This window comes from Cnephaeus nilssonii (genome assembly GCF_951640355.1).
Source record: "Cnephaeus nilssonii genome assembly, chromosome: X".
In the NCBI taxonomy this organism is placed as follows: domain Eukaryota; kingdom Metazoa; phylum Chordata; class Mammalia; order Chiroptera; family Vespertilionidae; genus Cnephaeus; species Cnephaeus nilssonii.
The window spans coordinates 109,219,369-109,291,457 of record NC_137071.1 but is presented as its reverse complement, the minus strand read 5'-3'; the positions used below and the strand labels follow the sequence as shown (position 1 = coordinate 109,291,457).

General features: G+C 40.9%; 1 protein-coding gene and 1 pseudogene across 2 annotated transcripts; both read right to left on the bottom strand.

Annotated features, from left to right (window-relative positions):
• Nucleotides 1-18,923: 18,923 nt before the first annotated feature.
• On the bottom strand, nucleotides 18,924-19,548 carry LOC307095187 (glycolipid transfer protein-like; annotated as a pseudogene). Its single transcript has one exon. The product of its transcript is annotated as a glycolipid transfer protein-like (transcript).
• Nucleotides 19,549-32,740: 13,192 nt separating this feature from the next.
• On the bottom strand, nucleotides 32,741-46,508 carry IGSF1 (immunoglobulin superfamily member 1; the record flags this gene model as incomplete). Its single annotated transcript, XM_079766034.1, is given in 22 exon segments — nucleotides 32,741-32,773; nucleotides 32,777-32,876; nucleotides 33,032-33,155; nucleotides 33,566-33,844; nucleotides 33,968-34,255; nucleotides 34,418-34,705; nucleotides 34,890-35,177; nucleotides 35,963-36,250; nucleotides 36,901-37,179; nucleotides 37,478-37,768; nucleotides 38,139-38,171; nucleotides 38,268-38,338; nucleotides 40,162-40,264; nucleotides 40,267-40,281; nucleotides 40,616-40,814; nucleotides 40,818-40,888; nucleotides 42,102-42,395; nucleotides 42,613-42,897; nucleotides 44,792-45,079; nucleotides 45,608-45,815; nucleotides 45,819-45,889; nucleotides 46,439-46,508. Coding segments are annotated over 22 exon segments (3,966 nt in total).
• Between the last annotated feature and the right edge of the window lie 25,581 nt (nucleotides 46,509-72,089).

Genomic DNA, 72,089 nt, shown 5'->3' with positions numbered 1-72,089 from the left:
AAGGCTTGCATGGCCTCCTTACACACTCAAGAAACCTAAAGTAACCATACAGGATGGTCTTAAATTAAAACTTTCTACCTGAAAGAAGTTCACAGCAGGTAATCATGTCCTAGGGCAGTATGTTTCCCTAACAAAGTTCAATCTTTTTTTAAAATATATTTTTATTGATTTCAGAGAGGAAGGAAGAGGAAGAGAGAGAGATAGAAACATCAATGATGAGAGGGAATCATTGACTGGCTGCCTCCTGCATGCCCCCCACTGGAGACCAAGCCCACAACCCGGGCATTTGCCCATGACTGAAATTGAATCCAGGACCCTTGAATCCACAGGCCGACACTCTATACACTGAGCCAAACTGGCTAGGGCAACAAAGGTCAATCTTTATCTTAACTGAGCCTGACTGTTGCCTTTTTTTGCATTTAGGATAACATACCTGATAATATGCCTTTGGAATAACAAATTAATTCCCCCCCCCCCACACACACACCTTTGCTTTCTCCCACCTTCCTAATCTATTACCAATGGATTTCATGTAACCCACTTAAGCCTCATTTTTTAAAATTGTAATGTATAAAATAAAGTGTAAAACTGTCATTTCCCACAACATTTTCTCAATCCATTGAGGTTTGTCATTAGTTTGGTTCAAATAAACTCATAAACATTCTTACAGGTTTGGATATTTCTTATGCTGACATCTGCAATCACTTAAAAAAATGCCCTGAATCCAGATACAGTGCAGACTGTATGAAATTCTTCGACAACTTTGTAAGCTGATTGTCCTTACAGAACATTGACTGAAGAGGCCTGTATTTAGAGATTCTATTTTTTTTAAAAGAAAGGATTCGTTTTAAAATTCAAACTTATAAACACCCAAAGTTTAAAAATTCAACTTGTTCCACAGATGTGAGATTTTCAATTAAAGATCACACATGAATGCAGTGTGTTGTGCCTTAAGGCAAGAACTTTTTTTTTTGCTCTATTGTAACTTTTTTTTTGTTTTAAAATTTATATTAATTGTTGAAAGTATTATAGATGCCCCTTTTTTTCCTCCATTGTCACCCTATGCCTCCTCCCCTACAAAACCCCCTCTAGGCCTTCATGTACTACTTTCAGTGTCCATGAATTATGCATATGAACTCTTTGATTAATCTCTTCCCACCCCCACCCTCCTCTGACTTCCTTCTGATGTTCTTAATAGGGGTTGGTCATATTGGAATTGGTACTGGTTAGCAGTTTGGTGGAGATAGGGAAAGGGTGTTTTGTAGTGTCAGAGTGGCTTCATTAAAGACAAAAGGAAAGGTGATCTGCAAATTTTAGATTCATTATAAAATTAATATACATGACTGATTTGTACTTATCTAATAAATCTGGGAGTGGATGCTTGGTAACCTAAAGTCAAACCAACTTAATAAAATTAATCTATAGTGCCCCAAGTGCTTATGTCCTATAAGGCTTCAATGATGCATTTTTCATTGAGTGACTGGGTAAATATAATTATCTATACCAGAAAGTCTAAGTCCTTATTCTAATTTCTTTAAATTAGAAATAAAGAACTTATTTAATGACCCATTAATGTTGGGGAGATAGAGCAGAGGGCATTATTTTATTGTGGTTCCCATGACTGGGAAAAGAGGGATGGTTTGGGTCCCACTTGGATTTGAGCCAACAACACTCTTCCAAAACCCATTCATTCCTCCCAGATACCATTGCCCCAATTTGAAAGGCTAACTTTTACAATGAGTGTTTAAGTATCTGCCTTTATGGACAGACTGAGCCAGGAAAAAGAGCACTGGTCTAGAGCCTGACCTTGTATTTCTGTCATGTTTTGCAGAGTAATCTTAGCAAGGGAAAGAACAGACCAGGAGCATGGCCAGGGTAGCAAGTGTTATGTGTAAGTAAGTGTGTGTGTGTGTGTGTGTGTGTGTGTGTGTGTGTGTGTGTGTGTATGTGTGTGTGTGTATAGGATTAAGGAGCAAGCACCAGCTGGAGTTGGTGTGAAAAGAACCCTTTGGCAGAAGCCTCTTATCCCAAAATATATGCCTCATCTGCCTATTCCTTTTACCTGAGATTCTAACATTAGTTAGTTATTCAGTTCTTTAAGAAGTTTTCTTTTAGCCCAACCAGTGTGGCTCAGCGTTTGAGCATTCACCCATGAACCAGGAGGGCACATGCCCAGGTTGTGGGCACGATCTCCAGTAGGGGGCGTATAGGAGGCAGCCAACAGATGATTCTCATCATTGATGTTTCTATCTCTCCTTCTCCCTTCCTCTCTAAAATAAATTAAAATATTTTAAAGAATCTTTTAACATGCAAATACTCCTGGAAGGTATAAATTATTACTATTTCACTAGTCCTTTCAAACTCTGGAATTAGACAGACAGACCCATATCCAAATTGTCACTTGTCTCAGATATTTTCTTGGGTATTAACTTAGTCACAGTTTTCCCATCTGTTAAGTGGGGATAATAATCTCTACCTCAAAGATGGGTATATTAAATGAGAAGAGCAAATGTGAAAGTAGGAAAATGCCTGACATGTAAAAGCTGTGTCCTTATTTCATTTGTATGACTCAATTTAGGCAGGGAGGTGCCAAGGTGAGATACAGAAATGGACTTCAAAGTATCCAGAGGAGTGAAGCTCAGCCAGGGGAAGCAAGATACAGAAAAGCCAACTCTGGACCTGGGACCTGGAGATAATAAGCAGAAGCAACAGTATAAGCCTATTGCTGTTAAGTAGCACAATGGTTCAGAAGAGGACTTCTTGGCTTGGCCTTGGTTCTCAGCCAGTGGAGAAGAATTTTGCTTATTAGTTGTATGATTTTGGTCAAGTCACTAATCTCATTGAGCCTCACTTTCCTCCTCTGTAAAATTGAGAATATAATAGTCCCTTTTAAGAATCATAGTTAGGCTTAAATAAGCTATTATGTATACAGTGGTTGGCACAAAATAAGTGCTCAGTAAATGTAACTTGTAATTAATATCATCAGCATCTTCAATATTATGATCATTATTTTTAATATATATGTGCATATGTTTATTTTACAGGATCTGTAAAAACATTTATCTTTTTCTTTATAAATGTTATTTTAATTTAATTTAATTTCTGGAGTATTCTGGGTCATCACTGTGACTATTACTTAACATTAATTATTATTATTTTTTTTTTAAAAAAAATATATTTTATTGATTTTTTACAGAGAGGAAGAGAGAGGGATAGAGAGCCAGAAACATCAATGAGAGAGAAACATCGATCAGCTGCCTCTTGCACACCCCCCACTGGGGATGTGCCCGCAACCAAGGTACATGCCCTTGACCGGAATTGAACCCGGGACCTTTGAGTCCGCAGGCCGACGCTCTATCCACGGAGCCAAACCGGTTTCGGCTAATTATTATTATTATTACTAGAGGCCCAGTGCATGATTGAATCATGCACGTGTAGTGTCCCCTACACGCTTTCGCTTTTCACGGTGGAGCTGGGTGCCTGCCGAGCCGGAGGCTTCTGAAAGGCCTGGTGCCGGAGCAGACAGGCACCCAGCTCCCCCACTTTTGATGGTCCGCGGCTGCTGAGGGGGGCTACCCTGCTGTTGAGAGGTGCAGGGGGCGGGACTCCCGCCCCCTGCGCCTCTCAATGGCCGCTGAGGGGGGCTGCCGCGGACACCTGGCTACCCTGCCATTGAGAGGCGCAGCTGGGTGTCTGCGGCAGGCCCCCTCAGCGGCCTCTCAAAAGCAAGGTAGCCCCCCTCAGTGGCAGCGGATCCGTGCCTCTCAATGGCTGGATAGGCCACCCCGAGTCCCTCCCCCCAGCCTCTTGCCGCCCAATCGTGGGCGTAGTGGAGTGATGGTAATTTACATGTTACTCTATTATTAGATAGGATTATTATTATTATCATCATCATCATCATTTATCAGGGCTACTAAATTACTTGGAAGTTCCAAAGCACTCAGTTCTGGGACCATATTTCAGATGAATTTGGAGAAAACTGAAGATTTTTCTTGGTTTTATCCTATTTTTAGTGTCTTTTTAGGTCTGGTAAACTCTCACCCCTAGGGTACTATGCCCTGTTTCCCTTTCTATTCTTACCCCTTTCATGAACTGTGCTCTTAGAATTTCTGTAGGGAGGACTCCAATACTAATTCATGCTAAAATATAAATGGGTATTAGTTCAAATGTTGCACCTTCCTTTGAATTTACACTTTTAATAAGGGCTTAATTTCAGAGTCCATTAGTTACTTAATTCCCTTCAAACTCCAGGGATGGATTAGCAGTAAACAAGTAGCTCATGTACAGACTTTTAGGGTCAAGTTTTCATACAAACTAGGAAATGAAAAACAGCTTGTGATGAAAGAAGCTTAGACTGACATGACCAGGGCCTGTGAGGAATGACCCAGGCCCAAAGAGAGAGATTCTAATAAACCAGGAGAATGACTTTCGTAACCCCCATTGCTTATTGATGTCAATCCCAAAAGCACAGACCCAGTTGCTAAGCAGGCTTGCAAGTCACACCAATTTAAGACCCTTGATATTTGCTTTTCTTTTCAGCCAAATAAAATGGGGGAGAGGGAGTTTGACAATATGCATTTAGAAACCCCAAATAAGAACAATGCAGAGATTCATCTTCCAGGGGTCCTCAAACTTTTTAAACAGGGGGCCAGTTCACTGTCCCTCAGACTGTTGGAGGGCTGGACTATAGTTAAAAAGAAAACTATGAACAAATTCCTATGCACACTGCACATATCTTATTTTGAAGTAAAAAAACAAAACAGCAAAAATACCCGCATGTGGCCCACGGCCATAGTTTGAGGACACCTGACTTGACCTTTTGCTTTTGCCATTTCCTTCATCAAAGCACTTTTAATTAAGTGGATGTTAAATTTGGGGTCAACAGAGGATAAGAAGGCACTTTGGGAACCAGAATCAACTACTGTGTTCTTTAAAGAAAAATATAATATCTATGTGCTCTTCCAAGATAAAATTCTCAAAATCACTACAAATAAATTAGCATTTAACTGGCTGATGCAATCTTTAACCCAATAGACCCCTATAAATATGTTCAAATGTCTAGAGCAGTGATTTTCAACCCATGTGCCACAGCACACTAGTGTGCCACAAGAATTTTTAAAACATGCAATATCTGACTATTTAGTCAGGGACACTGACCTCTTTTCCCTTAGATTGTCAAATGAGAAATGACAAGAGCCAACACAACTAGAGCCATCCGGTATGAATGAATCAAAATTATACCTATTTTTCCCCCCTCAGGTCCGCAAAAAATATAATATATATTTTGGTGTGCCACAGAATTTTACTAATTAGTTTATGAGTGCCATGAGATGAAAAAGGTTGAAAATTACTGGTCTAGAGAGTTTAGATTGCTGATGCATTTTGTAATTAAGCAGCTTGATACATTAAAGAGCCATTGCTAGAACATAAGTTTTAAGTGCTCCTCCATTCCTCAGCAATCCCTCTCTTACCCTCTGATGGCTTTTACTTATTTCTAGCCTTCTCAAATAAACTGTAATTGAAAATATTTTTTTTAAATTTGTTTTCGTATTTTTTTGTTGTTGTTGTTTCCACACTGTGGTGTAAATGAATAAAGAACCCCAGCTCAACATGATATTTGCATTTTAATAAAGAACATAAAGTCCTAGAGATAGAATTTCAGGCACTAATAATTATGGAGTAGGGGGCTTCTTGGCCAGATGGAACTTTATTATGTTTTCTTTTACCATGCGACTGCAATATTTAATTAGGCACTGGTCACATCTATCTGGCCCTTTTAATCATTTAGTTTGGATAAGAGGTTATAGGTACGAGGCAGTAGCTGATGAGAAGAGGCTCCCACTAGGTTAGTGGTAGAGTTAGCAAAATGTGGCACATATAGGCTACTAATTGTCTTCAAGCAGGCTTTGTTCACCAACAGAGGAAATTGAAACAGTATGTATTCAGCAAATGCTATTATCTGTTAGGCACAGTGTTAGATGCTGGGTTACAACAAATAATAAGGTTGGGTTCTTTTCTTGGAAGAGCTCAGATTCTAATGAAACAAATAAGCATTAAAAAACACAAAGTTGGCAACTGTCTAGTTATTTGAATAAATCATTGGGATGCCTACTTGACCCCTTACATCAAAATAAATTCCAGATTGTTCAACAAGTTAAATATTTAAAAAAGGAAAAACCATAAGGTACTAGATGAAAATATGGGTGATTGTTTTTATAATCTTGCGGTGAAGAAGGCCTTTCTAACTAAGCATGCTACAAAATAATATACTGTAAACGAAAAGATTTATACATTTAATTATATCAATATTATCATTTCTATATGGCAATAGCAAATACACAAGCAAGTCAAAAGGCAAATGACAAAGTAAGAAAAAAGTTATACATATAACAAAGAATTTTTAAAATCCTATTTATTTTACTGTATTTTTTTATTTAAAAATTTAATGTTGAGGAGAAGGCCTGGGAGGGTTAGGTGCAGAGTGAAGGGGGTCAATGGAATAAAGGGGGGGGCATCTGTAATATTTTCAACAATAAAGATAAATTTTTAAAAATTTTAATGTTGACACTATTGCAGATATCCCTCATTTTCACCCCCTTTGCCCACTTCCACACACCCCCACCTCCCTCTCCCCTGGCCTTCACCATAACATTGATGGTGTCCATGGGGTGTACATACGTTCTTTAGCTAATCCCTTTGCCTTCTTTATCCAGTCACCTCCCTCTAACACCTGCCAGTCTGTTCTATGTATCCATGCTTCTGGTTCCATTTTATTCTTCAGTTTATTTTGTTCATTAGATTCCACATATTAGTAAAATCATATGGTACTTTCTTTCTCTGGCTTATTTCGCTTAACATAATACTCTCCAGGTCCATCCATGTTTTCACAAAGGGTAAGAGTTCCTTTTTTTTTTTAGTATGATACCATTTAATAAAATTTTAATCATGCAAAAACAATAATATATTGATTACAGACATACATAGGTAATAACAGTCATGATTGCTTTGCTTAATGATAGGTATACATTCTAAGAAATGCAACCTTAGGTGATATCCTTGTATAAACATCATAGAATGCACCAACACAAACATACATGGCTATATTGTATAGACTATTGCCTCTAGGCTATAAACCTATATAGCATGTTTCTGTACTCAATACTGTAGGCAACTGTAACACAATGGTATTTGTGTATTAAAGCATATCTAAATAGAAAAGGTATAGTAATGTTATGAAGATAGTGGTACATCTGTATGGGGCACTTATCATAAATGAAGCTTGCAGAACTAGAAGTTGCTCTTGGGTGAGTCAGTGAGTGAAAGGTGAGTAAATGCGAAGGCCTGGGAATTCCACAAGTCTGTGGTTGAGATGGCAAACCACTTTAACCCTACGTGACTGTAGACTTTATAAACACTGTATACTTAGGTTACACTAAATTTACTAAAATTTTTCTTTTCTCAATAAATTAAACTTAGCTTACTGTAACTTTTTTATTTTATCAACTTTCAAATTTTTTATTATTTTGTAACACTTCATTTAAAACAAACACATTATGCAGCTATACAAAAATATTTTCTTTCTTTATATCTTTATTCTATAAGATTTTTCTTATTTTTAAAATTATTTAAATTTTTTTTTTGGTTTTTAAACTTTTTTAAAATTTTATTTTATTGTTTAAAGTATTACAAATAGTGGTACATATATCTCCTTTTTTCCCCCATTGACCTTCCCCCAGCCTCTCCTACCCCCTTGCACATGCTCTCATCCCACCCCCACCCCCAGGGTTTTGTGTCCATTAGTTGTGCTTATTTGCATACATACAAGTCCTTCGGTTGATCTCTTTCCCCACCTCCCCAACACTCCCCGGCCTTCCCGCTGTAGTTTGACAGTCTGTTTGATGCTTCTCTGCTTCTGTATCTATCTTTTTATTCACCAGGTTATAATGTTATTTATTTTCCATAAATGAGTGAGATCATGTGGTATTTTTCTTTCATTGCCTGGCTTATTTCACTTAGCATAATGCTCTCCAGTTCCATCTATGCTGTTGCAAATAGTAAGAATTCCTTCTTTTTTATAGCAGCATAGTATTCCATTGTGTAGACGTACCATAGTTTTCTAATCCACTCATCTGCTGGTGGGCATTTAGGCTGTTTCCAAATATTAGTTATGGTGAATTATGCTGCTATGAACATAGGGGTGCATATATCCTTTCTGATTGGTGTTTCTAGTTTCTTGGGGTATAGTCCTAGAAGTGGGATTACTGGGTCAAATGGGAGTTTCATTTTTAGTTTTTTGAGGAAACTACATACTATTCTCCACAGTGGCTGCACCAGTCTGCATTCCCACCAGCAGTACACGAGGGTTTCTTTTTCTCCACATCCTTGCCAGCACTTGTCCTTTGTTGATTTGTTGAGGATAGCTACTAGGACAGGTGTGAGATGGTACCGCATTGTCATTTTGATTTGCATCTCTCAGAAAATTAGTGACTTTGAGCATGTTTTCATATGTCTCTTGGCCTTCCTTCTGTCTTCTTTTGAAAAGTTTCTATTTAGGTCCATTGCCCTTTTTTTTTATTGGATTGTTTATATTCCTTTTGTTATGTTGTATGAGTTCCCTCTAAATGTTGGAGATTAAACCTTTATCGATGATAACATTGGCAAATATGTTCTCCCCTACAGTGGGCTTTCTTGTTGTTTTGTTGATGGTTTCTTTTGCTGTGCAAAACCTTTTTATTTTGATGTAGTCCCATTTGTTTATTTTCTCTTTAGTTTCCATTGCCCTAGGAGCGGTATCGGTGAAGAAATAGCTTCGGTTTATGTCTGAGATTTCACTGCCTGTGGATTCCACTAGTATTTTTATGGTTTCCTTTCTTATGTTTAAGTCCTTTATCCATTTTGAGTTTATTTTTGTGTATGGTGTAAGTTGGTGATCTACTGTCATTCTTTTTGCAAGTATCTGTCCAATTTTCCCAACACCATTTATTGAAGAGACTCTCTTGACTACATTGTATGCTCTTGCTTCCTTTGTCAAATACTAATTGAGCATAGTGGTTTGGGTTGATATCTGGGTTCTCTATTCTATTCCATTGGTCTATATGTCTGTTCCTGTGCCAGTACCGGGCTGTTTTGAGAACAGTGACTTTGTAATAGAGCTTGAAATCTGGTATTAAGATCCCAACTACTTTGTTCTTCTTTCTCAGGATTGATGCAGCTATTTGGGGTCTTTTTTTATTCCAGATGAATGTTTGGAGTGTTCTTTCTAGGTCTGTGAAATATGCCATTGGTATTTTAATGGGGAGTGCATTGAATCTATAGATTGCTTTGGGTAGTATGGACATTTTGATGATGTTGATTCTAGCAATCCATGAACATGGTATGTTCTTCCATCTGTTTATGTCTCCCTCTATCTCTTTTTTTCAGTGTCCTGTAATTTTCTGTGTATAGGTCTTTTATCTCCTTAGTTAAGTTCATTCCTAGGTATCTTAATTTTTTTGGTGCAATGGTAAATGGGATTGCTTTTTTAGTCTCTCTTTCTGTAATTTCACTATTGGTGTATAAAAATCCCATAGATTTCTTGGCATTAATTTTGTATCCTACTACATTGCCAAATTCATTTATTAAGTATAATAATTTTTTGATGGAATCTTTAGGGTTTTCTATGTACAGTATCATGTCATTTGTGAATAAGGACAGTTTTACTTCTTCTTTTCCAATTTGGATACCTTTTATTTCTTTTTCTTGTCTAATTGCAATGGCTAATACTTCCAGTATTATGTCGAACAAGAGTGATGAGAGAGGGCATCCCTGTCTTGTTCCTGATCTTAGGGGAAGTGGTTTTAGTTTTTGCCCATTGAGTATGATGTTGGCTGTGGGTTTGTCATATATAGCTTTTATTATGTTGAGGTATGATCATTCTATTCCAACCTTGCTAATAATTTTTATCAAGAAAGGGTGTTGGATTTTGTCAAATGCTTTTTCTGCATCAATTGATATGACTATGTGATTTTTATCTCTCAATTTGCTTATGTGATGTATCACGTTTATTAATTTGCAGATATTGTACCATCCTTGCATCCCTGGGATAAATCCTACTTGGTCATGGTGTATGATCTTTCTGATGTACTGCTCGATCTGATTTGCTAGAATTTTGTTGAGGATTTTGGCAACTATGTTCATGAGGGATATTGGCCTGTAATTCTCTTTCAGTGTGTTGTCTTTATCTGGTTTTGGTATTATGGTGATGCTGGCTTCATAGAATGAGCTTGGAAGTGTTTCTTCCTCTTGAATTTTTTGGAATAGTCTGAGGAGGATAGGTTTTAGTTCTTCCTTTAATGTTTGGTAAAACTCCCCTGTGAAGTAGTCTGGCCCTGGCTTTTGTTTGCTGGAAGCGTTTTGATGACTGCTTCAATTTCTTCCATAGTTATTGGCCTATTGAGATTTTTAGATTCTTCATGATTGAGTTTTGGACAGTTGTATTTTTCTAGCTATATGTTTATTTCCTCCAGGTTGTCCAGTTTGTTGGAATAGAGTTGTTCATAGTATTTTTTAACAATCCTTTGTATTTCGGTGTGGTCTGTTGTTATTTCTCCTCGTTCATTTTTGATTTTGTTTATTTGGGTCCTCTCTCTTTGCTTCTTGGTGAGCCTGGCTAGAGGTTCATCAATCTTGTTTATCCTTTCAAAGAACTAGCTCTTGGTTTTGTTGATCTTTTGTATTGTTTTTTTTCTCTATGTCATTTACCTCCACTCTGATCTTTATTATTTCCCTCCTTCTGCGTACACTGGGCTTTTCTTGTTGCTCTCTCTCTCTAACTCTTTGAGTTGTATGGTTAGGTAATTTATTACCATTGTTTCTTATTTTTTTTTTTTTTGCAGAAGGCTTGTAGACCTATGAACTTCCTTCTGAGACTGCTTTCACTGTGTCTCATAGATTTTGAATTTTTTTGTTTTCATTTTTGTTTTGTTACCAGGATGCTTTTTATTTCTTTTTTGATCTCTTTGTAACCCAGTCATTGTTTAATAGCATGCTATTTAACCTCCAGGTGTTTGATTTTTTTAGATTGTTTTTATTGTAGTTGATTTCCAGTTTTATGCCATTGTGATTTGAGAAGATGCTTGATATGTTTTCTATTTTCTTGAATTTGAAGAGACTTTACCTGTGACCCAATATGTGATCTATCTTTGAATATGACCCATGTGCACTTGAGAAGAATGTATATTCTGTGGCTTTGGGGTGAAATATTCTGAAGATGTCAATTCATTCCATCTGGTCTAGTGAGTCATTTAGGATTGATGTTTCTTGATGATTTTTTGTTTAGAAGATTTGTCCAATAGTGATAATGGGGTATTAATGTCCCCTACTATGATTGTATTGCTGTCAATCTCTCCCTTGATATCCTCCAGGAGTTTTTTTTTATGTATTTGGGTGCTCCTGTATTGGGTGCATATATTTTTACCAGAGTTATTTCTTCTTGTTGGATTGCTCCCTTTAGTACTATGAAGTGGCCTTCCTTATCTCTTGTTATGGTCTTAACATGAGGTCTAATTTGTCAGATATAAGTATTGCTACCCCAGCTTTTTTTTTTCTTTTCCATCTGCGTGAAAAAACTTTTTCCATCCCTTCACCCTCAGTCTGTCTGTCTTTTTTTCTGAGTTGGGTTTCCTGTAGACAGCAGATATATGGGCCATGTTTCCTTATTCAGTCCATTACCCTATGTCTTTTGATTGGGGCATTTAATCCCTTTACATTTAAAGTTATTATTGATAAGGACTTGTTTGTCACCATTTTTATTCTTTACCACTGTGTCCCTTCTTCACTTCCTATTTTTTATTTTTACAGCAGACCCTTTAGCATTTCTTGCATTGCTGGTTTGATGGTAATAAACTCCCTTAGTCCTTTTTTCTCTGTGAAGCTCCTGATTTCACCCTCAATTTTGATTGATATCCTTGCTGGGTACAATATTCTTGGATTCAGATCCTTCCTTTGCATGACTTTGTATATTTCATTCCATTCCCTTCTGGCCTGATATGTGTCTGTTGAGAAATCAGTTGCTAGTCTGATGGAGGATCCTTTGTAGGTAACTTTCTGTCTCTCTCTGGCCACTTTTAAGATTCTGACTTTGTCGTTGGTGTTTTCCAATTTAATTATATTGTGCCTTGGCATTGGTCTTTTGTGGTTCATTTTGTTTGGGACTCTGTGGGCTTCTTGGATTTGTGTGGGTTTTTTCTTCCCTATATCAGGCAAGTTTTCTGTCATTATTTCTTCAAACAGGTTTTCTATTCCTTGCTCAGTTTCCTCTCCTTCTGGCACTCCTATAATGTGGATGGTTCCTTTCATGTTGTCCCAAAGTTCCCTTAGGCCAGGGGTCCTCAAACTTTTTAAACAGGGGGCCAGTTCACTGTCCCTCAGACTGTTGGTGGGCCGGACTATAGTTAAAAAAAAAACAACTATGAACAAATTCCTATGCACACTGCACATATCTTATTTTGAAGTAAAAAACAAAATGGCTAAAACACCCGCATGTGGTCCATGGGCCATAGTTTGAGGACGCCTGCCTTAGGCTCTCCTCCTGTTTTTAAATTTTTTTTTCTTAGATGCTGCTCTGTTTGGGTATTTTTTCCTACCTTGTCTTTTAGCTCACTGATGCATTCCTCTGCTTCTTCTAGTCTACTGTTGATGCTTTCTATTGAGTTCTTTATAGCAGTGATACCATTTTTAATTTCTTATTGGTTCTTCTTCATTTCCTCTTGGTTCTTACACATATTGTTGAATTTGTCTTCCATTCTTTTTAGCCACCTTATGACCATTTCTCTGAATTCTTTTTTTGATAGGTTGTTTGCCTCCATTTCGTTTACTTCCTTTTCTGGTGATGCCTCCTTTTCTTTCATATGTGGGCTGTTTCTGTGTCTCCCCATGATATCTGTTCTCCAGGTGTTTGGTTATATAGTTCTCTCTCTCCTTGTTCCAGAATCTGAAGAAACGAAGTGGCTGGATTAAATTGATAAATAGATGTGTTGTTAGGATTGTGCTCTTTATATTACTTTGAGTATAAATGAGTATTTGAATATAACAGGTGGTATTTCTGCTAGAATCTACTTCTCTTCTAGTATTCTGAAGCTGTTATGTGTGGCTCCAGTGGCAAGTGTGTGCGTGATGTGACGGTGAGGCTGGAGTTCTGCGAGGCCCAAGGCCCCGTTGCGTCCTTTGCCTGCTCTCTTGTTGGCTCCCTCGGGCACCCATGTGGCCAGCTAGTCACATTGCCGCACACCAGCACTTTTTTCAAGAGTTCCTTTTTTTATAGCCACATACTATTCCATTGTGGAAATGTACCACAGCTTTTTTATCCACTCATCTACTGATGGGCACTTGGGTTATTTCCAGATCTTGGCTATTGTAAATAACGTTGCTATGAATACAGGAGTGCACATATTATTTCTGATTGATGCTTTGGGATTCTTAAGATATATTCCCAGAAGTGGGATAACTGGGTCAAAAGGCAGTTCCATTTCTAATTGAGGAAACTCCATACTGTTTTCACAGTGGCTGCACCAATCTGCATTCCCATAAATAGTACACTAGGGTTCTCTTTTCTCCACATCCTTGCTAGCACTTGTTGTTTGTTGATTTATTGATAGTAGCCATTCTAACAGGTGTGAGTGGTACTTCATTATAGCTTTAAATGTTTTATTAAATTTATTGGGTTGACATTAGTTAATAAAATTATATAGATTTCAGATGTCCAATTCAGTAATACATATCTGTATGCTTTATTGTGTTTTTATCATCCCAAGTCAAGTTTCCTTCCATCACCATTTATTCCTCCCTTTACTCTCTTCCACCTCCCTCCATCCCCTTTTTCCTCTGGTAATCACCATCCTGTTGTTTATGTCTATGAGTTTTTTTCCTTTGTTCAATCCCTTAATCTTTTTCACCCAGCCCCTCAAACCCCACCCTCTGACAGCTGTCAGTCTGTTCTCTGTATCTATGAATCTGTGTCTATATTTTAAAATATATATACTAAAAACTTTTACAATTCATGAAGGTAAAAAGCCCCATAGAAAAATGAATAAATTTTTTACCCTGACTGGTTTGGCTCAGTGGATAGAGCGTCAGCCTGCAGACTCAAGGGTCCCAGGTTCAATTCCGGTCAAGGGCATATACCTTGGTTATGGGCACATCCCCAGTAGGGGGTTTGCAAGAGGCAGCTAATTGATATTTCTCTCTCATCGATGTTTCTAACTCTCTCTCCCTCTCCCTTCCTCTCTGTAAAAAATCAATAAAATATATTTTAAAAAATTAATAAAATTTTTAACATAAAAATAAATATAAATGTCCAGTGAATCAAATATTCTGCTCAAACTTGCTAATGATTATTTAAAGACAAATCAAAATAATGATATTTAACTTCTATCACATTTAAAATATGATAAAGTTTTATAAAACCTAATTCTTTTGAAATGCAGTAATTCTCTTTCACAATCAGTTGAAGTATAACTTGGAAGTACACTATTGGAGGGCAATTTGACATATTTGTTAAGATTGTAAAAAGTTATATACTTTAACCTAACAATTTTACTTCTAAGAGTTTATTCTAATGGTGTATGCTTATAAACAAACAAATGTACACTTGCAATGGCCAGAAACCAAAACTTCAGAAAAAAGACAGGAGACAGTCTCATCAATAGATAAGGGAATCATGATAATTTATCCTCTGAATACTACATAACCTATTAGAACAAATATATATTCTGATACATATTTTCAAGATATATAGAGTGAGAAAAGCAAAGTGTTGAGTAGTATGATTCTGTCTCTGTGAAAACAAATCATATACAGTTATTGTATGTGCATCAAACATCTCTTGGAAAATACATAAGAAACTGTTAACAAAGACTACCTCTGGAGATTAAGACTGTGGTGGGAGGGATATGAAAATATTATACTTTTCACTTCATAATCTTCTTCCCTGTTTGTATGTTTTTATCATGTGCATTTATTATTACTTATATTTTTCTTATTTAATAAACAATATTCTATATGCCAACAATAATTATAGCATATATAATATGTATATACTATATGTGAAATTATATAGACATATAGAAACCCAAATGAAAATGCAAACTTGTTCTAACAGCACAAGGGACAGTCAGCTAAGCCAGAATATAGACATAATGCGTGTGATTATGGGTGGGTCAAGGGATAGCCTTATTGGGAGGAGGTGGCATCTGTACTGATTTGGTTTGACAATTAAGAATTATAAAGAAGCCCTAGCCAGTTTGGCACAGACTGAAAGGGTCCCAGGTTGGATTCTGGCCAAGGGCACATGCCCGGGGTTGCGGGCTGGATCCCCAGGAGGGGGAGTGAAGGAGGCAGCCAATCAATGGTTCTCTCTCATCATTGATGTTTCTATCTCTCTCTCTCCCTCTTCCTTCCTCTCTGAAATCAATAAAGAAATATATTTTTTTAAAGTTTTAGAAAGAAAAAAAAGAATTAGGTGAAAAAGAGAGACATAGGGGCTATTTCAGGTAGAGGGTAGTTGTTGGTTTTGGTTAGAGTGTGATGGGAGGTATTAGGATAGAAAATGGAGGCAATTGAATCTGGAGACAGAGATAGAGACTGGATATGGTGAAAAGCTTTGCTTGTCACATTAACTGCATTAGACTGAAGTTTCAGAGACTTGTTGTCTTGGAAATAATGAACTAGACATTTCACACTGTGGTGTAAATGATCAAAACAGGTATTTGTGTTTTAATGAAGAACAAAATGTTCCAAAGATACAATTTCAAGCATTAATAATTAGGTAGGAGGAATCTCCCTCATGTGCCTCAATTGACACATTTATGAGAAGATGACACACCTGGTTGTCAGGGTACCAGACTGTTCTACTTAATGGGGAATCTGCCACCCTATTAGAGTTATGGGTGGGTTCTATTTTCCAGAAACCCCTTGAACAGAACTGGTAATAAGAGGCTAGGGGAGAGAGGATGACTCCCATGGTAACCAGTCAGTTGTGCTCAGATCCCTGTGGACTTTATTATATTTTTATTATAATACTAGAGGCCTGGTGTGTGAAATTCATGCACTGGGGGATGTCCCTCAGCCCAGCCTGCAACTCTCGCCAGCCTGCCTACTTGATTGCCCCTAACCGCTTCTGCCTGCCAGCCTAATCTGCCCCTGACCACTCCCCTGCCAGCCTGATTGACACCTAACTGCTCCCCTGCAGACCTGGTCCCCTCAACTGCCCTCCCCTGCAGGCCTGGTCACCCCAACTGCCCTCCCCTGCAGGCCTGGTCCACCCCAACTGCCCTCCCCTGCCAGCCTGGTCGCCCCTAACTGCCCTCCCCTGCTGACCCAGTTATCCCTAACTGTCCTCCCCTGCCAGCCTGGTCGCCCCTAACTGCCCTCCTCTGCAGGCCTGCCCCCCCCCCCAACTGCCCTCTATCCCCTGCAGGCCTGGTTGCCTCCAACTGCCCTCCCCTGCCAGCCTGGTCACCCCCAACTGCCCTCCCCTGCTGGCCATCTTGTGGCAGCCATCTTGTGACCACATGGGGTGGCCATCTTGTGCGAGGGTGTGACTGCAATTTGCATATTACCTCTTTATTATATAGGAAGAGAGGCTTAGGGGCTATTCCAGATAGAGGGAACATTAACATATTAAACGTTGTTGGTTGCCCTCCATTCTATCAGATACAGGGGAAAATGCCCAGCATATAGAGTAAGATCTTGATTTTCATGCCGGCTTTTCACTTGATAGCCTTGTGACTATGGGCAAGTTACTTAATCTTTCTGAGATGCAAAAGGATTGTGTAAAACAGACTGAGGAATCTCAGAGGAAAGAGGGTGAGGGGAATTGGAAGAGATTAACCAAAATTTATATGCATAACCCATGAACACAGACAATAGTGTGGTGAAGGCTTGGGGAGGGGGAGTGGGAGTGGGATGGAGGGGGGTCAATGGCAGAATAATAGGGGACATCTGTAATACTTTCAACAATATACATAAATTTTAAAAAAGAAATGGAAAAATATTCTTTGGTGAGGATTAACAAAAATAAATAAGTTAATTAATTAATTAATTAAATAGTACATATAAAGCACTTAGCACTGATGTGTGGGGAGCATTTACATGTTAGCTTTTATAATCATAACTAGAGGCCCGGTGCACAAAATTCATGCACGGTGGGGGGGGGGGGGTTGTCCCTCAGCCCAACCTGCACCCTCTCCAATCTGGGACCCGTCGGGGGATGTCCAACTGCCAGGACTGCTGGTTCCCAACTGCTCGCCTGCCTGCCTGCCTGATTGCCCCTAACCACTTCTGCCTTCCAGCCTGATCACCTCCTAACCACTCCCCTTCCAGCCTGATCAATGCTTAACTGCTCCCCTGCCAGCTCGATTGCCCCTAACTGCCCTCCCCTGCAGTCCTGGTCCCCCCCAACTGCCCTCCCTCCCCTGTAGGCCCAGTCACCCCCAACTGCCCTCCCCTGCTGGCCTGGTCACCCCCAACTGCCTTCCCCTACTGGCCTGATCGCCCACAACGACCCTCCCCTGCCAGCCATCTTGTGAAGACATGGGGGTGGCCATATTATGTGAGGGTGTGATGGTCAATTTGCATATTACCTTTATTATATAGGATTTTTTGTTCCAAAATAGAGATTTATTTATTAAGAATTATTTAGTGTTTGCATAGAAGTCACCAATTGTTTCCCATAGGGTTTTTTTTTTAATTTCTTTATTGATTAAGGTATCACATATTTGTCCTCATCCCCCCATTCCCATCCCACACCCCTCCCCACACATGCCCTCACCCCCCTGTTGTCCTTAACTGCTGGTTAGGCTCATATGCTTGCACACAAGTCTTTTGGTTGATCTCTCCCCTTTACCCCCACCCTTCCTTACCCTCCCTCTGAGGCCCGACAGTCTGATCCATGCCTCCTTGTTTCTGGGTCTGTTCTTGTTCATCAGTCTATATTGTTCATTATTTCCCCTAGATGAGTGAGATCATGTGCTATTAGAAATACACTTATAAGAACCGAAAATGAGACAAGCAATATCTCATAGGGTTTTTAACACACATGAATTCTTTGGGGGTCGCTCTATTCACCCCAACAATTTCAAAATACAGCTCTTGTTAGTGCCAGGCACAACAGTTAAGGCAGGGAGGTGATTCCTTGGATATCAGCATCAGGAGGGCTTGTGGTCACCCCTCTGAGAGAACACACATGATAGGTAGTTTCTTAGGTGAGGTAGGCTGTCCCTGAAGGAAATACTTATGCAGAAGAATGAAAATTCAGTCATCTGTGGTCAGTTACTCATACCTGATAGCTTTAAAATAAAGTCCCCTTGGGCAAGGTCATCAAAGCCTTGCTGGTTGTTTTCAACTATAAAAAAACTGTCTGGAAAAAGACAGTAGGAACGAGTGGGGTCTATACTGACAGCGCTATGAGGCTGGGCTGTTGCAACCACAGGAGCACACAGCAGTCTGTTTAAAAAAAAAAAATCCTGTATAATTTCAAATCAGACTCCTTGTGGTCCTTAGATGACCTAAAACATCACTGCACCAGATCCTCATCTTAAAAATGAGGTGTATGACAGGGCTTCTCCAGGGTCACGCACCACATGGGGGGACAGAGACAGAAAACCCTAGGACTTGACTTATTAGCAACATTAATTTATTTTTATCACACTGAAATGAAGGCCGTCGGTCTGTGCTGCCATGAAATTAAAGGTGATTCAGAAGTAGGGTGGTTATTTATTGCTCTCTTAGGATAGTCCCCAAAAATGACTTTTCAGAAACCAGGGCTGTCCCCTGAACGCCCAGCCAGATTCTGGGCCACTCTGGGGGACGCAGGCCAAGGCGGCCTCCAGCTTGCTTCACAGTGATTCTGGCTTGTCCGTTTCTGGGAGTGCTGGCCTCCGGCCAGCTTACACCTTGTAGTTGAGCTCGGCATTCATCGTGGTGTACATCTCATAGATGATGTCGATATTGGCCGTGTAGTTGATCAGAACAGGCAGACCTTCTCCAGGTCTCCTCCTCCTTCACGTTCTGGCCTTTGGAGAGCGCTTTCAGGAAGTCGGACTTGTAGGGTGTGGCATACAGCGCTGCCTGGAAGATCTTCTGCATGATCCAGCCATGGTACTTCTTGAGCGCCATTTTTTAGGCCTTGGTGATGTTCACGTGGATGAGGTTGGGGTGGCTCTCATCCTGCTCCCCGTCACAGATGCTCTGCAGGAAGACCTGGATGAAGCGGAGGTTCTTTTTCAGCCACATCAGCGCTAGCGTGGCCCCCACTCTGAGCCACTCTGCTGCATACATTTCCTTCTCTGCCTCCAGCATGTTCTGCAGGGTCTGGAACTTGGCCGGGTCGGTGTACACAGCTTTGATTTTCGTTATGTTACCACTTATGTCTGCCTTGATGGGCATAAACACTGGGGACCCAAGGCAATCGAAGAAAGGCGGCAGGTGGGACACCGCCTCCAGGAAGGGCCTGGTCTGGATCTGCTTGTCCACGGGCAGCGGCTTCAGCAGATGCTTGGCCAGCAGCGCCATTTCCGGGTCTAGGCCAGCAGTGATGCCCCAGGTGGCACCGCGGGCATCCACGCCGGCCACCCCACCCCCCCCCCCGCCCAAACCCTGCCCCCCAGCCGCCGCGGCTTGTGCGCCCTTTCTTTATTTTTAAAAGACTGCACCGCACACCCCTGGCCCCCAGAGCCTCCCCAGCCAGGGCTAGAGGCCACCGGGTGGTTTGAAGGTCGGCCATGCCCCCATCCAGGAGGGGTCCCCTCATGGTGACTGGTAGTCCATCTGGTTGTGACGCCCTAGGCTATTATTAGTATAGATTATTCTCTCTTCTACATAAGCCCAGTAAGAATTACCATGATATTTGTCGTATTAATTATAATTATTACTAGTAGCCCGTTTGCACGAAGATTCATGCAATAGACCTTCATTCACCTGGCTGCCTGCACCAGTTTTCTGCCGGCACCAGGGACCCAGGCCTTGGCTGTGGCCACCGCCTTCTGCCTTTTTCAGGGTCGGGGCTTGGCCCCGGGCAGTGGCCTTGGGCTCGGCGGCACCCAACATCCTTGCTAAGGATCGCAGGAGCTGACCCCCAGTGGTTTCCTGCGATCCGTGCAGGCTGCCCACTGGTGCCCAAGGCCGGGAAAGCCTCCGCCCCAGGCTTTCCTGGCCTTGGGCTCGCCGCACCCAGCGTCCCTGCTACCGATCACAGGAGCCGACCCCCAGTGGTTTCCTGTTATCGGTGCAGGCTCCCCGCTGGTGCCCAAGGCCCGGAAAGCCTCAGCCCCTGGGACCCCCGGGAGGGGCGGGAGGGGCAGGACCATGCCCTCCCAGGTGGACGATCAACCCCGGGACCCCCGGGAGGGGCGGGAGGGGCCCAGACACGCCCACCTAGGTGGCCGATCGCCCCAGGCACCCCCGGGAGCGGCTGAATGGGGCCCGCTACGCCCCCCGGGGTGCCGATGGGCCCGGCCACGCCCCCCGGGGTGCCGATCGCCCCAGGCACACTGGGGAGCGGTGGCATGGGCCCGGCCACACCCCCCCCGGGGTGCTGATCGCCCCAGGCACCCCCGGGAGCAGCGGCATGGGCCCGGCCACGCCCCCCCGGGGTGCCGATCGCCCCAGGCACCCCCGGGAGCGGCGGCATGGGCCCGGCCACTTGGCACCGCCATCTTGAACTTCTCAACGGCGGATATGCCACCCGGAGTCCCGCCCCCAGCCTCCTGCCGGCCCAATCGTGGGCATAGCGGAGGTGCGGTCATTTTGCATGTTTCTCTATTATAAGGTAAGATTATCCATTCTTACCCATGAATTTTTCTAAAACTTTTTCCTTCTTCACAAAGCCACCAAATATTACTATTATTGCTGTTTTTATTTGTATAATTCCTTCTTCCCTATGAGCCTACTGTTGATGAGTGTTTCTGTTGTCATTATTATTATGGTTATCACTGATATTATTTGCTCTTCTCCATGAGTCCTAGGATTACACTCCTCACCTTGTCTCCACCTTATGACTTCTCCAGGCCACACCACTGGAGGGAGCAGCAGAGCTGATACACCATTACTTGTGCATCTTTCCAGACCTGCCCTACTTGCTTTTAGCAGTAGAGAAGGAGTCAAGAAGGCAGAAGTGAAAGGATTTCCTCTCTATGCTTTCCATACTAACCATCCCTTCCCTGCTTGCCAGGGTCATAGTGTCTCCTATAGTTTGAGGGTTTGCTTCTTCTCCTTTTTTCCTCCTTGGTAGAATGATTTGAATAAGTAATCTCAACCAATAGCTGGAAATAAGTCAGCTCACATTTTCCCAGAAAGCAAAAGAGGATCTAGAAGTAAAGAAAAAGTGAAAGAATTTATTGGATGTGGATGGAATCTATGAACACATTTCCAGAAATTCACAGACCCAGGAGGTATAAGCTAATGAGAGCAACTTCTTTTTACTGAGCTCTTACACTGAGACAAGCACATTATGTCCTATGGCACTCATATGAATTGAGCTCTTTTATCATTCTTCTGGTGTAGATGAGGGAACTTAGGCTGGGAGAAAGTAAGGGAGTTGTCCAAAGTCACAGAGCTGATAAGGGGCAGTGCTGGCATGTGATCCCAGGCTTGTCTGACTCCTGGGCCAGGAACTTTCATCTTGACATCAAATTGCAGTTTAAAGAAAAAGTAAAAGAACTTGAAGTTCAGCAAGCCTGTGGCAGAGATAGCTCAAGGTTATTCTTATTCATATTTATGTGATTGTGATTTGTTATAATTTTCTCTAGTATTTTTCTTTCAAAGTATTGTGATTTTGTAGCCTTCAAATTTTGTTTGTACTTAGTATATTTTAAACCTCACTAGTTGTTTTCTAACAGGGTCCTTGCTGAAAAGCACTCAGGAACCACAGACTTCCCTAGCTGGTCTTCCCTTTTTAGATTCTCTAATATATGCCCAGTGCATAAAGAGAAAATATTCATTTAAAGTTTTCTCTTTTAATGTTGCAAAATAGTCAGTAGTGTAATAACGTTGATACTATTAGCAGGCCTCAAAGTGGCCTTTTTCCATGTTGTCCCAATGATTGTCAGGTCTGGCGCCAGAAAAAATTGCTGCCTAGGGAGGATTCTTTCCTAGAACTTTTTTGAGACCTGCTCCATCTACTCTGCTCTTTGTTCCTCTTTGAGCCTGGCCTCATTTGGCTGTTCTCCCTCTGGTATGCCCCTAGCTGGAGTGCCAGCCAAGCCTTTGCCCTTCACACACCCCACCCGCAAACCGATATGCTTTTTCTCTTTGCTTGGCTGCCAGGGAGAGGATTTATATCAGGATTGCTCAACTAAGAAATGCTCAGCTCCGTAAAATTCCAATTCTTGCTCTCTGTCCATTTTTGTTCTTTTGTAGTGTTGATGCTTAATCTTTATGTTGGAGAATCTTTATGGAAGAGTCTACCGTTGAAAGATTTTTTTTTTACTAGTAATTCTTAGGTTTAGTATACTGTGTCTCAAATTCTTTTAATTGCCTGGGCTAGCCCACCTCTTCTGCCATTGAGCCACTATCAATAAAGATAGTGTTCACTTCTTCAATAAAGTAAATAATAAAACATATTATTTTTTACATGTGTACTCTGATCAAAAAAGAGATGTTTACTACAAGTGAAGTTCTCTATGGAGGTCTGAGCCAAACCACAACCTGGCCATTTCTATAGTACTTTCTAAATTATCATATAAGTAGTAGTATTATATAAAGTAACCCACTAGGTAAAAGTAAGTTTTAATAGCTATAAAACTATTTCTAACCTAACCTTCCTCCCACACATACCACATTTCTGGCCCCTCAATTATGTTAGTAGGCAGCAGTAGGAAAGCAAAAGTAACCATAAAATCACCAACATTGAAATATACATTCTTCAAATGCTCTTAATTAACAAAATTTTACTTTAAAAAGTGTCTTTATGCATGTGCCTATAATAGGCAGGTGGGAACCTGCATTTCAGCAATTACATAAGCCAGGGGATACATTTTGAGTCCTTGTGATGACTATTAGCCAAATGATTAAAGATAACTAGTTTTTGAAGAGTGTTTTTAACCTTGGATATGCACCATAATAACACAAGGAACTTTAGAAATAATCATTTCCAAGTCCTAACCACAGATATTTTAATGTGGGGAGCATTCAGATCATGGTAATTTTTAAAAGCTCTTCAGGTGATTCTAGAGTGTGGCCAAGGTCTAGAACGATTAAGTTGTCATCCTCAGGCCTAAGAGTCTTGCTATAACAAAGTATAATCTGTGTACCCACATCATCTGGGAGTTTGTTAAGAAATGCCTAAAATCAGGCCCTGCCTAGATCTACTCAATCAGCACTGCATTTTAACAGGATCCACTGGTGATTCATATGCACATTAATGTTTGAAAAGCGCTGTTCTAGAATAAGTGTGAGCTCTCGTAAAGTATCTCCTGAAAAAAAAATATTTTTGCATCATCAACCAATCTGCCCATTGACATTCTGGGCTTTCTAAAATATGGCATATAAACCTGACAAACTCAATTGCAGATGGCCTCTACATCAGTCTAAAAATGATGAATTCTCCCACTTCAGAAAAATGAGAAAAAGTGGTAGACAAGTTAGGGTCTAGCGTTGTTTCTTTCTGGTCTGTATTATAAGTTTGGATACCTCCCTTGGTAGTATTCAAAGACTTGTGGATAAAGAGAGAGATGTCAAAAGATTAAATAAGACAATGATTTCCCCTCACCCCCCAAAGCAAGGAGAATCTAAAAAATGTCAGTCTTTTGAGTTTGAAGTTGATCCTCAGCACACTTCCAGAATGGATTATTAAGAAGATGATTTATCAGCCCTTGGAAAGGGACTTATTAATGCCTAGGAACCGGCATGGGTTCATTAAGAGCAAATCATGCCAGACTAAGCTTATTTCCTTTTGGATGGAGCTTTCAAGAGGATACTGCAAAAAATCACTTATTTGAGCTTTAGCTAGGATCATGACAAACACTTCTATGATGTCTTTTCAGACACTATAAAGAAACAAGATAGGTTGATAGTATGGATAGTTGAAAGTTTAACTCATTAAATGATCATCAAAATGTATACATTTAATCAATTATTGTAAACCCAGCAAGAAACATGCTCTAATACTTTGATAAAGACAAAAATGAGACATTGATCAAATTTGGGAGTAAGACCAAGCTTGGAGGGATATCTGTAAAAATTGTACAACAGAAAATAAGAATCCTATTTGTTGTCATCCTCAGGCCTTATATAGGCATGATACTTTTTAAAAAAAATTTTTTAGATGGCATTTATTAAAGCTGGGGACAGTGAAACAAGGAAAGGCTGGGGAAATGAGCCTAGGTTGGTCTGCTTTGGCTCACTAAAAAGTCAGAGCAAAGGGGACCTTGAGGAAAGGTCCAGGGGAGCTGTCTGGGACAAACTGCCACTGCTCATTGCTGCCCTTGCTGCAAACCTTGTGTGGTCCCTAGAGTTTAGGAGATGCGTGTCTATGGGGAAAGAAGAGGTGGGGAGGAGTTTCAAGCATGCTCCTGGGAGGGAGAGCGCACACTTGGACCTTGGGTTTGAGGGGTTTTAAAGGCTAGGTGTTTAAGGGAGGTCTGTGGGGAGGATCTCAATAGAATTTTCATCAGTTTTATGCTGAAATATCTCAATGAGGTTTCTTCTCTTAACTTCATTTGTCCTTAGATGTCGTTAGCAAATGGCACTAATTGAATGTTTGCTATATGTCTCCCTGAGTAGGGTGATTTAAGCTATTTACCCCTGGTTGGGAAGAAGTGCAAACCATTTATCCTTATGATTTACTAGGTGGTGAAAAATGTTTGAATATCTGTCTGTTTCCCTATTTCACTTGTCCTGGCTTACTGTCCTGCTTCTCCCCCTCCCCAAGATACTTCCAAGCCTACAATTTTTAGGGGTGATGGAAGAAGATGGTATGTCCCCAGTAATTGCTTCCTATATAGGGTATGGAAGTCTCTCCCTACCTGACTTAAAGGCGATAAGGTAATGGAATTGGAGATTAATTCCAGAGCAATTTTACATATATTGTTTCATTCAATCCTCACCACAACCCTGCAAAATTAGCATAGTTATGATCTCCATTTCATATACACTGAGTGGCCAGATTATTATGATCTCTGAATGCATAATAATCTGGCCACTCAGTGTATATCCTATATAATAAAAGGCTAATATGCAAATTGTCCCCTTGACCAGGAGTTCGACCAGCAGGCAGGCTGGCCAACCGCCCATGTCCCCTCCTCCTGGCCAGGCTGGCCGGACCCCACCTATGCACGAATTCATGCACTGGGCCTCTAATTATACACACACACACACACACACACACACACACACTGAGTGGCCAGATTATTATACGTTCAGAGATCATAATAATCTGGCCACTCAGTGTGTATATAAAATGAGGTGGAAAGATTCTGTAATTCTCCAAGGGGACAAATAGTTGTGAATCTGAACACCTTTAAAAAATAATAAAACCTCCTTACTCTAATGTAGTTGGCATGAATATGAAGTTGCATATTTCAGCTCTAAAATTAACTACATATACCAGAGTGAAGGCAAGACTTAGGAGTACTTCTATAAAAGGCAGGGGGTTTTCAGTTAGCTTCAAACTTAGTATGAGCCCACAGTGTTATGTGGTTGCTAAATATGCTATTGAGATCTCAGGGATATATTAATGCAAGTATAGAGTCCATCATATTGGAGGTGATAGTTTATTTGTATCTAAAGTTAATTAGAACACCACTAAAGTATTGTTTTATTCTGGTTGATACAGTTAAAGAAAATGGGTGTGTTTTACTTTAAACAACAAAGACTTAAGGAATAATTTTGTGTATTAATTTTTTTTGTGGACCAATGAATATGAAAGCTGGAAGAATGCAGCTCTCAGAACATAAAGGAATTTTTTTCATCTTTGAATGGAAAACCACTCCTTATAGGTAGGAAGTCTCCCCTATGTAACCCCACCCATCCTCTATAAGGGTTCAAGCAGAAGCTGGTCAGCTACTTGTTTGGTATGTTGTAGAATGTTTGTGTACTGTATCATCTCTGATGACCCTTACAATTATACAATTTTTCAAGTCTAAGATTCCTTCAATGTGTTTAGATACATATGACCAAATCCAAATTTGGGACATCAATTGATGAATTCCCCAGGATTGACTGCTGGGGTTAAAATGGAACAATTGCTTGAGTAATGATCCTGCAAAATAAGAGAGCTTTGGGTAGTTTTGAAAAATTTGTTTTGACAAGCCACCCTTTATAGGATTTGTTTCAAGTTCAAAACTAATTCTAGTCCCTGATGAACATTCTGCTAACCTATGATATAATGTAGATTATTCTTGGGCCTTTAGCATATGGTGCCAACCATGGCCTTCTGAAATAAGAAGAGATTCTCTCGCAAAAGTCATTCTTTATAAGCCAATAACTGTTGTGAATGCTTTGAGTTTCTCTACACACATTTACCATACCCAGTTTAAGACATGATTCTAGTCAGAATCTTACAGAGTTATTTTCTCACAATCTATATGATGGTCTGGCCTAGAAACTATTGTTGGGGGTAGGGAAACAACTGAGGGAACATCTCTCTTCTGCAGGCCTCTATTGACCTGTCACCACCAGCCATGTGGTTTCCTTTTTCAGGGATTTCCCCAGAATGGAAGTCATATATCTATATAAAAACCTAATATGCAAATTGACTGAACAGCAGAACGATCTGCTGAACAACTGGTTGGTGGGAGGATGGGCCGGTGAGTGGGCAGCGCCAGACTGCCATCCAAGGCGGGTGCCAGTGGGGGCCCCCTCCCTGTCACCCCACAGATCAGCCCTGATCACTGACCAGGCCTAGGGACCCTATCCTATATATTGGGAACAGTCTCTTAGATTTAAAAATTAAAACCTGGCAAGGCTACTCTAACACTAAAAAAAAAGGATGATGCAGCGATGACATGCATGGACTCTGGCTTGCACATTTTGTGGTCAGCCCTAATTCTGACATTTATAACTGTGTGACAAAGCCAATTACTTAACTTCTCTCTGCTTCAGTTTTTCCACCCATAAGATGGGGAAAATGGTACTACTGCCTCAGAAGGATCATGTTATGTACTACTTTTTATAATCATGGCAAAAACATGTAGCTGCCCATACAACAGTAAGATGCTTTTCACCTGTATGAAAAGTATGGTCACTGGTGCATGCAGCATCCCGTATTGCTAGAGGGATGTCTCACTGCTGGTTTAGGCCCGTAAACCAGCAATCTGACACCCCCCGTGGGTTCCCAGATAGTGAGAGGATGCAGGCTGGGCTGAGAACCTCCCCCCCTCTGGCCCCATGCACGAATTACATGCACCAGGCCTCTAGTTTCATTATATTAACTCCCTTTTTAGGGGAAAGTTGAAAAAATTGGTCTACAGCAGAATAGAGTGGCTTGGAGTGCTGGGAGGTAAGAGGAGTGATCAAGACTAAGTTTGAGGACATGGACAAGTTTTCCTTCTTAAAGAAATACTTCCTCCTTAAACTGACCCATTGATAAAGAAGGGGAATGGAAAAGAAGGAAGAGGTATAACTGGATTTCAGCAGGAAGGCCTCATATTTAGAATTGGGCAGTGGACAGCAAGTTAGACCTCTGATGCACCTCTTTCCCTAAAGAGTGCAACGTCAGGATCTCAGAATACCCTGAGAGAGCATAGCTTAGTGGTTATAGATACAAATTCTTTGTAGCCAGACTGCCTGGGTACAAATCTCATCTCTAAAACTTGTTGGCTGTCTCACCTAAATCTTTATGGGGATCTATTTTCTTCTTTGTAAGAAATATGAATAATGATAATACTTACCTCATAGACTTATTGTAATGATGAAGATGTTTAACATGTAAAACTCTAGAATAGAGCCTAAAAATTACTAAGTTAATATGAGTGTCAGTACCATAAAATAAATTAAAAAGTAGGGTACAAAGGTGGTCAATTCAGTAAATACTTATTGCATACCTCCCACTTCCAGATACTGTGCTATCCAAGGTTCAATATGGGAGAATTTGGCTTTTGAGTCAGGCAAAATTGGATTCTAATACCAACTCTACCCTTGGCTCTGAGCTAGGTGGCCTTGGGCATGTTATCTAACCTCTCTGAGCCTCTGTTTCTTCATGTGTAAAATGGTAATAACAATAACATGAGGCCATAAAGGATTGTTGTTTGGAGTAATTGAAGTAGTACCTATATATGTGACTTATGGAATGGGGCTCACTAAGTGCTAATAAATTATTTCTTTAACCTGGAGCCTATACGATGAAATTAATGTCAAATCAAGTCTTAGATAAATTTCAAAATAACACATCAGGAGAAGAAAGGATTGAATTGCCAAGAGCTTGTGTGCAAAAGAGCTATGAGTTTTGGTTGACTACAAGTTCCCTATGAGCCAACAGTGTGATTTGGCTACCCAAGGGCTAGTGTAATTTTAGCTGGTATTAAGAGAAATGGTGAGTTCAGATCCCAGAAAGTGATCATTTTACTGTCCTTTGTACTCTGTGTTGATCAGATCACTTCTGACATATAGGCCTGCATTTTGCTTACATGTTTCTGAATGGACAATGACAAACTCATTGACAAACTGTCCAGAAATGGTGACTTGGGTTGGGAGGCACTGGAAAACCTTTCCTTGAGGACGAGCTTAAAATAACTCGGGAGAGAATCACTAAGGCAATATTTGAAACAGTTCTTTCTTCTAATGAAAATGTTTATAGAACACATCCCACATCCAATCTGTCAACAAATCCTGTTGGCTCTTTTCTCAGATTTTATTAATAATCTAACCATTTCTTATTACCTCTCTGCTACTGTGATGACCTAACTCACCCGCTTTTGACCGATTATTGCAATAGCCTCCTAACAGATCTCTCTGCTTCCACTTTTGCTGCTTAGTCTATTATTTACAAAGAAGACTGGATGGTCCTATTTAAATGTTAGTCTAATCATGTCACTCCAGAGGCTTCCTGTTTCATTCAGAGTATAAGTCAAAATCCTTACAAAGACTTATGAATGTCTTGGTTGGCCTGGCTCCCATTACCTCTCTGACTGTAACCCCTTCTACTCTCTCCCTTGCTTACACTTCTCCAGTCACTGTGGTCTAGTCACAGTTCCTCAAAGCAGCCAGGCATTCTCCTGTTTCAGGGCTGTTGCATTTGCTTTTCTCTCTTATTAGAACCCACTTTGCCTACATATTTGCCTAGCTTGTTCCTGCATGTCGTTCATCATCATAAGTCAAATGTTATCTTCTCAGTGAGGTATTCTAAAGTCTCCCTTTTTAAATTGCAACAATTTCCCCACAAAACTCATACTGTTGTATTCCTTGCTCTGCTTTATTTTTCAACACATCATTTATCATTGTTTCATATTCTATATAACTAGAGGCCCGGTGCATGAAATTCATGCAGGTCCCACAGCCCGGCCTGCACCCTCTCACAGTCTGGGACCCCTTGCTCCTTACCACCTGCCTGCTGGCTGCTCCTTATTGCTTGGCTCCCTGCTCCTTAGTGCTGCCGCTGAGGTGGGAGAGGCTCCCACCACCGCCGCTGCACTCACTAGCCCTGAGCCCAGCTTCTGGCTGAGTAGTGCTTCCTCTGTGCACTGACCACCAGGGGGCAGCTCCTGCATTGAGCGTCTGCCTCCTGGTGGTCAGTGTGCATCATAGTAACTGTAGTTCTGCCATAGTAATCATAGTTCTGCCGTAGTGGTCGCTTGGGCTTTTATTATATAGATTACTCTATATAATAACAGGTATGTAAAATATATGAAAGAACTGTACTGGTTGAATCTGACAGGAGTTGGGTAGGAATGAACTCTGCAGTCTCTGAAACCTGGATAATTAAAAGTTAACTACATAAAGATAGATTTGCAAGAGAATTTTGGCCCAATTCTGGAAGAACCATTGAGTGAGATATTCTGGACTCAGGGAGGACAACTCATATTTTTCAAATATTGTAAGACTATTCTGTGTAAGAAGTAGATTTTATCTAAGTTGCAGCTTGAATCAGAACTAGAGCCAGTGAGTATGAAAGGAATACAAACAAACAAATACGGTATCAGTCAAACAATTAGAAATTCTCAGGTTGTCTCATAAAGTGATGAGCTCCCATACCTAGAGGTGTACAGAAAGAGGCTGTGTACCTCTCTGTCAGCTCCACTGTAAATGAGATTCTGTAATGGATTGTGGATTGGGCCATGCCACCTAGACAACCTGTAGCTCTGAGAAGTTGGGGCCAAAGGTGTGTGAGCTTAAGGATTAGGTGGAATTAACATTTTTTTTTTTAAACTGAGGAGAGCATCTTTGGTCTTTGTTCCTAGAGTCCCAGAACCAAATTCTCCTCTCAAAGGTCCATTCCACCCTAATTGACATTCCATTTCCCAGAAATTACCTAATGCTGGGTTGATGATTAGAGGCCAGCCGGGGTAAAGGGACTGATTCCCATGGCAACCAGGTTGAAAAAACATACCATGTGGAGCATTTTCAGCAACAAGCTACATTTGTATTATAAATAGATATTTAATTCATTGAGAGTTTGTGATGACTTTTGCATTATAAGTAGATTTTTAATTCATTGAGATTGACAGTGAGTAGGAAAGTTAAATCTCAAAACCACTCTTTGTCTTTAAGTATTTCACAGTTAATTGACAACTATTTTTTTTCCTTTTAAATCATGTCGAACTTTGGTTTTCTAAGTGAAAGAACAGTAAATGTGTTTTTAGAAAACAAACTAACAGTCCAATGTCACAATATTTCCCACTATTTGTTTCTCTCTGAAGGGTTTATAAAATTTTTCTGATAGTGTATCTTTGTCTGAAACTTTTCGACATAGGAGACCCAAGATTCAACGTCAATTCCACAAGAATCTTTTTTACTTGTGTTTGCCTCATATTCTTTCTGTTTTTCTAACTCAGAGGCTTCTCTAAATTTCAGTCCTTGGCCCTTTGCTCTTTTCTTCTCTTTTTTCTTTTCCTTGATGAACCGTTAAAACAATCAACTTAGCACTTGCTAACATGTACAGCCCTGCCACTAGCCTTGACAATACACTTTGGAATACCCAATGATTGGGAAACAAAATCAGATCTGATCAAAGGACTTTTATCCTAAAACCAAGGACTCAGAACCGGCCTCTTTCCAGTGTTTAAAGTGTACAGTTTGATTGAGGGTTAGGGATGGAGAGTTTGAAGGCAGAGAGTGGGTTCAACAGAAAGCAACAATCAGGTTTTGATAAATTCAAATGTAAAAGCACTTTTGAAATGCAAATTTTAGGAACACTATGAGGTATTAGTATAAGCAACTAACAGAATCTCATCAAACGGAAATCAGAGTGAGACTTTGTACTTCTACATTCCAAAGAACTTAATATAAATTAGTCTATATAGTACTCAGAGTGTTTCATTTTGTAAGGATTAAAGGAAATAGGATGCATTTTTTCCCATTAAGTTGCTGGGTAAATAACCTTCCTAATAAAAGAATATAGGAGTTGCTTTCTAAAATTTGTTGTAAACAGGTATAAAAAAACTCATTGTGTACATTTCTTTATTGAACAGTGTTAGCTTAAAATTAAACAGTATTGGGAGGTGAGGAATCTTAGGGTCAGAGTTGAAGAGGTCATGACCTCCTCTAGAATCCATAATTTAATTCTTCTGAGGTTTTGAATAGGTTCAAGGAACTAGGCAAGTTCCTTTTCCCAATCCAAACCCCCAATGTGTGCTGAATTCCCACCTATGGGGAAAGTGACATACCGATCCAGGGAGGATTATCAGAGGCTCAGAATGTGAGCAAATCTCCATTTGCTGTCTTGGGAGCGGACACTGGTAGATCTGCTTCAAACCACCCACCTCAACTGCTTACTTGCCCCCTGATATCTCACCACCAAAGGTCCATTTTTTTTCTAGGAAAACAAGGTTCTCTTTAGGGAGGGGCAAGTATTCAACTTTATCAATTGTGCACATGTACACCCTGTGATTGTGAGGTAAGGGCTACAAAGCACACTTTGCCAATTTCAAAGTTCTACAGAGGGCTAATCCTGATGTTTGTGTACTACAGACCTGGAAGTAACAGGGTGAAAAGGACTTAACTTCAGTATTTGCCCTCCTCAGGCTCAACTTGGAGAACTTTTGACATTCACTTTTTCATTCATCCATTCATTCAATAATGAAATGGAATTACAATATGACATGCTGTCCAGGGATCTTGTCTCAAATCAAATTGCTAATTATTGTTTTGGAGCCTTCCCTCCCTCCTCCCACACCCTATCCTTGAGTTCCTTTCTTTGTATTGGCAACCCCACGTTCTCTTATTCTGTTGTGGAGGTCAGTTCCAATACACCAATTCTGCTAAGTTGTAAGTGGACAACAGACCAATGAAAAATCACTGCCATAGTTTTTGCAGTTAAATACTGAATACTCTCTTTTTTTCAGAAGAATACATTTTTAATAGAATTACATGCACCAGTAAATCAGTACTGGAGGAACTACAGGGCTTGGGAATCTGCATTCAGGAAACATCTCACCCTATATCTACAGTTGAGAGTAGAGCTCACAACTCACAGAATCCCCGTGACACAGCTCAGGTGATTAGTGGTCAAAGAATAGAAGATGGGGCTGACTCTCAGGGTAATCAGTCAGATTTGCAGGTTTCTGAGGAGAAAAGAGAGAGGAGGGGAAAGTTCGTGTAAAGGAGGAGATTATTATATTGGGACTAGCAGGTACACTGAGGTTCCCTAAGAGATTGATGATGAAGAGTTGGAGTTGGTGCCCAGTTCTTCTTCTTGGTTACACTCTTCAAGGGCTATAGTCTGGTCCCTTCTATCTGTCTCTGAGTCTCTGTGAAAAGAAAAAGACATGACTAAATGAGTATCCAGAACTATCAACCCGAAAACAGGTTACATTGTGGGGCTAAGATGCTGGAGGCATAGTCAGAGCATTGTTTTTACAGCAGTCCTGGGTTCACAAAAAGGAGGCTGACATGAGGTATTTACCTGGTTTGGAGTTGAGGCCATTTCCTCCACTCTATGGCTAGCACCACCCCCAAAGCTACAATCACCACTACAATCAGGGTACTTCGGACAATGTTCCCCACAGTGCACTCCTGAGCAGCAAGCCCTGTGATGATAAAAGAGGAGAAACCAAGGCCATAGATGTTAATGCATATATATCATACTTGATCTCACATTGCCTACTCATCTGGCCTCCTCCAATGTTTTTTTTTTTGTGTGTGTGTGTGTGTGTGTTAGAACTATGTGTTGAGACCATAGAGGGGTGATCAGAGGCAATGTTTATGCTGAGGCATAAGCAGCCTTCCTTTTGGGGAGGGTGAAAGAGACCTTGAAAAAATCTGGCTCACTATCTTTGAGCAAATCTGAGCTCCCACCTCCTCACCATCCTTAGAGAAATATCACCATACCTGAGTCTGACTCCAAACCCATCCTCTCCATATATGGGTTGTCTCCATGGGGACTGTCTTTGGGATACCAGGTGTGTCATGCCAGGACCTGAATGGATTATCCACTCACCTGCTGCACCCACCAGCTCCAGGGAGTCACTCGACTCTGACCAGATACCAGGGTGGGCCTGGAGGTGGTAACTGCAGCTGTAGTTTCCAATGCCTTTTCCTTCTACATTGTTAATGACAAAGTCTCCATCCTCGGAGAACTGCTGAGGCGCTTCGTCTCTGTCATGTTTCAGAACAAATTCAACACCTGGCATGGGTCCTCGGCACTGAAGAGTGATGTCCTTCCCTAGTTTGAACACAGTGCTGGGCCAGGCTGACAGGGAAGGTTTAGGGGGCTTATCTGCAACCAACCACAACACCGAGTTAGAAGAAGTAGCCCTGAACCAAGCCCTTTACCCCTTTAGGGTAAACTACTAAAAACACTATAAAATCTAGACTCTTACAGAAATCTCCAGGACCTTACCAGTCACCCAGATGTGCAGGGAGTCACTGTGATTTGAAGCTGCAAGGGGAGCAGAGTCTAAATAATAGACACAGCTATAGATCCCAGAATCTTCACCTCTCACCGCTGGCATCCAGAAGTCAGCCCTGTAGCCACTTGGCTGCTGTTTGTCTATGGGTTCTGGAGAACCCTCCTTCAACAGGACAAATGTTGAGTCTGGAAGTTCCCCTTGACATTGAAGAGTTATATTTTTTCCAGGGGACACCATGGGACTAGGCTTGGCTAATAGGCTGGGTTTGGGGAGCAAACCTAGAAAAAATTAACTCTTGGTCAGAGAGAAGAGGTCACTTGCCAGTGTATCACCTTTGGAGACTCTGTTCAGTAAAGAGGAAAGACTATTAAACTTTTTGAAAACAAGTCTATTCCTTCCTTTCTATGCCCCATGACCACTCCAGAACATCTTCCTTTTACCTGTGACTATGAGTTCCAGGGTGTTGCTAGGCTGTATCTTGATAGGGCTGGCCCAGTCAGGGTGGTAGCAGCAGGTATAACGTCCTATGTTAGCACCAGATAAATTGGTGATGGGAAATGCCCCATCATAACTGGTAGATCCCCAGGGCTGCATTGAAGTGGCTTCTTTTTCTTTGTGCAGAATGTACCCTACTCCATGAACTGGCCCTTGGCACCAGAGAGTAACATTCTGCCCCATGGGAACCACAGAACTGGGCTCAGCAAACAACCATGGCTTGGGGAATGTGTCTAGAAAGAGACCAAAGATGTAAAATGGTGAGTATGAAAACTTAGCACTTGGTGAATTAACCATTTATCTTTCTCCTTCCTGCCACTCCCCTCTATGGCTTAGCCTAGCCTTCCAAGAAAAATTACTCTCCCTAATCCCTACAGCCATTGTCTCTGTCCAAGTTCTATGTTTTTTTGTCCTTACCAGTCACCCAGATCATAATTGGCTTGCTGAGATGTGATCCCCTGTTTGACATGGTCGTCTCATAGTAGACACAGCTGTAGTTCCCAGAGTCCTCTGCTCCAATAGTGTGCAGGAAGAAGTCAGCTGAGTTTCCTGAGGTACTCTGGAACTGTAAAGGAACCTGGGTTCCCTCATGCAAGAGGGCAAACCTCATGCCCTCGAGTGCTCCTTGGCAGTGCAGGATCACATTCTTCCCAGGAAGCACCACAGGACCTGGCTCTGCCAGGAGAGTGGGTTTGGGGTAGAATTCTGAAATTAAAGATATCACAACATGAGAGAAGCCTGCCCATCATATTCTGTAAATGTATTTTTTTGCGGTTATTGTAAGAAACAATATGTTTATTGTAGAAAATTTAAAAATACAGCAAAAAAACCTAATGAAAATAATATAATTCTACCACACAATGATAACCATTCTTTATACATGTTTATATATTTCTTTCCATTAATTTTCTATACATGCCCATGTCATTATAGCTATAATTATTTAGATAATTGGGATCTTATTGTGTGCATGGTTATGTAGGTTAATATTTTTCACTTAACTTTACACTGTAAATATTTTCTGATGTCGTTACACAGCCTTTGAAAACCCTTATTTCTATTGGCTGCATAATGTGCATCTGACATTTCAAGGTCTTCACCCTTTCTTAAGGGCTATCCAGCCCATGAATCTCTGACCACCCAACTAAAGAAAAGTGGATATTGAGCCTAAAGGGAAAGGCCAAACAGCAAAATAATTGTAGAAATAGGGCAACATGAAATTGGCTCTAGGGATTTGACACCCCATCTGCCTCACTTCTTTCCCCAGAAATTAATTACTTGCCTCCTACCTCTCCTTTGTCTTTTATTCCTGTATTGATAATAATTTCAGTAGCTGCCTTACATGTACTGTTTCCCATGTTCCAGTCACTGTCCTAAGCACTTTGTTGGTGACTTTTAGAAGGAACATTTATTCCTCTCCCGCTGACAGGCTTTCCACTCACTGTCCCAGGGTCAGTAAAACCCTCCACCTTTATTTCCCCACTCCTGACCTGTCACCACGAGCTCCACAGATTTGCTGGGTTCAGACCAGGTAGCAAAATCATAATATCGGCAGCTGTAATTTCCTCCATCACTGACGCCCACCGAAATGATTACAAACTGAGCTGCACTGGCACCTGAGCTTGTCCAAGACCTGTCACTGGACGCTATTTCACTTCCATCTTTGTAAAGAATAAAGCTCATGTGCTGCTGTGGAGTAGAGCAATTGAAAGTCACTCGGGCACCAGGAGTGACCACTGGGCGGTCCCATGTGTTGAAGAAGGGCTTCGGGTACATTTCTAGAAGATGAAAAAAAAAAAAAAAAAGACAACAACCAAAAAAACACAACTTAACGGGGGTGGAGGAAGAATAGTTCATATATTGGTTCCAGGAAGCTGCTTTGTATTTTATAGTATTGCATTCATAATTAGATGCATTTAAAAATGTAGGCAAATTCACTGCAGATGAACATCTCACAGAGACCTCTCACTCCTACCCCTCACTTCCTGTGGCAGAATCCTCACTGTCATCAGGGCAGACAATGGAGGCTAGCTAAAAGAGTGAAGTGTCATTGGGCCTCTGCTGGTTCCCTGAGCCTCAGTTTGTTCACATGGACAAGAAGGGGAAACAGTATCTGCTCTACAAGGTATCATTCCCTTTTCTTGTCCAAATATCCCTTGAATATTTGCTCTATAGCTAAATAAAATAATTGATATGAAAATAATTAGAAAAATTAAATCACCCTCCACAAACCCCAGCTATTAATAACAATTACTGCTATTAATATCGTGCAGCCAGAGGCCCTGGCACTCCCAGCGCCACGCCTGCCTGGCTCTAAGATTGGACACAGGCTCCTAGGACCGGCAACAAAGTTTGCAGCAGGGAGAGGAGTGTCTGACCCAGAATTTTGCCTTCCCCCTCCTCTCTCACATACCCTTTTCAGCTTTACCTTTTATAATAAGTTCCAGGGGCTCACTGGGCTCAGACCACTTGAAGGGGTGCATTTCAGTGTGAGTGCTGCAGCTATAATTGCCTTCGTCTTTATCCTCCATTCTTGGGATTGTAAAGAAGGCTTCTCTCCCAACTGCACCGAGTTGCTGGACAGGTTCCTGCAATCCCTCTTTATACAGAGCAAATCCCATGCCTGCCAGCCATCCTTTGCACCGGATTTGCAGTTCCTGGCCTCGGATTGGAGGGGGCGCAGAAATGACAGGTTTGGGGAGCATGTCTAGAAAACAAAATGGGGTGAAAAAGGAGCCCAAAGTATGAAGGTGCCCAAAAGGGACACTTGGAGTCATTTTGTCGATAATAAAAAAAATCCATTTTGGACTGGTATTTGGCTCCTCCAGTCAGTCTCCTCTCATTCTCTTACCCACCCCCCTGCCTTATTTCAGTGTCCCTTCTCTCCTACATGCAGCACAAGCCCCTTGACTCTTAGTCTTTGTGCATTCTCCCATACTCAGCAACAGTATTGGAGTCCCAGGGGCTTTGGGATTACTCTGGAAGGGCCCTTGGACATTTCTTACCTGTCCCTACCAGCTCAAGTGCCTCACTGGGCTCCGACACAGCCATCTCCTCCCATGAATGGCAGTGGTAACTCCCGGTGTGACTCTGGGTCAGGGCGCCAAGGGGGAAAGCAGCCCGGACCTGCTTTGAGGCTGGGCGAGTTGCAATCCACCCGGTTCCGTCTTTCAGCAGCACAAACTCCTTTGTTGAGCCAGAAGGGCTTCTGCACCACAAGGTTAAGTTCTTCCACGGGGCCAGAGGGAAGTTGCTCTCTGCCCATAGCTCAGGTTTAGGGGTTGGCATGATTATTTCTAGAAACAGCAGAGTTAATGAAGCCATCCTCCCTCCTCTCCCCCTTTCCTTGCCCTTGAACCCCCTACCCAGATCACACTGCCCACCTCCCTTTTCAATTCAAATCCAAACGTTTCCCTTCCTTCCGAAGGTGCAGGGAAACGGAGAACTTCATGTCTTAGATGAGACTCAGAAAAGTGAAGAAGCTTGGGGGAAATTTTGCACAAAAGCAGAGTTGGAGGCTGAAATTTGCCAGCAACTATAGCAAGTGCTCCTTCCTGGCTGTCCTTCCCTTCCAATCACTCACTCCCTGTCCACTGACACTGACACTATGTAGTTATTTCGGATCTCTAGGGAGGAATGTCCCAGTCTGTAGCAGAAAAAACTCACCAGTCTCTTCTGTCAATACCCCATTGCACAGTCCTGCAAAAGAAATTGCTGCCAGGACTCTGCCCCCTCCCCCACGGGATTTTACCCCGGCCTTCTGCCCAGACCCTTACCCCACCCCCTTGTACTCACCACAGCAGAGAAGTGCTGTGATTATGAACAGCATGGTGACCCCTTGAGCTGTTCCCAGCAACCAGACTTCTCTAGTGAGACCAGGAAAGAGATGAGAGGAGTTGCTGGGATTAGTGAGAGGGCGGAGAGAAGGGGGCGGCAATTTATGTCATTGGCTTATTCACCATCCAATAGGGATTGGATATGAGCAGGATAATGGGAAATATTTTCTGACACCGATGGTTTTTCTTTTTGAGGGCCTCACCACCTACAAACCTCTTTCTCTTTCATGACCCACGTATCCCCCCGCCCTCTCCCTCCTCAGCCTATATCAGATGTCAGCTCCCCATGGCCCCTGGTTAGGCTGTTGCTGAAATTGAGATGTCAGATGTAAACATGCTTTTGTAACTCTAGCTCTCAGAACCTCTGGAGCTCAGTGTGATCGGCAGCTCTGGGTGGTGGGTGTGGGGGTAGAGGGAGAAATCTTGGGTGTTTCACCTTTGTCATGCTTAAGTTTGGAAGAAGGTTTTATTATAGCAGTATTGGTCCTCAGACTGACCTGCCTCACCTGCCTTTGTTATGGACCAGTTGCCTAGGCAGCCGCAGTGAATTACCAGAGGATTGTCAGTGCTGAGTTTAGCTTGTCATAGAGTGGGATCTCTCTACCCCACCCTCCCCCAGATTATGACTAGAAATATGCAGCAGCTTTGGGTTATTGGTTCTATAAAATTAGATATTACGCCAAAATCTATTTGAAATTTTTTACTTAGAAAACACTAAATCTCCTTCCTGCTTTTCAAGCTGCTTTTTTCTGAAATCTGCTTTCTAAACTCATTCTTTGTTATAGTGGTCCTGGACTGAAGTAGAGCACTTAAAGGTACATTCTTTCAAACCCCAGGTTTGGAGGTTACCCCAATGTATGTGGGACTCAGGATAGATTCTAAGGAGAACTAGAATTTGTCCTCCACTGAAACGTTGAAAACTCAAGGGATGGTAAATTTTGCAGAAGGCTTAGGTGGTGGCACCCTTCTTGCTATTGAAGCACTCTGTCCCTCAGATCCCATTGGAAAACACAGACAAACACAATCATAGTTATAATCCATTGTGTACTGAATACTCCCAGACACACAAAGTTCTGTGATCATGTTGGTGGTGGGAATACAGCCAGGAGCAGAGGATGGGGAGATGTAGGCAAGACATTAAGGAGCTGAGGCTCCCACCAGGCCAGGAGCTGTCATTTCTCTTCTCATTTTTAAACAGAATAGCCTGAGCACAGGCCATGGGGATGGAAAGAGAGGGGAATGGCATCAAAGATCAAAGGAAATGGCAGGAGAATCTGTTTAGCTCGCCATTTTCTGTGTCATAGAAAGCCATCTTATTCACTGGCCCAATCCATTGCCTTATCAGATGCCCATTCAAGTTAAGATTCTATTCTCAGAATGCTCTGCACAGGTAGTTGGAGGGCAGAGTGGCAGAAAGACTGGTTTACATGGCAAGTAAGATAAACCACAAGACTATCCCTTGAGAGCTATGGATTAAAGATGAAAAGTTGGAATGGGAGTTGGATAACATCTAGGGAGGCAGGAGAGCATGGCTTCTTGCAAAATAAAAAGTTCTGACCAAGTTAATATGGGAGACATCAATAATCTCTGAGGGTCAGGGTGGTATAGGTATGAAATTTGGGCACTCTCCTGGGGGAATAAGTTATCCAGCTTCTGAAAATTATTCATTTTCCACCCTCTTGCTTGGGTACTGACCCCTCTGTGAGGTGAAAGAGAAAGTTTTGTGTCTTAAACCCAGAGGATGGGGAATATAAAAGGTGTACCCCTGTGGCTTGTCTCAACCTGAGCATGACTCATGCCTGAGTCTGGACTCAGCTAGATAGAGTAACAGGGTGCTGAGACAAGACAGTTACCTGATTCTGAGTTTCCAACACTTCCGCCTTATCCACAGCACTACCAACAGCAAGGTGACAACTTGCATGGTTAGGGACAACCTGATAGCTTCATTCAGAACAAATTCCAGGTGAGCAAGCCTGTGGTCAAAGAAGAACAGAAGCAGGGGCCCTGATGGGGATAGAGACAGATGAACACATTCATGGGGGAAGGGAGACCTGGCTACTGATAGTGAAGGCAAGGTGAGACAGAACTGGGCTTCTTTTCATGAAGAATGGGAGCCTTAAAAGTATTCTGCTCACTGCCTTTGAGTGATTGTGAAACCACCCCAGGGGAATGGTGCCCAGACCCAAGGGCCCTGAGTTAGAAGCTCCTGACTCCCCTTTCAATATATATTTGGACACTGATCTGGGATCCCAGGGTATCATGGTCAAATTAATGAAGGGGCATCCCTATGAACAGTTGTCCTCTCACCTGCTGGCCCTATCAGCTTCAGAGGCTCACTACGATGTGACCAGATGTCAGGGTGTGCTTCTATGTGATATATAAAGCTATAGGTCCTTGTGCCTTTTCCTTCAACATTACTGATGATGAAGTCTCCATCCACTGAGAATGCTTGAAATGTTGCTCTTTCTTCCCATTCCAAAGTATATTCAAGTACTGGATGAGGTACTCAACATTGAAGGTCCCTTCCTAACTTGAACATGATGCTGGGCCAGGCTGATAGAAAGAGTTTGGGGGGCTTATCTGTAGGCAGTCCAGAGACCAGAGTTAGAGGTGACCTTGAACTCAGTACCCACTCCCCCAAGAAATGTTTTTCAGATCCCTATTTTCTCTTAGTTTCTACTTTCACTAGATCAGTGGCTTCAAAATTTAACTGCAATAAACCAATCAGAGAAAGACAAGTGCCATATGATTACACTTATATGTGGAATCTAGTGAACAAAATAAACTAACAAACAAAATAGAAACAGACTCATAGAGAACAGTCTTACAGCTGTCATAAGGGAAGAGGGTTGGGAGGCTGGGTGAAAATGATGAAGGGATTAAGCAAAAACAAAAACAAAAAAAAACACAAAACCACACAATAAAAAACCTCATAGACATAAACAACAGTATGGTGATGACCAGAGGGAAAGGGGGGTGGAGGGAGATAAAAGAAGGTAAGGAAGGGATAATTGGTGATGGAAGGAAGGAGACTTGACTTGGGGTGGTGAACAGATGATGTATTATAAAGTTGTATACCTGAAACCTTTATAATTTTATTAACCAAATAGAGGCCTGATGCATGAAAATTTGTGCAAGAATGGGCCTTTCTTCCCCTGGCTGCTGGCACCACCTTCATTCCGGCCGGAGCTGTCTTTTCGCTCCAGCCCAGAGCCGCTTTTCCACCTTCCCATGCTGCCCAGAGGCCCAGAGCATCTGGGGCTGTGTGAAATGCCTGCGTCCCGCCCTGCCCCTGGCCACTCGGCACCTGCATATGCAAATTAACATGCCATATTTGTTGGGTTAATTTGCATACTCACTCCTGATTGGCTGGTGGGCGTCACAAAGGCATGGTCAATTTTCATCTTACTCTTTTATTAATGTAGATGTCACCCAAATCAATTCAACAACAGCAAAAGAAAAACAAACAAAAAAATCCACCAAATGTGACAGTGCATCAGAACCCCTTTGCACTCCTTGGTGCCCATACCTACCTTCAATCAGGACTTCATAACTATAAGTTTCCCCTGGCATTAAAGAAAATAACATTTCCAGGCGTTAGGCCATGCTAAGACATAGGGCTTGAGTAACAACCCTGGGAGAGAAGGTATCTAAAATTTTTGAAGAAAATTCTATATCAAACCCCTAGAGTGTTTTTCCTTGTATCATAACTCCAAGAGGACACAGGTCCACTAAGACCTTTTTTAGAGCATTGTAATGATAATAAAAACAAACAATAGTTGTTAGCACTTGCCTACAACCACAAGCTCCCTGGTATTATGTGATGTCATCCTGATAGAGGTCTTCCAGGAGAGGAGACAGTGGCAGCTATAGATGCCAGCATCACTGTTGGTCACATTGTTGAGGAAGAATAACTTGTCATCATCAATGTTGATGGCATCCAAGAGTTGAAGTGGTTTGTCTTCTCCTTTTTTATAGAGTGTAAGCCCCACTCTATCCACTGATCCTTGATACCATAGGCTCATGTTCTGGCTCATTTGGACCACAGAACTGGGCTGAACAAGTAGCCATGTCTTGGAGAAAGTATCTAGGATGAGACCCAAAATATAAAGGTCTAATAGTTTGACTTCTTCCTCCCACTATTTGGGGTTTTCCCCCTCTTATTCCTAAAATCCACCCTTGGCAAATCCCACTTCTGTCCCCCCTGTTAGCCCTGGCTACATGATTAGGTTCTCCCCGGGACCCAAATGGAGTTGTGTTTCCTTAGGCCTTAATATGAGTCCCATAGCATCCTCCTCTCTTACCAGTCACCCAGATTTTCAGGATATCACTGAGGAGTGAACCTCTGTATAACCCATCATAGTAAAAACAGAGGTAATGTCCAGTATCATGGATTTTCAAAGCCTGGAAGAAGAAATATGCCTCATTTTTTATTGCTCTTTTGTGGTAAAAGGACTTCTCCAAGTCTTCAAGCTTTATTAGAGCAAAGGTCATTCCATAGATTGGCCCTTGACACCTGAAATTCAGGCTATCTCCAGGTGCTATGATGGGCCCAGGATAAGCTGTCAGAGTTGGTTTGGGATAAAGTCCTAGAAAGGGAAGAGACCCTGAGTTAGAGGCAGGATGATTCTTCCCTATTATTTTCTCTTTTTCTTTCCTAGTTTCTTGAAACAGAAAGTGATAGCTGAAATTTACCCTCTGTTCCCTCTCCTTCCTTGAATTTTTCCCTCTTTTAAAAGGTAATCAAGGGTATGTTTACTTATGGCCCTGTCCTCTCACCAGACTCTATCAGCTCTACTGAGCTCTAATTATGTTTAGGGGTGTGTCTCAGTGGAATAACTACATCTGTAATTCCTTATATTGTTAGGTCCCTGAAATGACACACATGTAATTTTTCCACCTGCTAAGAAACAAACTTCTGAGAAATGACTTTTATTCCATCTTTGCAGAGCATGAATGCAAGTGCAGTATTTAAGGATGGATTTTGAACACATGTAAGACCCTACTTCCCAACAGCAGATTGGAAGAAGACAATAAGGAAGGATTGTGCAGTAAATCTGCAACCCAAAGAAATCTCTGTTAATGGGGCCACACCCTTGTTTCCATGTATTGTTCTTACAAGGAGATCATACTAAAACATAGAAGGCAAGCCTTCCTCACATACCACTCTTTCTTATCCACCCCAATCTCAGGTAGTCCCACCCACCCATTATTGGAAGGATCAGCTCTATCACATGCTCACTGAGCAATTTCTGATGTGTCAGGAATCATGTAGGACTAGGGATATGCAAGTAAAGAAGACCTAGTCTCTGTCAGCAAAAATCTCATGGCTTAAGGGGGATACCAGTGAACAGGTAACTGCAGAAGTGTGTGCTAGTGGAATCTATTCTGAAAGGGCATTCATACAAAAATCATACATACATGCAGTTCAAACAGACAGACCTCTGTTTTTGATCGTTAATAAAAAGCTATACTAATAAAATTAATATCTACCATTTATTGAGAACTTATATGCCAGGCACTGTACATGTATTATATTTAGGCAAATCCTCACAACAACCCTGTGAGGTAGGCATTATTATTATACCAATTTTGCAGATCAGGAAAGTGAAGCACAGAGAGGCATCATACAGTAGATTGGATAGATACTATTATTCCATGTTTGAGTCCTCCACTGAAACCAAAGCACAGAGATGTGAAGTCACTTACTCAAGATCACACAAGGAGGCAGTGTCAAAGGTAGAACTAGAAACCACGATTGCTGCTTCTAAATCCAGGGTGCTTTCTGTAGCACCACAGCTTTCCCCAACCCTATTTAGCTTGATGGAGAAACTAAAACAAATGTGGCCAATTCTGTCTAAAAAGCATCCAAGTCATGGCATGGAGGAGTTGGGGCTAGGGTGTGCATCTGGAATTTGGGCATTTTGGGGTCTTCCACTGTGTTTAAAGCCTGTTGCTACTACACTGGTTCTGTATATACATGACTAAAGCAATTTATACAGTCATTTCTGAAACATACACTTTCTTTGTCATTTTTGTTTATTTTTATCACCAGTACTAACAATTCATTCTATTTTCCACACTAAAAATTAATAATCACAAATAAATAAAATACATTTAAATTTTAAATATCAGTTTATAAGACTGCAGTGGCAGTGCCTGGCACATATTATGTGCTCAATAAATATAGTCTAATGAATGCATGCTATTCAACAAGTAGCAAACAACAAAGGTGTGGTGAGTTGAAGCTGCTGGACATTTAGCTGGGCTTACTCACTAGCCAAGAAATTGGCTCCCACAGGTCTGCATGGTAGCATGTGTGATTCTAATTTGCATCTCACTAAAATGTCAAATGACTCTAGCTAATGGGTCTTGTAGGGCCTAGGAACTGGCAGAGGGAAGTAAAATCAGAAACCCTGTCTCATCCAGCCATGATCCCGGGAACAACAATCATCAGACCCCAGCAGCCATAACCACACCAACCTGCCACAATCAGCTTCAGGGGGTTGCTGGGCTCTGACCACAGGGTGGGAAGTATCTGAATATGAGTGTGGCAGATGTAAACCATTTTGCTTTCAGGTGTCACGTTGGCAATGGAGAAGATGGCCACTATCCCGGTTGGGATTTGGTAATCCACGGGCTCAGCATATCCCTCTTTGAACAGCATGAATATCAAATCCTGAAGCCAGCCATGACAAAGTGTATTAACATTACATCCAGGAAGAGGAGAGGTCTCAGACTGGATCCAGAAGATGGGCTTGGGCAGCTGGCCTGGAAGGAAAGATCAAACTGGAATTCAGGTAGAATAAGCATAGTGCTTTCCATGGAACAGACTGGTTGGAGCCCAAGAGGAGGGGGTTGGGAGTGTTTGGATAAAGAAGGTGAAGGAAACAGCTAAAAAAAATATGTGCATAATTTGGTAAAGGCCAAAGAAGGGGGAGGTAGGAAGGGTAGAGGTGGGCAAAGAGGGTCAGGAAGGGGCACTCCTGCAATAATGTCAACATTTTAAAAATTTATAATAAAAATTAAATTAGCTTTCCTGTATGATCCTTATTTGCCATTCCTCCTTCCCCCATTTTGGGTTTCCCCTAAGTTGAGAGCTTGCCTTCTAAATCTGTTTGAGTTTGCATCCTCACTCTACATTACTTACAGAGAGTAGGCAGTTATTTACTAACTGTGGAATGCCCACATATATGTATGCAGGTAAATCAACGAAAGAATTAAACTCTGCATTGGAAAGGCAAATTTGAATCCCAGGAGTTGGAGTTTATTCTTGATTAGTTATTTCTGTCTTCTTACCTGGTGCCTCCAACTCTAAAACTTTACTGGGCTCTGACCAGCCTGTCTCCTTCCAGTAGGAGCACCTGTAAAGGCCTGTATTGGACTTAGTAAGGACACCTATGGGGAATGAAACTTGGAAGGTCTTGTAGGAAGGACGGATCCTGGTCATCTGTGTCTTATCTTTCAGCAGCGGGAACTTGCTTGAAATTCGAGAAGGGCTTTTGCATCAAAGTGTGATGTACTTCCATGGGGCTTGGGGGTAGCTGGTCTCTATCCACAGCTCCGGTTGAGTTTGTATCACTGTCATTCCCAAAGATCACAAAGATGTGAGTAGTACAACTCTCCCATAATGTGCCCCCAATGTCCCTTAAAATTAGCCCTGACCTAGATTCTTCTTTTTGTCTTCCCTTGGGAATATGAGTGTCTGCTCCTGTGGGAGGTGGGATAGGGATCCCAGAATATTTGTTCAAGGAATCCATGTGAATTGGGAAATAAAGTTCAAGCCTGACTTCCTTTCCATATGAGATAAAGCTCTTTGCTATTCTGTGGGAAACCAAGTCATGAAGTGATGGGCTCTTATTCTCAACCAGCTCAATCTGAGCATTTTCTTTGGGATCTCAAGGAAGGTAGTTTGGTTCAAGGCCACAGAAGCAGGTATCAGGACTCACTTCCCTATTGATATCCTACCCAGATTCATCCCTAAAAGGAGAGATTATGGTAAAGGAAAGCCCCCCTCAGTGTCCCCATCCACTCACAAACATCAATACTCTCCTCTCCCTCCCAAAGGTGCCCACTCATAGGGGTACTTATGAGAGAGTCACTTGCCCCTCACCCTTTCCTTGTACTCACAAATGTAAAAGAGCAAGAGAGTGAATGTCTGCAGCATGGTGGCCTCCTCTCCTGGCCTGCCCAGGGTCATGGGCCCTCTGGTGCTCAATATGTGCTTCAAGGCTTAAAGGGTTTTGCCTCTCAGCAGGTGAGGTGATCTAAAAGCAGAAATGTTTTTACTCAAAGATTTGTCCTGCTCCTTAGAGTTTAATTTGGATCACTAAACTGCTGTTGTCAACCCTATTCCCTTCTACTCACTCACAGGCATTCAAGGGATAACAAGGTATTACAAGGTCTTACAAGGTCACTTGCTACTTCCTCTCCTTGCCCCTTTTCCCCACTTCCCTCTCCAGTCACCCAAGGTCTTAGCTGGTATCTAAGATTCAGATTTGTTGATATGTCTGTTTTTCCTTGGGATCTCAAAGGCCCAGAGATGTGACCTAATTCAGGCCAGCAGAAGAGCTGAGGGATAAAGGAAATGGGAGTTGTAGAGAGTGACCTTTTCAGAATGTGTGTGTGTGTGTGTGTGTGTGTGTGTGTGTGTGTTTGTGTGTGTGTGTGTGTGTGTGTATATATATATATATATATATATATATATATATATATATATATCCTATCTAATAAAAGAGTAATATGCAAATTGACCATCACTCCAACACACAAGATGACCACCCCCATGTGGACACAAGCTGGCCACCACAAGATGGCCTGCAGTGGAGAGCAGTTGTGGGCAATCAGGCCAGCAGGGGAGGGCAGTTGGGAGGGACCAGGCTTGCAGGGGAGGGCAATTAGGGGTGACTGGGCCAGCAGAGGAAGGCAGTTGGGGCTGACCAGGCCTGCAGGGGAGGGCAGTTGGAGGGGACCAGGCCTGCAGGGGAGGGCAGTTGGGGATGAACAGGCCAGCAAGGGAGGGCAGTTAGGGGCAACCAGGCTGGCAGGGGAGTGGTTAGGGGGTGATCACACTGGCAGGCAGAAGCGGTTGGGGCAATCAGGCAGGCAAGCAGTTGGGAGCCAGCAGTCCTGGATTGTGAGAAGGATCCCAGATTGGAGAGGGTGCAGGCTGGGCTGAGGGACATACACACCGCCTCCCGCCCCCCCGCCCCCGTGCACGAATTTTGTGCACCGGGCCTCTCTCTCTCTCTCTCTCTCTCTCTCTCTCTCTCTCTCTCTCTCTATATATATATATATATATATAGGTCTATATATATATATATATATATATATATATATATATATATATAGACCTATATATATTGAATAATGGAACCTGAACTGAAATCCAAATTTATATGTCTCTAGAGCCTGAGTTTTTTATTCTAAGCTGGAATTTAAAGGCTGTCCATGTTATTTAACTCTCCCTGAGCTTCAGTTTCCTCATCTGTAAAACTGAGGGAAGTAACACACCTTGTAGGGTTGCTATGAAAATTAGAAATAGTAGATGCCCAGGGATCAGAGGCACATAGCACGCATTTAAACCTACATATTACTCTTTTATTAGATAGGATATATATATATATATATATATATATATATATATATATATATATATATATATATCTAGGGTAGGATATCAATAGGGAAGTGAGTCCTGATACCCATTCTATATATATATAGAATGAAAGGGCTATATATACTAGAGGAGCCCGGTGCACAATATATATATATATTACTTAAGTCCTCCAACAACATAGCAAAGGAGGAGTTTCTGCCATCCCCATTTTTCTGGCAAATAGACAGAGGCTTAGTGAGGATATATAATTTGCCTAAAGTAAAAAAAAAAAATATATATATATATATATATTAAATATCAGAGCTGAAATTCTAATTCATGTTGAACTCCAATACTTATACTCTAAAACCAGCATTTAATCTCCCAGAGGCAGCCCTTTCCCCTATTCTCACCTTCCCATACCCCTCCTATTTCATCCCTTCCATGCCTTCCCTTTTGTTGAGTGCTTCAGATACAATATTATTCTCATTCTTATCTCTTACCTCCAAAACTCAAAACTCCCAAATCTAGTAGGTGTTGGGGAATCAAGCTGCTTGAGCTAATTAATATAATGTGCAAATGATTTATTGGCTGCCTGTAATTTTTAAGCCTTTTTGTTCATGTCTCTAAAGAAAAAAAGGAATTGTTTGAATTTCAGGGAATATGGCAAAGATTTGAGTTCAGGGAATCCTTCTCATTTTCTGAAAATCACTATTGACCACTGACCCTGAATGTACATAATGTAGACCCCTATACTTTCCTGCCTCCCTGCACCCCATCCAGAGTATCCTTTTTGCCAAGAGGAGGTGTATCCCCACCACACAAACTTAGGTTAATCTCCTCCACCAACCCTATATTCAGAGTCTGAAGTCCTGGCTGACCCCAGGTGTTTAATCCTTTCTTGGTAGAGTGGGGTAAAGGCAACTCCCAGAACAGAAAGGGGCTGATTTTCCTTCCCAAATCGATCCTAGTACCACTGCTTCTAACTTGCTCCAGTGCTAACACTGGGTGAATGGAATAACAGGAAAAGGGGGATTCGTTTTCAAACATCTGGGCTGTAGGAAACAGGTGGACAGTCAGAGATCCAAGAAGGCATAGTTTCCTTTTGCATTTCTTTCCTTGCATTGAAGGATGCTCAAATCACCCTCTCTGAACTTTCCTTATCTGTGAAGTAGGGGAATAAAATCTACCTGAGCGTTATTGTGTTGGATCTGAGATAAGATATGTACAGTGCCAGGCACGTAGTGAACATTTCTTTAAAAGGAAGTTTATTTTTCTTCTTCCCAAAGGGTACATCAACCTGGTGTAGAAGCCTAAGAATGCTCTTTCCATTTCAAGCTCTTTCCTCTATTCCTTTTAGGGTCAGGGCCAAGCCCAGGTTTGGGTGCCACCCTGTTGTTTTGTTGCCCTGAGGCTTTGGGCCAGGATTTATTGGGGAAGCCAGGTTCTACTACCAAAGGAAAGGTTCAACCTGAGATTCTGCCTATGAATACCATCTGAGGTTTCATCCTTGTCACTTGGATCCCTAAACCAGAGTTTTGCCTCCTGAGGGCTTGAATGCAATCAGGGAAACTGGTATGCTCAGCATGGCTGACTCCTCCCCAATCACTAAGAAAACAATACCATTTACATTTAGCCAAAATGATGCATTTTATGCCTAGGAAACGGACAGTAGCTGCAAGTTTCAGGTTAATTGGCCACGCCCATTTTGGCCTTTTCACACACCTCCACCCCCAACTTAAGCAATCTAGCCTTTTTATCTTCCTCTTTTACCCCACCCCAAGCACTTTCCCCACCCTTAAGCACATCTGCAGTGCTTTTGAGCATACCCAAAACTAGAAATGTCTAAAGCCTCCACCCCCACGCCTGCATAGTTTTTAGGGCTCGGCAGGGTGTCGGGTACATGCTGTGCTAAAGGTTTAGAGGGAAGACTGAAAAGATAAAGGGAAGATATCTACAGTGTCCAGAGATTCTCAGCAAGGCAAGGCTGGGATGAGGAGGGAAGACAAAAGGAGAAGATAAAGAGGGTGGGGAACATACTAGAGAGCAGTTTGATTTAAGGGCAAATAATTACAGCGGGAGACTATTTCAGAGTTTTCTTTAGGAGCCAGTATTTAATCTTCAGTCACTGGACTATGCGTTCATTTTCAGGTACTTACGGTAGTTGAAGGCCGGCTCCGATGTTGGAGATTCTCCAGTGAGCTTCTCCAGATGCAGCAAACTGCCCAGCGTGGGAAGAGCTAAGGACAGCCTCTTGGGCTCCACGCCCCGCCTCCCTCTCTACCCTGCTAGCTCGCTGGCCAGCTCCAACCTCCCCCCTCCCACCACCAAGCTCTGGGAGTTCACCTACACTAACTCTGCCTGACACCTTCAGTCCTAGGACAGCCACGATTTCTATGCACCTTCCAGCTCTCAGTCTCTCTCCTGTCTCCCTGCAGAGGTGGTTGGAGCCAAATTCAGGCCCCTGCCACCTCACCTGTTCCTCAGAGTTTCACTAGGTCACAGTATTCTGGAGGGGAGAAAGCCAACTCTTAAGACTGCCAAAGCTGTAGATTCTTCCTCTGCAGCTCCCAAATGCCTTTAAAGGAATCTCAGATCTTCCTCTGCTCATTTAATGTACCACAATGCACAAACATTGCCTCCATGGTTTGTAGGTTTAAATGCGTGCTATGTGCCTCTGATCCCTGGGCATCTACTATTTCTAATTTTCATAGCAACCCTACAAGGTGTGTTACTTCCCTCAGTTTTACAGATGAGGAAACTGAAGCTCAGGGAGAGTTAAATAACATGGACAGCCTTTAAATTCCAGCTTAGAATAAAAAACTCAGGCTCTAGAGACATATAAATTTGGATTTCAGTTCAGGTTCCATTATTCAATAGTTGAGTGACCCCAAGTGAGTTAAACTCTCTGAGTCTCAGTTCCCTATCTATAAAATAAAGAAAACAACAAAAGCTATTTCAAAAGGCTTCGATGGGATAGTGCAAGTAAAACTTATGGCATACTAAGCTGGGTACATGATTGGTGCTTAATAATTAGTAGCTGCTGCTACTACCACCAGTGATATAGACAATTGTTCACAAATTTAGTTGACCATGAAAGAATTTTTGAAATGATAATGAGTGAATAAGATATTCAACAAATTTATTCTTGTGTATGGTGAAATTTGGTGGTCTAGTTTCATTTTTTTGCATGTATCTGTCCAATTTTCCCAATACCATTTATTGAAGACACTGTCTTTACTCCTTTGTATGCTTTTGCCTCCATTGTCAAAATTAATTGTCCATAATGGTGTGGGTCAATTTCTAGCATCTCTGTTCTGTTCCATTTATCTATATGCCTGTTCTTGTACCAGTACCAGATTGTTTTGATTACAATGGCTTCATAGTATAGCTTGAAAAGTTACACAATGGCATGCTATGTGGCTGTAAAAAAAAAAAAAAAAGGATCTCTTACTCTTTGCAACAGCATGGATGGACACAGACTATTATGCTGAGTGAAATAACCCAATCAGAGAAAGACAAATATCACATGATCTCACTTATATGTGAAATCTAATGAAGAAAATAAAGTGACAAATGAAATAGGTCCAGAGGCATGGATTCATGGTTGAACACAGTAGTGATAGTCAGGAATAAAATATGCATGCTGATTTTCAAACTTTTATATAATAAACATTATGATAGTACCAGACACCATAAATACTAACTCATTGTGTTCCCATAACAATATGAGATAGCTGTCATTTTCAGTCACATTTTACAGATGAAGAAAGTGAAACATAAAGCCATCAAGCAAATTGCCTGATGGCTACACAGCCAGCAAGAGGCAAAGCTAGGATTCACAGAGCTAGGATTCACATACAGACAGTTTGTATATACAGTCTTAAGTTTTATTTTTACTTAAACCACTTTATTGATTTTACTTTATATCTGAATAGGTCTTATACAGAATATATTTCTGAAACTTTTTATGCTAAGTAACTGAACAACTTCCTAATTGAACAACTTCTTAGCCCTTTCATTCTTTTTATAAAAACTGAGATATAATGGACACATAACATTATATTTTACATAATGTTTCTTTCAGGGGTACAATATAATGATTTAATATTTGTATATATTGTGAAATGCAGTCCCATTTCCTTAACCACTACCCTATGCTGTCTCTGCATTGGATGCTTGTAATGATAAAAATAAATATTTAAAAAAATTTAAAAAGATGTGAAAATAGTAAAATAGAAAAGCACTAATCAAATGCATTGTTATTAATGTAGAAAAAAGGCAATGATAGTATTACCCTGCTCTCTGAAAGTCCTTGGGCTGAGGCTTTTGTTCTTGAAACAACATCCTGAATCTACAGCCCAGAATCCCCTCTAATTGGCCATGGATGCCTTAAAAAGGTCCTGGGACTGTGTAGGTGAGAACACCACACACACTGAACTTTTGGGTCACTATGGAATCTTAAAGGGATTTGTTATTCAGGCTTCATAGAAGCCCCTCATTCAAACTATGGCTGGCAATTGAGATGCTAGAAGTTCTATCTCTAGGCTACCTCTATGGGTCTTAAACCTTGCAGCCTGCCTGCAGGTGGAGAAACAATTTCTGACCAACCTCTCCAGGAAAAATTGAGTGGCCCACTATTATAAAACAGGGTCTGAGACTGTGACATAACTGAGATGGAGTTCTTTATGTTGGTTCTGCTGGCCTTTCCCCATGAATAAATCAATAGTCCAGCAAGTTTGTGACTCTGTGACTCTGAATCTTATTCTCTCTCTCTCTCTCTCTCTCTCTCTCTCTCTCTCTCTCTCTCTCTCCAAGAAGAGCCTGGTATTCTCTCCTTGTCTGAAAGTTGGCTAATATTAAACAACTCATCTTTCAGGAAATGCTTTGAGAATGACCTGTCTTATTCCTAGTGGCCAGGTCCCCTCTAACTCTCCATTCCCTCAAACTAGTGGGATGGATAGGAGGGTGCTGGTTTGGGAGCTCTCATTCTCACTGCCCTGGAAAGCAGTGATACTAGAAAATATTCCTGAATCACACCCCTTTTCACACTCCTACCTTGAGCATGTTGGCTAGGTTCCCCCTGTGAAAGCTTCAGAATCAACTTTTATGGATTGTAAGACAACTGTTAGACATAGGGTTTATTAAGTATATACTATACACATTGGAGTAGGTGATGTGGTGGAGTGTAGAGGCAGGACTAATGTGATTTGTAAGACAGGGTTTCTGAGCTCCAAAGACTCTCAGCATTGACAGAAGAAAAGAGCAATTATTTTACAAAAGCTGTAATGGGGACCAGAGGAGTACTAGAAAAGCTTCAAGAAGATGGAACTCAAAGGAGGTGAGGCAACAAGGGCCATGTACATGCACAGGGTGGTCTGGGGAGCCTCTTTTTATAACTGAGTCCAGAGTAGGATGATATGATTTTTTAAAACTAAATCTGCCTTATAGTCCAAACAAGAGAAGCACAGAGCAAATGTGGCCTCTTCCTAGTGATATGCTAGAGCTGGCTAGCACTGGCTCAGGAGAGATTAATGTCTCATCTCAACCCAGCATTCAGTAATATCATGTTGGTAGCTTAAAATTAGCCATGGTTAGAGAATTTACATCACTGAATAAGTAAATGCTATGAACTGCCCCCGCCCCCTCCCCCAGCAGAAAGTTGTTACTTAAACATATACTAGCAAACAATTTTCCCCCAGTTTTATGTTGTAGGATAGTGATTCTCACTGGTAAATAGGAACTACCAGGAATTCTAATAATTTTCTTACACTCTCAAGAGAGTGATAAGCATTGTGATTCACTCCCCCTCTCTGTACTTCAATGCTGTGGTAAGCCATCTAAGAACTGTCAGATCAGTTTATTTGGTGCATTCAAAAGTTGCTAATATGTTTTAGCACCCCTCTCCACTCCTCAGTAAGTCTAAGCCAATATCCTCTTCTGCAGTGGAGAGGATATGTGGAGCAGACAAATAAGGAACTAAGGTGGGACTAGGCAATTAGTGTTCAGGGACAGTGAGGAGGACCAACCAGACAGATTAGGTTTCAACATAAAGATCTGGTGGGAGTTTGAACTTTGGATGTGGGAAGTACCTTCCTTTAACAGTGGAAAAGGAAGCCCGGGCCCACCCACAGAGTTTGAGTTTCAACTTATTCTTTGTCAAGCATTTCAATAATTAAGGGCTCAGATTGGGGCACTAAGTCACTTCCAGAAGCTATAAAGGAGGGTATTTTCTGGATTGTGAAATTGAATAAATCAAACACAAGTGATGAACCAAGCTAAAACTTATTTGATCAAGACACCCATTATTAGCTGTAAGGCATCATGAGCCATAGGCATAAAGTCCTGCATGATCAGACTTTTGGATGCCTGTCACAAAGCAAACCCAGAGTGGGATTATCTAGGTAAATTTAACTTAAGGTTAATGAGTGGATGGAGAAAATGAGGCTTTCTTTTACTCCAATCTAGCCTGGCCACAGATTCTGCATGACCCACATACCATTTTACCAAAAGGTAAACTATTGGTCCACTGTTCCCAAATAATAATCCTCCTAGCATCACAAGATGCCTGTCATGAGGAACAGTAAGAAGATATGAAGGTGCTTACATGTTGTGTGCATCTGAGTACATGGGGGTGGGAGTTCAGGGATAGACTTATAAAATGAAGGAGGGCTTTAAGGGTGGGCCACAAAGTGTTTCAGTGTCCCCCTTTCCTTTGTTAGGTAAATTTGATAGCCCCAGTAGAAAAAGTGTAGGCTCAGCCCTACGACCTGAGGTGGGCGGGGAGAGTGGCCCTTATGAGCAGTTTAGAATGGCTCCTATAACATAGGCAGGATGCCTTAAAGTGCCTGTGCCCGGAAAGCTTTTTTTCTGCATCACAGTTTGACTTGCTTTCAGTGTATCCAAATTGTTGGCATTTTGATGGACTTGGAGAGCATGGAGATGAGAGGGGGAGGAAATATCTTTTGGGAACTTTTTAAAATATATATTTGTATTGATTTCAGAGAAGAAGAGAGAGGGAGAGAGAGAGAAATGACAATGACGAGAGGGAATCATGGATTGGCTGCCGCCCCTCCGCACACCCCTCACTGGAGATCAAGCCAGAAACCTGGGTACGTGCCCTGACTGGGGATTGAACCATAGGTCGACACTCAACCACTGAGCCACACCAGCTGGGCTCCTTTGGGAACTTTTAATCACTTGTACAAAACAAAGTATAGAAGTCAACAACTGTATTCTTTTATTCCAATTTATTGTTGATTAACCAATTATATAATTAAAGTTAAATGGAGACGTCTAAACTGCAAGAGCAAAACAAATTAGCAATTTAAAAACACATCACTGCAAACATCACCCATTGTTTACAATGTTTTTAAAAGTATCAATTTATAGGAAATCTTTTCAATGTACATGCATCTCTTCGAGTTCTACTTGTTATGTGCTGGAAGATATGGTCAAATTTTCTAAAAGATCCAAGTGCCCTTGACAGAGGGTAAGGGAAATTTGACCTACACTAGCATGTTAATTTCATATAATTTATTGCTTTCATATTAACAAAAAAAATATTTTTTCTCATTTTACCTATCATATTTCAATGTCTACCTATTCCACCCACCCTTAATTATCATCATGCTGTATTCATATCCTCTTTCCCATTTATCCCTCCCTCATCCCTTCTCATTTTTTAAAATCTTTTTTTATTAAGGTATTATATTTGTACATATCTTACCATTGTCCCCCCCACCCCACTCCCATACATGCCCTCACCCCCCAGAGTTTTGTGTCCATTGGTTATGCTTATATGTATGCATACAAGTCCTTCGGTTGATCTCTTATCTCTCCCACCTCTCCCTAACCTTCCCGCTGTAATTTGACATTCTGTTTGATGCTTTACTGTCTCTGTATCTATCTTTTTGTTCAACAGGTTATAATTTTCTTTATTATCCATAAATGAGTGAGATCATGTGGTATTTTTCTTTCATTGACTGGCTTATTTCACTTAGCATAAGGTTCTCCAATTCCATCCAGGTTGCTGCAAATGGTAAGAATTCCTTCTTTTTTATGGCAGCATAGTATTCCGTTGTGGAGATGTACCATAGTTTTCTGATCTAGTCATCTGCTGACGGGCACCTAGGCTGTTTCCAAGTCTTAGATATTGTAAATTGTGCTGCTATGAACGTAGGGCTGCATATATCCTTTCTTATTGGTGTTTCCAGTTTCTTAGGATATATTCCTAGGAGTGGGATTACTGGGTCAAATGGGAGTTCCATTTTGAGTTTTTTGAGGAAACTCCATACTGCTCTCCACAGTGGCTGCACCAGTCTGCATTCCCACCAGCAGTGCACAAGGGTTCCTTTTTCTCCACATCCTCGCCAACACTTGTCCTTTGTTGATTTGTTGATGATAGCCATTCTGACAGGTGTGAGATGGTACTGCATTGTTGTTTTGATTTGCATCTCTCGGATAATTAGTGACTTTGAGCATGTTTTCATGTGTCTCTTGGCCTTCCTTCTGTCTTCTTTTGAAAAGATTCTATTTAGATCCGTTGCCCATTTTTTAATTGGATCATTTATCTTCCTTTTATTCAGTTTTATATGCTGCCTTTAGATGTTGGAGATTAAACCTTTATCAGTGATAACATTGGCAAATATGTTCTCCCATACAGTGGGATTTCTTGTTGTTTTGTTGATAGTTTCTTTTGCTGTAAAAAAGCTTTTTATTTTGATGTAGTCCCATTTGTTTATTTTCTCTTTAGCTTCCATTGCCCTAGGGGCAGTATCAGTGAAGAAGTTCTTTTGGCATATGTCTGAGATTTTGCTGCCTGTGGATTCCTCTAGTATTTTTATGGTTTCCCATCTTATGTTTAAGTCCTGTATTCATTTTGAGTTTATTTTTGTGTATGGTGTAAGTTGGTGATCTAGTTTCATTTTTTTGCATGTATCTGTCCAATTTTCCCAACACCATTTATTGAAGAGACTCTCTTGACTACATTGTATGTTTGTGCCTCCTTTGGCAAATATTAATTGAGCATAGTGGTTTGGGTTGATATCTGGATTCTCTATTCTATTCCATTGATCTATATGTCTGTTCTTGTGCCAGTACCATGCTGTTTTGAGAACCGTGGCTTTGTAATTAAGCTTGAAATCTGGTATTGAGATCCCTCCTACTTTATTCTTCTTTCTCAGGATTGCTGTGGTTATTCGGGGTCTTTTTTTATTCCAGATGAATGTTTGAAGAGTTCTTTCTAGGTCTGTGAAATATCTGTTGGTATATTAATGGGGAGTGCATTGAATCTATAGATTGCTTTGGGTAGTATGGACATTTTAATGATGTTGATTCTACCAATCCATGATCATGGTATGTTCTTCCATCTGTTTATGTCTTCCTCTATCTCTTTTTTCAGTGTCCTGTAGTTTTCCGCATATAGGTCTTTTACCTCCTTAGTTAAGTTTATTCCTAGGTATCTTAATTTTTTTGATGTGATGGTAAATGGGATTGCTTTTTTAGTCTCTCTTTCTGTAAGTTCACTATTGGTGTATAGAAAGGCCATAGATTTCTTGAAATTAATTTTGTATCCTGCTACATTGCCGAATTCATTGATTTAGTCTATTAGGTTTTTATGGAGTCTTTCGGGGTTTTTTGTACAATATCATGTCATCTGCAAATAAGGACAGCTTTACTTCTTCTTTTCCAATTTGGATGCCTTTTATTTCTTCTTCTTGTCTAATTTCAATGGCTAATACTTCCAGTACTATGTTGAACAGGAGTGGTGAGAGTGGGCATCCCTGTCTTATTCCTGTTCTTAGGGGAAATGGTTTTAGTTTTTGCCCATTGAGTATGATGTTTGCTGTGGGTTTATCATATATGGATTTTATTATGTTGAGGTATGATCCTTCTATTCCCACCTTGTTGAGAGTTTTTATCAAGAAAGGGTGTTGGATTTTGTCAAATTCTTTTTCTGCATCAATTGATATGACTATGTGATTTTTATCTCTCAATTTGTTTATGTGATGTATCACGTTTATTGATTTGCGGATATTGTACCATCCTTGCATTCCTGGGATAAATCCTACTTGGTCATGGTGTATGATCTTTCTGATGTACTGCTGGAGCCGATTTGCTAGAATTTTGTTGAGGATTTTGGCATCTATGTTCATGAGGGATATTGGCCTGTAATTCTCTTTCATTGTGTTGTCTTTATCTCGTTTTGGTGTTAGGGTGATGCTGGCTTCATAGAAGAAGCTTGAAACTGTTCCATCCTCTTGAATTTTTTGGAATAGTCTGAGGAGGATAGGTTTCAGTTCTTCCTTGAATGTTTGGTAAAACTCCCCTGTGAAGCCGTCTTGCCCCAGGTTTTTGTTTGCCGGAAGTTTTTTGATGACTGCTTCAATTTCTTCCATAGTTACTGGCCTATTGAGCTGTTTAGATTCTCCCTGATTGAGTTTTGGAAGGTTATATTTTTCTAGGAATATGTCCATTTCCTCAAGTTTGTCCTGTTTGTTGGAATAGAGTTGTTGGTAGTATTTTGTAACAATCCTTTGTATCTCAGCGGGGTCTGTTGTTATTTCACCTCTTTCATTTTTTATTTTGTTTATTTGGATCCTCTCTCTTTGCTTCTTGGTGAGCCTGGCTAGAGGTTCATCAATCTTGTTTATCCTTTCAAAGAACCAGCTCTTGGTTTTGTTGATCTTTTGTATTGTTTCTTTGGTCTCTATGTCGTTTATCTCTACTCTAATCTTTATTATTTCCTTCCTTCTGCTTACACTGGGCTTTTCTTGTTGCTCTCTTTCTAATTCTTTGAGTTGTAGGGTTAGGTAATTCATTACCATTGTTTCTTGTTTTTTTACAGTAGGCTTGTAGAGCTATGAACTTCCCTTTCAAGACTGCTTTCGCTGTGTCCCATAGATTTTGGATTGTTGTGTTTTCATTGTCATTTGTTGCCATGATTTTTAAAATTTTTTTCTTGATCTCTCTGGTAACCCAGTCATTGTTTAATAGCATGCTGTTTAGTCTCCATGTGTTTGATTTCTTTGGATTGTTTTTATTGTAGTTGATTTCCAGTTTTATGCCACTGTGATCTGAGAAGATGCTTGATATGATTTCTATCTTCTTGAATCTGGAGAGACTTTGCCTATGTCCCAACATATGGTCTATCTTTGAAAATGACCCATATGCACTTGAGAAGAATGTATATTCTGTGGCTTTGGAGTGAAATGTTCGGAAGATGTCAATTCATTCCATCTGGTCTAGTGAGTCATTTAGGATTGATGTTTCTTTGCTGATTTTTTGTTTAGAGTATTTGTCCAATGGTTATAGTGGGCTATTAATGTCTCCTACTATGATTGTATTGCTGTTAATCTTTCCCTTGATATCCTCCAGGAGTTTTTGTTATGTATTTGGGTGCTCCTGTATTGGGTGAGTATATGTTTACCAGAGTTATTTCTTACTGTTGAATTGCTCCCTTTAGTATTATGAAGTGGCCTTCCTTGTCTCTTGTTATGTTTTTCTTTTTTAGATCTAATTTATCAGATATAATATTGCTATCCCAGCTTTTTTTTTTCCATTTCCATTCGCCTGAAAAAGCTTTTTTCATCCCTTCACCCTCAGTCTGTGTGCGTCTTCTTTTCTGAGGTGGGTTTCTTAAAGACAGCAGATATATGTGTCTTGTTTTTTTATCTACTCTGTTACCCTATGTCTTTTGATTGGGGCATTTAATCCATTTACATTTAATGTTATTATTGATAGGTACTTATTTGTGGCCATTTTTATTCTATACCCTGTGTTACTTTTTTGCTTCCTATTTCTTTCTTTTTTTCTTTTTCTTTTTTTTCTTCTTCTTTTTTTTTTTTTTTTTTACAGCAGACCCTTTAGCATTTCTTGCATTGCTGGTTTCGTGGTGATAAATTCCCTTAGTCCTTTTTTGTCTGTGAAGCTCCTGATTTCACCTTCAGTTTTGATTGATAGCCTTGCTGGGTACAGTATTCTTGGATTGAGACCCTTCCTTTGCATGACTTTGTATATTTCATTCCATTCCCTTCTGGCCTGATGAGTTTCTGTTGAGAAATCAGTTGCTAGTCTGGTGGGGGTTCCTTTGTATGTAACTTTCTGTCTCTGTCTGGCCGCTTTTAAGATTCTTACTTTGTTGTTGGTGTTTGCAATTTAATTATAATGTGCCTTGGCGTTGGTCTTTTGGAATTCATTTTGCTTGGGACTCTGTGAGCTTCTTGGATTTGTGTGGGTTTTTTCTTCCCTATATCTGAAAAGTTTTCTGTCATTATTTCTTCAAACAGGTTTTCTATTCCTTGCTCAGTTTCCTGTCCTTCTGGAACCCCTATTATGCAAATGTTGTTTTGTTTTGTGTTGTCCCAAAGTTCCCTTAGGCTCTCCTCCTGCTTTTTAATTTTTGTTTTCTAGAAGCTGCTCTATTTTGGTATTTTTTTCTATCTTGTCTTCTAGTTCACTGATGCGGTCCTCTGCTTCTTCTAGTCTACTCTTGATGGGTTGTATTGAGTTATTTACAGCAGCGATGTAATTTTTCATTTCTTCTTGGTTCTTCTTCATTTCCTCTTGGTTCTTACTCATATTGTCGAATTTGTCTTCCATTCTTTTCAGCCACCTTATGACCATTTCTCTGAATTCTTTCTCTGATAGGTTGCTGGCCTCTAATTCGTTTACTTCTTTTTCTGGTGATGCCTGCTTTTCTTTCCTATGCGGGCTGTTTCTTTGTCTCCCCATGGTCTCTCTTCTCTGGATGTCTGGTTATGTAGTTCTCTCTCTTCTGCATTGATTTAAAGGCACAAAATACAACACAACCAGGTACAACAGACAAGGCACTGAACAGTGATGTATTTATGATATTGATAACCTTCAATAAAGGTGACCACCAGAGAAAGGCAAATTAGGGGATAGGAGAGAAAGATGAGTAAAAAGAAAGAAAGAAAAGAAAAAAAAAGGGGGGGTGTCAAAATGAAATTGGGAAAAGGGGAAAGATAAGAGAGACTAGAACGAGACTAAGAGAAAAGAGGAACAAACTATATATATGGGGAGAAAAATCCAATAGAACAACCACTAATCACAGCAAATGCCAGCAACAAGTACCTGGAGATTAATACAACCTATAACACCAACTAATATCAAGGGAGGCAAGGGAAAACAGTAGTAAAAAACAAACAAAAACACAGCAGACAAAAACAAACAAACAAAAAAGAATAAGCAAAACAATCTCACAAAAAAAGCATAAAAATTCGATATAATCAACATTCAAGCGAACAACAACAAAAGGGCAGTTAGAAAAACAGTGTTTTGGGGTTTTTTTCTGATAGTTAATACAGCAAAGAGAGAGGTGTGTATGGAATTGGAGCAGGGGATTGGAAATTACATATATAAGTAGGGTGAAATTTTAGCAGGGGGTAAACAGAAAGAATAGGAAAAATCTAAAGCAGGAAAGGGTTAAGATAAACAGGACACCAAAAGGGGAAAGGTTAGGAGGAGAGTGATGGCATAAAGATGGAATACAACGATGGTGAAGGGAAGATTAAAATAGACTGTAGAACATTAATCCAGAACTAAAAAAAAAATGAAGAGAAAATAAAATGGCACTTTAAAAAAAGTAATAACAAATAAATAAAAATAAATAAAAAAAGGTAAACTAGTAGTAGTAATAATGCTGATTGCAAATAAAAATGTAATAATTAAAAAGGTAAAATTAAGTGAGGAAAAAAGAAAAAAAATAGTTTCTTAAGTAAATGATGCAAAAAATGAAAATTAAAAAAAAATTAAAAAAAAAAATAATAAAAAAATGTCCAGTAATGAAGGTCATTCACTTCCTCTTTTGTTCTGTTTGGCACGCCTGTTTCCCAGTCCAGACAGTATTGCAGTTCCCTGTGTTTCACTGCTCCTCAGTGTTGCAATACAGTCCTGATTTTTAAGCAGGTGGTGTCTTAATTTCTGGTACTTTTTATTTTTTATTTTCCTCAATTTGTAATTCAGCCTCTGGGTGGCAATGTTTCTAGGTTGACTTCCAGGACTCTAATGCCTCTCTAGCCCTTTTTTCTCTGTGGCACCCAATACCGGTTTGCGGAGGCTGACGGGGAAGTTCAAGTGGACTGCACACCCCTGAAACTCCCAGGCTATCCCTCCACAACAGATCAAAACGGGTTGCTCTTAAGAAATCTCCCCTCTTAGCACCCCTTCCACAATCATGGATCACACTGGCCCCAAGAGCTGCGGACCTCTCTAAGCACAGACCTCCCTGGTCCTCCAGCTCCCACTGTGCACTCGCGTTTTTCTCTCCTGCAGGACTATAGACCTCACCCCTTCCCCTGGCGAAATCTGACCTTTTTGTGGTGGAGTGAAGAGCTCTTTTGAGTCCAAACGTTCCTGCCACCTGGGACCGGTGTTTTGGGGCTCACAGCTGTTCGGCGGTGGTCGCCGCAGTTGTTGATTTTCAGGCCTCTGACAAGATTCACTTTTCCTTTCAAAATGGCGAGATTTCCCTGTCCAAGCCTGTAGCTCCGGGAAGGGACCTGGCTGCCGTTAGGGCTGTCCTGTCAGGGGAACCCCATCCAGAACTCCCCCACCTTCTCCTGGGGTTCAGCTGTCCCTTAGCTTGCTACCAAACACTGCCCATGCGACCATCACCTGTTCTTTCTTTCTGCTCCAGGAGCAGACTGGGAACATGTCCGTCTATTCAGCCGCCATTTTCTTCTCCATCCCTTCTCATTTTGTTTTTAATTTTTCTCTTCTTTTTTCATGTAAGATGGATGGATGGATAGAAATATATATATATTCTATTTTTACTTCACTTTCACTAATTACCCTGATAAATATGCAATTAATCATAAAACTAAGATCTACATTCTATCAAGAAACTTGGCTTTTCATGCCAATTTAGTCACTTGTCTCCAGGAGCACCCTCTCCCTGGGGTGCAGCTATTTGTGTAAAGCCAGTAGTTTTGGAGTTTTGCTGACAAATGCCTTGAAGTCATCTCTCTTCTTCTAATAGAAAAGATAGATTTCCTGAATGGTGCACTCAGGGCTACAGATCCAGGAACTTGAATTGATAGTAGATCTTGTTCTAATTTTATCACTTCCACTGATAAGTATGGCATTTCAGGTGTCAGTCCTGTCCTCACATTTTTGAAAAGCAGTTCTTTTTTTTTCTGAGCAGCTTGTAAGATTATGTCTTTCTTTTGTTATTGTACCTATCATATTCTTATGTTTGCCTATCCTACCCACCCTTAATTATTAATTATATCTTAAGTTTAAGAACTGTACAATTATGTGTCTGAGACTTTCATTTTGAGAGGTATATTTGAGTGGGTGGGTACCTGTAAATTCTCTCTGTATGTTAGTTGAGATCTATGTTTAGCTTTGGAAAAATATTTTAATAATTTCCTTAAAATTGTTTCAAGATTATTCTCATTTCCTGCACCTTTAGGGGTAGCACATACACAAATATTTTACCTTCTTGATGTGTTTTCAAGATCCATAATGTTTTCTTGAACTGTGAAGAGCTGTTTACTTAAATTTTTTATCTTTTGAGACTGAAGCTCAATTTCATTCTAATTGTACTGATTCTCTTTTCCATGATATTTATTTGGTAATTATACTTTCTCAGGGTTTCTTTCAATCCTTTGATCTCATTCATCAGTGTCCCATAGTCTTTGATGAACTTTTTTTTATGTGTTTTTCAAAATGTCCAAATGGTCCTGTATCATTTTCATGGTGGAAAACATAAACTCCCTCATGTTGGCCCCTTCTCTGGGTTCTGCCTGCTGCTATTCTAGTTCAGCTAAATCTCTTGAAATCTCTGAGATCCCTAGTTTCTCTGCAGCCTCACAGTACTTATTGCTTGCTCCTAAGGTTCTTTTAATCATTTTCTCATTGTCTTTTAAGCTTAGGTAATTTTTGTTTTCCTTATTCATCCTCTGGTAGCTGAGGCTTCTCTTGGTTTCAAGTTCTTTTGAAAGCTCAGCAATTTGGTTCTGCACACAGCTGCTCTCTGTCCTCTTCTCTAGAAACCAAAGAGCTGGGGTCTTTTAATCAAAATTCAACACCTATTTTAAGCTGAAATTCTCAGAAACACCATAGGAAATTAAGATATAATTAACTGATGTGCTTTCCTCTAATAGCATTGGTTGTAACAACTTCATAGCCCTACATGTAAGATAAACAAATATATAAATGCATAAGTAAAAAATAAACACATAAATACATAATACAATAAATGAGTACATAAATATATTCAAACACAAAAGTAATGCAAATTAAGGCGCAAACACATAAACATGGATATCAATATGTATATAAAGTGAGCCTCATGTGTTCAGAATATTTAGTTTCTTCCTGGCTGAAGGTACGCATAATATTTCTGATTAAGCAACTTGGTGCATTAGAATTATAAGGTAGAAAGTGAGAAGAGTTCATCTAAATGTTTCAGTGTTTGTAAAAAGAGATTTTGACTTTCTGTCAGGGGGCTTGAATTTCAGTCCTGGCAGAGCCACTTACTAGCTGTGTAATCGTGTGACATTTGGCAAGCTACTGAAAGTTATTTGAGTCACCATCTCCTCATCAGTCAAATGAGTATTCAATAACTGTGAGTTAAATCTGAATATAGAACTCTCTGTTAGCCTCAACTTAATCATATTTTAAAAAATATCTCTTTACAGTGATACCTGGGATTTAGATTGTTGATGATGGTGGAGGTGGAGACAGGACAGTGATAGGTAGGGGGAAATTTGACTAGAACTCAAGTGGATACTCTTGAGTCCCATAATATCACCTCTCTTAAAAAGTATGTATGCAAATATGCATAACCCATGGACACAGACAATAGTGTGGTGAAGGTCTAGAGCGGTGTGGATACAGGGTGGAGAGGGTTAGGGTCAATAGAGATAAAAAAGGGACATCTGCAATACTTTCAACAATAAGAATAAATTTTTAAAAAAATATATGTATTCAGCTTGATTATATCCAAAGTATTGTAGAAAGTGATGAGATTAGAAAATGAACTCTGCCTTCAAGATTATGCTCTGGTGGGATATTTACCCATATTCACAGCTAAGTATAATATACAGAGCACATGATAAGATTTGAAAGCAAGAGTATCAGAGCATTATCTTATCTAATAAAAGGGTAATATGCAAATTGACCGCACCTTCGCTACACCCATAAGCCACGCCCACCGGCCACGCCCACGGCCACGCCCACCGGCCAACCAGGAGCAAATATACACGTTAAACCAGCAAAGATGGCGGGGGGGGGGGGGAAAGGGCAGCACCCATGTCAGTGAGATCCAAGCCATGATGGTGGACCAGGGCAGGCGGCGTGGGTTAAGGCCGGCAGCCGCCTGCCCAGGTCCGCCATCCCCGATCACGGACCTGGGCAGGCGGCGTGGGTTAAGGCCGGCAGGCGGCTGCCCAGGTCCGCCATCCCCGATCGTGGACCTGGGCAGGCGGCGTGGGTTCACGCCCTCTGCCGCCTGCCCAGGTCCGCCATCCCCGATCGCGGACCTGGGCAGGCGGCGTGGGTTCACGCCGGCAGCCGCCTGCCCAGGTCCGCCATCCCCGATCGCGGACCTGGGCAGGCGGCGTGGGTTAAGGCCGGCAGCCGGCTGCCCAGGTCCACGATCACAGATCACGGACCAGGACAGCTGCCTGCCCAGGTCCATCACTGATCTCAGAGCTGGGCAGGCAGCGTGGGTTAAGGCCTGCAGCCGCCTGCCCAGGTCCACGATCAGGGATCACGGATCAGGGAAGGCGGCGAGGGTTAGCGCCCGTAGCTGCCTGCCCAGGTCCGCCATCACCGATCTCGGACGAGGGCAGGCAGCTTGGGTTAGCGCCCACAGCCGCCTGACCAGGTCCTGGATAAGGGCTTCGAGTCAGCCATTGCCAGTGGCAGCTGACTTAAAGCCCCTATCAGGGATCATGGACCAGGTCAGGCAGCGTGGGTTAAAGCCCACAGCCGGCTGCCCAGGTCCATGATCACCGATCTCAGAGCAGGGCAGGCAGCGTGGGTTAAAGCCTGCAGCAGGCTGCCCAGGTCCACGATCATGGATCACAGACCATGGCAGGCGTCATGGGTTAGCACCCGCAGAGGCCTGCCCAGGTACCGGATCACGGATCCAGGTGGCGTGGGTTAGCACCCACAGCCGCCTGACCAAGTCCCCGATAGGGACTTGGAGTCTAGCATAACGAAAAGAATAGTCAGCAAAAGCAGGAGACAAGGTTTCATAAGTTCTCCCCCAGGTCACCACTGTTCTCTTATACATTTTAAGTATCCCAGACTTTGCATGATGGGATTTGATTTGAATTAATCCTGATAGAGATTTCATGACATGAATTGTAGGCTCATTCCTTCTTTTTGTGGTTGCCTGACTGAGAAAGGCCTTGGAATGAGAGAAGGCACTTTTATTTTCCTTTTTCATTCTTTAGAGGCTGAGGAATTACAGTTATATGAAGAAGTTAGTGAGAGAATGAAAGTCTCATGCTGTATTATTCTGTAAGTTTTATCATGTGGACTATCAAAAACTTGGTGGGATCCTTTTCAAGAGGTGTTACAAAAATTATGTTGAAATTAACATTCAAGAGTAAAAGGAGAGAAGTGAGTGGTGGGTAAAGGAAAGAACTTTGTCCTAGAAACCAAATAGAAGCCACATAAACCTTCAGATTCTTACTCATTGTGCTTTGGAGGTATCCTATCTAATGAAAGAGTAATATACAGATTGATCATCACTGCAACACACAATATAGCTGCCCCCATGTGGTCAAAGATCCTGCCCCCATGTGGACACAAGATGGCCACCACAAGATGGCCAGCAGGAGAGGGCAGTTGGGAGGCACCCAGCCTGCAAGGGAGGGCAGTTGAGAAGGACTAGGCCTGCAAGGGAGGGCAGTTGGAGGTGATCAACCCTGCAGGAGAGGGCAGTTAGGGGTGACCAGGCCGGCAGAGGAGGGAAGTTGGGGGCAAACAGGCTGGCAGCAGAGTGGTTAGGGGCAATCAGGAAGGCAGGCAGGCAAGCAGTTGGGAGCCAGCAGTCCTGGATTGTGAGAGGGATGTTCGACTGCCCGTTTAGGCCCGATCCCATCGGGCCTAAACGGGCAGTCGGACATCCCTTGAGGGGTCCCATATTGGAGAGGGTACAGGCTGGGCTGAGGGACAACCCCCCTCCGTGCACGAATTTCGTGCACCGGGCCTCTAGTAGGAACATAAAAGAGAAAAAAAATTAATTATAATTTGTAGTACTTAGGAGGTTATTCAAGTTCCCCAGATTCAAGCATCCCTATAATTAGATATGGTGAGGGCACCTATAAGGCTTCCTACTCCAAACATCTGCCTCACATACTTAATGTGTCTGACACCTCACCATTTAATGCACTTTTTAAAAAACACAGAGCAAAGAAGTGCAAAATACAGCAGCACAAGGCATGGCGAGAGTGGTTGAAAATGAGGCTAGAGGCATGGGAAGGAGCCATATCATTAATACCCATATATGCCCCATAACATTTTTTTTCAGTAAAATCTCTTATTTGTGCTAAATTGAAAGGCCAGGTCATGATCCAAGTCCATAGGGAGGGCTTCCACCAACCAAGCAGAAAATGATCCTCTCTAGCTCCTAGTGCTCCCTAATGTTATTCTATCCTGGGCACAGATCCGTAGGGACAGGCTCAGAGGCCACTTCTTGAACTGAAAGTCCACCTGTCCCTCTAATTCAGGCTCCTAGTAGTTCAGGTTTCTGTTTCAAAATAAAACAAAAACTGGAGATAGGGTAGTTTGCAATTAGTTATGCATATGAAATACCCATATATGAAAAGGTTGGCTCTTTTCAGAGGCCTGGTAATTTTCAAATCAGGGTCTGTCTTTGACTCTAATGTGTAAAAGCAGATAATTTTTAATGAGGTTTGGAGAAGGACAGTTTAGTGTGAAATACGGTGTGTAAGAAATAGAAAATCTAAATTAGGTGCATTACATTCAAATGCAAAAGCTGATTTCATCTGAATTCTCAGAGGTACTCAAAATTGCTGTAGGAAATTAGCATAAACACATGATGTGGTTAACCTAATAAAAATTAAAACAGCTGTTTGGTACCTCTACATTTCAAACATCTAAAAAATAGTCTTAGTGCTCAGAGTGCTTAGGTACTATGAGATCTTAGGCAACTGGAATTTATACATTTGTGCTTTTATTTTTAAATATATTCATTGTATATCTACTTTATATGGGTAAATACATATTTCTAATGCTTGAATATAAAAATATATTTTCTTATAACTTCATTGTTACTAAAGACAAAAAACTGAATTTTGCTGCAAACTTTGGCAACTGAATTTTTGGGTGTCATTTAGTAGTGTCTGGGATTGCATGGGCTATGACTGACTCTGAGGAGATTTTTGGATGGTCCTTTCAAATATCCTTTCCCTGAATCCCTTTATTCAGAATCAAGTTAACAGGTGAGGGGGGAAGGGTAGGAGTGTAAGAGAAAGATTACGGAAAGACTTTTACATGTTTAGAAAGGAGTAGAGGAAAAGGTTTGGCTGCTTAGCATTAAATATTTTTTTTATTAACTATGTGAGCTTTGCCTACAGAAGATTTTTTTCTTAATATTTTAACAAGACCTCCAGAAATTTAGGATGGCATAATCCAGGAGAGAAATTGCAGTGCCAAAGAAATCTGGACTACAATTGTCTTTAGGCACTACGATGTTAAAAATATATATTAACTAATGGAAATAGTGCTGGACACTAATTAAAGTATCCAAATGACTTGTCATTATTAATAACTCTGTACTTCAACAAGGAGCACTTGCTGTGGAAGTTCTGTGACTATCCTGGGCACAGCATGACAATATTTTAAAAATATGTACACCATAAAAAATCCCACTTGAAATAGCTATAAGATGGTGCCAAAAAGTTACCAAGTGGAACTTAGCACAAATTTAAAATGAAGTGGAAATTTGTTCTTATGACTTCAGGAAGTAGTTTAAATTTTATACTTTTTGAAAGTACGTGAGACATAACTTAATGATATATGGTTCCTTGAACTTCAAATGGTTAACTTCAATCTTACTCATTTAACCAACCTTTATTGAGTACCCACTATAAATAAGAAACTCCCAAATATTTAGTGGAATAAGATGGGTGAAATATGAAAGTAAGGAAGGACAAAAGAATGTAAAACCTCCTGCACATATGTTGGCAGCTAAAAGATTAATAAAACACAGTCACTGACCTTCTAATAGCTAAAAGTTTAGAAGTGGAGCAAAGACATGTAAATAAAAATAAAAATACAATGTACTAAAGTTTAATAAGAAAGCTCAGGAAAAAATGATCATGTATGTTCAGTAAAAGGCAATAATCTTAATATTCTTTCCAGCTGCGGGAATCAGTGAAAGCCGTATGTATAAGGTCGCATTTGAACTGAACTCTGAAATATGGTCAGATTAATCTGGCAGCTATAAACACTAATGGTTAGTTCTCCAAGAGTAGAGAGGGCGACTTACTCATCTGTGTATCTCCTATTCCTAATACAGAAATCACACTAATGATTGCTACTATTTCTTACATGCTTACTATTTGCCAGGCACATGCTAAGAATTTTTCATACATTGTCACATTTACCTTCACAATACTCTTGTGGAGTGCTTATAACAGCAGCAGCAGCAGCAGCAGCAGCAGCAGCAACAACAACAGCAACAATATTTGTTGAATGCTCACTCTGATCCAGGCTCTGCTTTAATAGCTCTATGTCACTGTTAGCATTCCTTTCTAACATGTAAGAAATTGAAGTTCAGAAAGTTTAGGCAACTTTCCCAAGATCACCAAGTTAGTCAGAAGTAGAGTTGCAATTAAAATCAAAGTCATCTGACTCTAAAACATGTTTTATAATATTTTGGTACCTGTTACTTGGAAAGGAGTTAGGAATTTTGAATAAATAAGTGAATGAAGATTGAGGAAAGAAGAGAGATATTGTGAAGATAGAAACCACTGAATCTGTAAACTGGGGGTAAAAAGGTAGGAGACAAAACTGTCATTTTTTTTAAGCATAAACTAAAAAATGTAAATATTTGCTACCATGATAAGCTACAATGTACCAACTTTTAAAAAATATATTTATATGAAGCATTTGAAAAATATTATGATGTGTTTTACATATACACAGTGATATCCCATGAAGGTTACATAGAAAATAAAGTGTTCATGAGGGTTATTTTTGTATGGTGAACAGTTATTGGTGATGCTGTTCTTTTTTCTTCATCTCTATTTTCTACTGTGACAACTAATTTCTGATTTAAAAAACTTTTACATGGTTGTGTAATATTTTAAGGAAGATTTAAAGCATAGTCAGAATTCCTTGTTGTTAGGAAATATACAAATCTAAATATTTAGGGATGATATTATATTTTCTTTTGTGCGTTTAATTTTTATTGATGAAAGTATTATAGAAGTAAATTTTATTGATTTTGAGAGAGAGATAGAGAGGGAGAGAGAGAGAGAGAGAAACATTGATCCGTTGCCTCCCGCACATGCCTGGACCGGGAATCAAACCTCACAACCTGGGTTTGTACCCTTACTGGAATCAAACCTGCCACCTTTTGGTGTTTGGGAGGGACGATGCTCCAACCAATTGAGCCACACTAGTAGGACTATTTATACTTTTATAAATGTATATACACACATATATGGGTAGTATTATACTACAATAATATGTATAAAGAAAAATATATATGGAGAGAGCACACAAATATATTAAAATGTCAAAATTTAGAGAATGTGAGAGAAAAGTATTATCTGGGAATTTTTTATACTAATCTTACATTTTTTAAGTCTAAATTTATGTTAAAAGCAGAAAAAAAACACTAGTATGAATAAATAAAGCAAAAAAACACACAAGAGAAAATGTGTGTATAGCATGTGTATAGTTTATAGTGTATATATAAAACAATTTAGATTTAATAAAGAAAATAAACTTTAGAATCATAAAATTTGTACTCTTCCTATAACACTTATTTCTTTTGATTTTCTATCTTTTGGCCCTTTCAACCCATCCTTTCAAAAGTTGCCATTTGTGCCAGAAGAAACCCATTCCTAGTTTGCACAATTGGGCATGTTACCTGCAGTACTTTTTTATTGAGCTTATTGGGGTGACATTGGTTAAAAAAAAACAACAAAAAACATATAAGTTTTAAGTGTACTACTTAACAAAACATCATCTGCACATTGCATTATATGCCAACCATTCCATCCCCATTTGGTTATGTCCCCATTTTGTTCTGTCCCCATCCATCCCAGCCCCATGCTTTGCCCACCTCCACCTCCACCTCCACCTCCACCTCCACCTCCACCTCCACCTCCACCTCCACCTCCACCGCCCCTTTCCCCCGGCTATTTCCACACTGTTGTCTGTGTCAATTTGTGTCATGTGTGTATGTGTGTGTGTGCTTAATCCCTTCACCTTTTGTCATCCAGTCCCCCAATGTTCTCCCTTCTGACAGCTGTCAGTCTCTTCCATGTATCTATGCCTCTGTTTCTATTTTGTTCATCAGTTTATTTTGTTCATTAGATTCCACATATGAGTAATATCATGTAATACTCAATCTTTCACTGACTGGCTTATTTCATTAGCATAAGAATTTTCCGATTCATCCATATTGTCCCAAAAAGTAAGATTTCATTCCTTTTGTTTTAATTTACCTTTATTGTTGAAAGTATTACAGATGTCCCACCATTTTTTCATTCTTTTAAATGACTGAGTAAGATTCCATTGGGCATATGTCCACTACTTTTTATTCAATCATCCATTGATGGGCACTTAGGATGTTTCCAAAGCTTGGCTATTGTAAATAACACTGCAATGAACATAGGAGTGCATATATTCTTTTGAATTTCTTTGGATACATAACCAGAAGAGGAAATACCGGATCATAAGCCAGTTCCATTTTAAATTTTTTGAGGAACCTCCATACTGTTTTCCATAGTGGCTGCACCAGTCTGCATTCCCACCAATAGTGCACGAGGGTTCCATTTTCTCCACATTCTTGCCAGCATTTGTTGTTTATTGATTTATTGGTGACAGCCATTCTGACAGGTGTGAGGTGATGTCTCATTGTGGTTTTAATTTGCATCTCTTTGATTATTAGTGCCTTGAGCATCTTTTCATATGTCTATTGGCCATTTGTATGTCCTC